General features: G+C 49.3%; 1 protein-coding gene and 1 long non-coding RNA gene across 4 annotated transcripts; one reads left to right on the plus strand and one right to left on the minus strand.

The window, feature by feature from the left end:
- Positions 1 to 21,238: 21,238 nt before the first annotated feature.
- Positions 21,239 to 39,848, minus strand: GATA2 (GATA binding protein 2). Of its 2 annotated transcripts, none has more exons than XM_066326680.1 (6): positions 39,628 to 39,848; positions 31,922 to 32,409; positions 30,630 to 31,229; positions 27,788 to 27,933; positions 24,731 to 24,856; positions 21,239 to 23,911 (listed from the first exon to the last, which is right to left on the minus strand). In XM_066326680.1, the coding sequence occupies exons 2-6, from the start codon at positions 32,148 to 32,150 to the stop codon at positions 23,612 to 23,614; spliced, it is 1,401 nt and encodes a 466-aa protein (XP_066182777.1). In that variant the 5' UTR covers positions 32,151 to 32,409; positions 39,628 to 39,848; the 3' UTR covers positions 21,239 to 23,611. The 2 variants fall into 2 exon arrangements, with proteins under 2 accessions (XP_066182777.1, XP_066182775.1); XM_066326678.1 differs by lacking the exon at positions 39,628 to 39,848 and adding an exon at positions 32,943 to 33,163.
- Positions 29,659 to 41,602, plus strand: LOC136365950 (uncharacterized). Of its 2 annotated transcripts, XR_010744442.1 has the most exons (4): positions 29,659 to 29,999; positions 30,489 to 30,750; positions 38,445 to 38,695; positions 41,246 to 41,602. It is a non-coding gene; the product is annotated as an uncharacterized lncRNA (long non-coding RNA). The 2 variants fall into 2 exon arrangements; XR_010744441.1 differs by lacking the exons at positions 29,659 to 29,999; positions 30,489 to 30,750 and adding an exon at positions 31,891 to 32,029.
- Positions 41,603 to 70,044: the final 28,442 nt, after the last annotated feature.

A 70,044-nucleotide genomic window follows, 5' to 3' on the forward strand; every position in this document is an offset into this window, starting at 1 on the left:
AGTACTGAGATGCTGTTGCAGGTATGGAGACAATGGGATGGTCCCCTGCTGGTGTTTCCAAATGCCAGTGTCCCCACACTGAGCTGAGTCCCTATGGGAATATGCCCTTGCATGCCAACACCAGCATGGAAGAAGTTAGCACTGCTGTTCCCTATGCTAAACCAAGCTGTGGCTAAAGGACTGTTTGGATACCCTGGGCTGCCAATTCAGAACTTTCCTAAAACCAGCAGTAAAATTTGCCTCCAATTCCTTTTTAGGAAAAGAAGGCTGTAACATAAAGTCCCGTTTTCTAGGTGTTAAAAGTTTACAACCCACACTGTTAAAAGCTACATTCTGTGTCTAACTTAATGTTTGGTCCTCAGGAGCAGCTAGGAGGAAAAGAGAAGGTTCCCTGTTCATTCTACAAAATAGGAAAGTGGTTGCTTTCTATACTGTAAATATGCCTTAGAAAGCTTATAGGCTCGTGCTGGGGATTTGGTGTTTTTTACTCACCACATTCCTTACATTTTTGTATAACTGCCAAGAAAGCTAAATAAAATGGCTTTTTTAGTGTTTTCTCTAAGAATAGCGCCACTTCTTTGTAAATATAGCAAAGGAATTGTTGATAATAATTCTTTGGGAGAATAACCGGTGTTATTGATGTTAAAAGTAGAAAAATTGCTGGTTTTCTGTCTTGGAAACAGAGCTAACCAAGTAGGCCAGAACTTCAGAAAGCCTGAGCATTCCCTAGCCAGTTACTGAAATTACACTGGTTTCATTCCTGTGCCAGAAGGTGTAGAATCAGAGAAGACCAGCACTGAAACTTAAGTAGAAACAAAAAACCCAAACCCTAAGATTTGCATTTTCTTTCAGGATGCAAAACTTTGCATTTTTCCTCCTTGTTTGCATTTCTCCATTTGTAGATGGTTCTGCCTTCTGCCAACTTACCCTGAAAAACTGGGGTTAATTTACTCAGTTTGATTCAAACGTGCACAATTAACACTTGGGCACCTTTAAACCTTTGCAATGTTAGGGGAAGTCCCACCCTCCTGAGATGCCAGCATGCAAAGAGTCACATTCTCAAGTTGAGCCAAAGTTTAGACTACAGAACTCTGGCTATTGCTTGATTGACACCCATCTTATATATGCCAAGACCTTAGATGTGTTTTGTAATGCCATGCAATAAACTAGTGGTTAAACTAGGATTGCAGCATGAGAATTTGAACCAGCCTGTGCCATGCTTTGACTGCTAAACATTCCTGCCATCCAGGATTATGAGAGGGTGGAAGGCTCTTAATCCACTCGTACATCACATCACTTCCAGGAAGAAAAAAGCTACAGTTATTTTTTAGGGTTGACTGAAAGTATCTATCTTCCCTGCAGTTGAGACAACCCCTCACAAAGGCTCCCTGTCATTAACCAGACCTGCTCTTCAGTTGAGCATGCAGAGATTTGGTGCTTGTTCAGCCCGGCTTTGTCAGGGCTGGTAGCCCTCATCAGGATTATTTTTCAAAACAGAGACTCGGTGGGGCCAGGCTGTAGCATACAGTGCCCAGACACTGCCTTCTGTTTCTTCTGAGCCTGCCTCCTCCCAGCTCCCCCAGTTGCTCCCTACCTTTGCCATTAAAACTGCTCAGCAATTGTTCCTGACTCACCTTTGCCAGTTCCACACAGCATTTTATAGCCCTCTGTGATCATTTACTTTCTCATTTACTTCCCAGACTGAAATGCCCCAGTCTCTTTAGTTATTCCTCGTAGAGGTATAGTAAGTTAAAATAGGGAAATTTTAGGAAAAGCAGTAAGCAGTCAGTGCTGTTATGACTGGGTGGGGTTTTTTTGTTGTTGTTGTTTTGTTTTGTTTGTTTGGTTGGGGGTTTTTTGGGTTTTTTTGGGTTTTTTTTCCTCTGTTGTCTGTTTGATTACTTGCTTTTTTTTGTTAGTGAGATTTCCACTGTGCCAGATGGCATTTGAGGGCAAGTATCCTGGCATCTTTTGAGCCAAAGAAACATTCTGTGTTTCACCTTTAAGCCTGCGCTTGTGCCACAATTTTGATGCTATCCAAAGCTACAATATTTCAAATGACAACAAAACTCATGCAATATGTAAGGGAAAGGCTTCTCAGCATCTCTACAAGTGACTTGTGAGGTGGTGAAGGATGGAAGGCAGAGCTCCCACCCCATAAGGACTCCCAAGATTAAAAAGTTAAAACAGCTCCTAGTGGTCCTTGTGTCTCCCAGTTAAAGGAAATAAAACCCCAACCAAATAAAAACCAACACCACCAAAATCCACTTTCTTTTTATCAAGATTAAGAGATGACACAAAACTGACTACAGCATTAATGAGCTTGTCTGTGGTTTAGGAAGATTCAGATCCTTCTACTGTTGTTTCCAGTATGCATCTGGGCTGGTGACTGCTTGCTTGCGTTCTTAGATTTCATGTGACCACTACTAGTTCCAAATTTGGGTGGATTTTAGCAGGTAGGACTTTGTTTGGGTCTAAATAGCAGCTAATTTAGCAGGCTCACAGAACTTCAGTTCCAAATGAGGACAGAATTGTGAAAACTGATTGTCCTATGAGATTTCTGCCATTCAAAGTCAAATTCACATGCTAAACTTAATTTGTCTATTCCTTTTATTACTCTTTGGAAACATCTGAGCACTGTGATAAGGACTGTGTGGAGTAGAATGACAGAAGAATAGGTTAAACGTTGCAGATGTGCTTAAATTTGGGTTAAGGAGAGACTCCAACCTGGGACCCAAACCATTTTATGACTTCTGCATAACTGGATAATTGAGCTGTAATGGGATGCAGAGTATCTGCATGTTTGTCTGCCCAAGAGAGGAACAGCTTCTTTTAAATTGCCTGGACTACAGGCCCCAAAAGATCTTGTACTAACTATAGGACAAAATATCTATTGCCTCCCTGAATCCCTCCATGTGTAAGAGGGATGTGAGTGAGGGCTGAGTTCCCAGAGTGGGTGCAGGGAGCACAGTGTGAGAGCGTGCGATGCTGTTCAGAAACATGGCTTAAGGTCAGACTCCACTCTAAAGCTTCCCCAGAATCTCAAATCCTCTTTTTATATGAGTTTCACTCAAACACAAACAATTAAAGAATTTCATCTTCTCCTGCTACGGTGGGAAAACTTGGATGCCTCTCTGGTCTCTTAACTTTATTAAACAGCCCCAGAGTGTTCCCTAGATGAGGGTCCTGCCTGCCTTCAGACAACCTAAATCTTTGTGTTTGCTGCGGATAAGTTGGTTTCTGATGCCAATTGGCAGTAGGGAAGAGAAACAACACAGCTGGTTGCAAAGAAGAAAAAAAATGAGGGGCAGCTAAAAGCCTCGTGTCTGCTCATATGATTGGAATGACAGGGACTCCCATCAATGGCAGCGTTTCAGAGCCCTCAGCATGGGCCATTGCACATCTCCACTATCTGTGTTCTTTTATGTCCCCCCTCCTAAGGACAGCAGCAGGCAGCTTTAGAGCTTCAGCACCATATGTTCTGACCCCTGCCTTGGAGCACAGGGAGGTGCTTTTTGTAGTTTTAATTTTGGAATTTGCCCCATTAATAGGCACGGTCTGGTGGAATGGAGAGAAACATTCCTCCTGGGCCAGCTTGCTCTGGTCTCCAGCAGCTCTCTCATCACCAGGGGTTTGTCAAAGCGTGCAGTATGCTAACATCCTGCCAGCTCACCTTTCGCAAGCTGGCTCAAAGGCATTAGTCCCACCAGTGCAAATAAGGTGTCTGCCGCGTGTCTGCAGGTTTCTTCCCGGTGCACTGAGGCAAAGCAGCCTTTCCTTGTCAGTCAGTGACCAAAACTGTTGATTCTGGAACAACTGACTGTGCTGGTTGTAGAGGATGACAAAACCTCTTGAAAGCTAGGAGGCAAAGGTGTTCTCTTTTTAAATGAATTCAGGAATAAGAAGGAATTTTCCTGAGAGCTTATTTGATATCTGGAATAGAAATGGCTTTCCTTCTCCAACTCCACCTACTCAACACTTGGAGTCACATCCAGAGAGCCTTTAGACACATTTCTCTGTCCAGGCTACCAACACTGGAGTTCCACTGCATTTATTTCTAGACAACTGACAAATACTCCAGGTGAGTCCAACTGGAATTTGCTTACTGAGTTAGTCCAGTGGACTTGGTTCAGTCTAGGGAGAATGTAGCAGTTGGAGGGCATTTTCTCGTCTCTCAGACACTTCCATCAGGGCTGAGCTGGAGGCAGTTTGGTCCAGTTTGGTTAGGATGCTAAAAGTGCAGCCAGTTCCTGAACTGCTTGTTAAAGCTCAGGTCTGGTATATCCCACTCTATGTAGGTGTATTCCAGTGTGCCCCCCTTGCTCTGTTTAGCAGACAGTTCCCCCCTTCCACTCCCCAAGAGCAGACTGAGAGGGATGTCTGGGTAGCTCCAGGCCCCTGTATCACTGAGACACCTCATGACCTCCCTGTCTCCCAAGAGAAACACAGCTGTACCAAAGGAAAGTGCTGTCCAACGTCTGCACGTGCCCAAAGCAGCATGGACCTGTCACTGCTAAATGCTGTCACAGGTTCTGTGGCTGAGGAAGGACCTTGCATTGCAAAATGCACACATAGAGAGCAACTCTGTGATAAGAAAGGTTTTAAAAAAATAAATCTTATTGAGAAGAGTGGTAAGCCCAGCTCTATCTGTACCTAAAGACACAGATCCTGGTGGTACTGATAAACTGCTGGAGTGAGAGCCTAATGCCCCTTGGCTCCTGGAGGAAATAGGACCTCTACTAACATCTGTAAATAAATATCCCCGTGTTTTTACACACTTAAATACCTTTGCAAACCTGGCTCCTTGCCTGCTTCCCATACTTGGCTGCTGCTTCTTAATGTTTGCAGGGTAGCAGGAGCAAGGGTTCAGCTGTAATTTGGGGTTGTATTGTGCAAAACGCTGTACAGGCACAAAACAAAAGACCTCTGACCATTTCCCAGCATCCAGGTCTTGTTATTTTAAAAACAACCTCCCCTGTTTTGTTTGCATGGTTTTTAAAATCTTTTATTCATTATTTTCTTGTTTCCTTTATATTTCTGATGCCTCCAAGCTAGAATACCTCTGCCGAGCTCCTGACTGAGCCAGGCCAAGCCTCCCACATGGAAAGGACTTTTTACCTGTGTCCTGCTTATCTGCAAGTGGTGAATGTGGCTGGAGTGAAGCTGCAAGGGTTTAAATGAAGGGTGTTAGGGATAATACTGCACAACTAATTTTGTGCCTCAAGATTCCCACTGAGATTAGGGAAGATGAGCACTGCTGGAATCAAAAGCAAAAGTTTAGACCACAGAGAACTGAGCAGATGCAAACGTGATACAAAACTGAAAAACTGTGCTCCAAGAGAGGCAAATGCACTCCAGCTGTGCCTGGAGTGGGTGGGTCATGCTTTTCCTGTGCCCAGGCTGTTTATTCGACAGCAACTACCAGGATGGGATTTCCTCCAGGTTTACATCAAGGAGCACGTCATGTCTCTTGACCCTTAACTAGGTAAAAGTTATTGTATTAATAATCAGCTAACCGGGGGTTCCAGACTGAGTGACAATTTGCATCCATCCCCAACTTACATAAACTTAAACCACCATAATTTAAAGAAGAACCTCTTGAGCTGGTGTCTCCTGTGAAATCTCAGTAGAAGTGTGTCTTCTAGGTGCTTTGATACATTTCAGGTTCATTTTGGGGCTCTGTAATTAATGGCAGCTGGTTCTCTGATTATTTTATATTAAGGACCAACTTCCAGTAACATCAGTGGGAGCAGGATTTCAGCTCTAGAGCTATTATTAACTAATGCAGCACAACAATGCCTGGCTTTCGTTCTGTTTTGTTTTCTCCCAGGGTCGGAACGTGTGTGTGTGTATCCCATTAACTCTGTCCTCACTGCTCTCAAGATGTTCCGCACAAATGATTTTATTTTTTTTGTAAGAAAATATATTTTACTAGGCAGTTTTATGAGAACTGACAAAATGCCTCGTAAATAACCCAGCAGGAAATATGGGGTAAATAAAATTTTTACAACTTTATCATAAACCTGAGAAGTCTTTGGTTCCTTTTCGAATGGAATGAGCAAGGTATTTCATTAAAGGAAAAGACATGCTCTCTAAAGCCCAACAATTACAGACACAATGCCTTTTTAACCTGCAATTCAGTCAAACAGGTTTGGTGGTAGTGGAAAATGTTAAAGGCCCCGTTTTGACACTTGGGGTCATGCTCCCCACAGATCAATTTGTGCTGTAGGTTCCCTACACAGCAGAGCTGGAGAACTGGTGTGTACCTGACCTGTCCCCCAAGTATGCAGGACCTCTAAGGAAACACGTATCTGGGAGAACCTGCTCAGGACAGGTTGAGGCTTTCTGCTGCCTTTGTACATCTCTGAGTATGGGGCTCTGCCTGGGGCCCTTAGTACAAAGGGAATACAAACAAATATGGTCCTCAGGTCTTCAGCACAAGCCTGAAATGCAGTGATTTGGTCAAAGACCAAGAGTCTGAAATAGAAATGTTTGGAAGAAGCCTCAGCCCTTGAACTTTGTGTGAAGGGAATTCAGCTCTCAGAAGGAGGATCTTTGACATGTGATAATTTTGGTAAGGTGGGAACACAGGAGGAGGTGTCACTTCTAAGTTCTTTTCACTTGTAAAAACTCATATTGACATCCACGACTTTTTTCTACTTACGGTGAAACAGAAATTGGGCAAAATACAACCCAATGTTGTGTTTATGTTCCTGGGTGTTAAAAGGTAGGGAAACCACCTCCCAAAAGAAGTGATAATGTGCCATTGTAGGCCTGCATGGTCTGATGAAATACCAGATGAGGTGACCTATAAGTGAAGGCCTTTGCTATTTCTCATGCCTCTTGTTCTCCGATCCCAACCCTATTTGTGCCTCCAGCCCGGCTAAAAAACCGGAGAGAGAGCGATCCTGGAAAGGCTGGGATTCACAGAAGCACTGGAGATGTTCAGATACGCTTGTTATCTTCCCGGCATTGGGATCAGAGCAGAGCGGACAGCACCGCCCCGGCCTCACCTGGCACAGCACCACGGGCTGTACTCCACAGCCACGGTCCCCGCCTCTCCTCTGGGGCATTCTGCATAAAGCCCACCACTCAGGGTGGAATGGGCCTCACCTTCCCTCGGAGGCACTGCTGCATTCCCTGCTTTCCCTCCCGCTCCCTCCCTGCTAATAGCCCTTCCCCACCTACTCACCAGATCGCCTGGCTCCTCGGGACATCTGCAGCAACTTCCCACAGCGATGTCACAACGTGAGGAAAGCATCTAAAGCTTTCGCAGCTGAAATGCCAGGTAAACAAAGAGATAAGTTCACCCCACCCCACGCTCCAAAGCTTTTGTCATGTTGATTTCTTTAATGGCCACCAGGCACGCTTTGGGCACAGGAGACCTACAGGAGGGCTGTCCCTCACCGGAGGGTACGGTCAGTCCTTCGGCCTCGTCCTCCATCGTACGGCGCCACAGCTGCCCAGGCCAAGCCAGGGTGTCCCCGGGACATTCGCCTCTTTAAGGGCTCCAGTGTCTGCCATGTCGTCTGGAAAGCACTGTGAAGGCACACAATGACCACAGGCCTTTCCCTAGAGCAAGTTCCATCCCGGCACTAAACACGGCGGCGGGGCAGAGCACAGGCCTGGCAGAGCGGGCTGGGCTGTGGCGGGGCTCTGCCCTCCGCCGGCAGTGGCCGACAGCATGCCAAGGGAAACTGGCTTTTTGGTGGAACACACTGCGTTAGTGAGAGCCCATATGTTTCTGAGTTATCTGTTCTGAATTCCCCTTGTTATCCCAACGCCTCTATCATCCCCCCCCCCCGCCTCTACCCTCTCCTCAGGCCTCCACCGTAATGCAGAGGTTAAATAAAATATCATTTCCTTCTAATTTAGCCTTTGTATTTGGCAATCAAAATGCCCTTCAGGCTCTTCCAGGTCAGGGAAGACCCCTTCCCAGGCATTTCATTGTAGGTAATGTGGCTGATTCAGGAGACCATTCAAAGCGTTGCCTTCTGCTGTGGCTGCTGCTTTTGGTGCTTGGGCTCTACCTGCTTTTCTCTCCCCACAGCACCACCTCTCCTGGCCAGATTTTGCAAACCATCTCTTGGGAAACTGGGAGCCACGGGAGGAGAAGAAAAATAAGAGCAGGTTAGAGATATACTGCAGTAAAGTCTCTGTGCACAGGAGGAAAAAGATGTGCGAGTCCAGAGAGCAAGAGAACTGTGTCCCTGCTCTAAGAGGGGCTGAGCCATGGAAGCAGCAATACTTTGCAATTCTGCCACTCCTGTTTGAGCCCGTGAGTGCCAGAGTGGACAGGAGAAGTGGGAGGACTCACGTTGTGATATAGCTGGGCAAATATAGCAAGAAATGGAGGAAAATACACAAATCTGCATCTAGAAGCATCACCTGTGTATTATTTGTTAGGTTGAGGGTGCAATACAGAGCAGCGGCATACATTTTTATTTTTTATAAAATCCAGTATCTTGTTCAGCATCTTCCTGGAGACTCCCTTTAACATAACACCTGACCGAGATAATGATGGTAAAAGAACCAATGGGGTAAAGGGAAGACCTGTAAAGGACAGTATATAATTTTTAATGGAGTGTTGTTATTTTAACCTTTCCTTCCTTGCTCAGTTTTATGTATTTGAGTCAAAAGTGCAGAGGCAGCAGGAAGATAGTGTTAACTAGTGTTAATCTGTAACATGCAACATAGGTAAAAAAGGGGAAAGTCTGACTTGCTTTTGTCATTCATGTGGTCTCCAAGGTAGGTAGGATGAGTATGGAAGGAAATTCTCTGGTGCTGGTGTCCCACACATTTTTCTAGCTGTGTTGTCCATTTTTGTCATGGTTGAGTGTGCAAATATGTGGCTGGGGAACAGGTATGATTGTCATGTGTCCTAGGACCTGGCCCCAAGTGTCTCCCACTGGCTGCTCTCAGCAGGAGATGCAGTTGGGATGCAGGAGAAGGTAAGCATTGAGTAAAGGACAAGGTACGGGTTGTGTGCATCTATGGTTATCCGTGGATTAAGAACCCTGTATCATTTGTGGATGAAGCTGTAGGGAATTAGGTCACAGGACCCTTTCAGAAATAGAATCTATTTATCTATCTGTCCATCCGTCCCATCCATCCATCCGTCCATCCATCCATCCATCCATCCATCCATCCATCCATCTTGAAGCAGCAGCCTCCTAAGTATCTATTTAAAACATTTCAAAAAGCCAAGCTGGCAAGACATGAAAATCAGAGGGAGACAGCAGGGTAGGGAAAGCGCCTGAGAGTCGGGGATAGAGGACAAATGGTCCCCACCCCTGCAATGGTCCCAGCCCCCATTCTCACCCTGCTAGCATCCCTCCCTTTGGTAAACAGAGACAGGCAGATTTTCACCTTTTCTCCTCAGACAGAGGAACTGGCCCTTTGTTTCACTGTGTGACTCCCTGGCAGATGGAAGGTGCCTGAGGGGTCTTGTTCAAGGAAAGACTCCGGTATGCAAAATGCGCCCACAGGAAGACAGGAGAGGGGTGGTTTTCCTCCTGTGAAGGAACTGGGTGAAACAGTTTTTGTCTCCTGATGGTTCTTTTTTGACTTGGAGAAGACATAAGTAGTCTGTAGTTTTACTAACTGAGCCTTTTGTTTTAATAGGAACTGAGACAGAAACCTGGCATTTAGAGCCAGTCTTTAGTTCTGGAGGGGGAGAAGGCCAAAATCCTGACGTCAGAAGCATGTGCATATTTCAAATATTTAAAATTCTTGCGCAAAAAAATTTAGGAGGTGAGAATCTGACCCATGAATCAGTGTGATGCAAACTTTGCAAAGTCCTAATATTTGTCAATCCTTGCTTTCAACCTCAGAGGATTTACTAGTTTTTATTCTTTACTAGTTTTTAGTAGCTTTCTGGAAGTAAGAGAGGCAGACAGAGGAAATAGCCAAGCCAAGGAACAAAAGTTGTTGAGAAGTCCATAGTTAGCTGGTCAGTTAGTCTATCACTCAGTGGTGTGTTTTACCAGGTCTTCTTCCAAGGCTATTGCACCACATGTGTGGCCTAAGCTCCAGCCTCCTACAAAGCAAAAAGCCAGGCTGAGGCAATTACATCTCTGAAAACATATTGATTTCTGTTAGGAAGTGTTAGGTACTGCCTGGGGAGATTAATTTTTGTACCCAACTCTGCTGTGATGGCAGCTCAGATCTCCCCCTGTGGATGGGCAGTCTCTGGGTTGAAACCAGTCACCATCGATGGACCTGTAATGATGGTTTGGAGGTCTTGGACTGGCTGGTAACAGGAAGATGCCCATAGTGCTGTTGGCATGGTTTGTCCCCTTGTTTCATTATTTTCCTTCCCTACTCTGACCTATTATTAATAGACCCACCTTCTACCTAGTGTTTCTGTTTCCCCTGATATATTTGTAAAAGGCCTCTTATTCTCCTTAATCCCTTTGGCTATAATTAACTCATTCTGCATTTTTGCTGCCCTTATCTTTTCCCTGCAAGCCTTAACTGACTGAATATTCTTGTTTTCCATTTCTGCTAAAGGTTTTCTTTTTAATCCTCAGATCTCTGAGCAGGCTTATTTCTTGCCTTTTTCTTCTTTATTTACTCTTCTTTTCCTCTCCTACCTTGCTGTGTAAGGTATACCACCATCTACCTTCCATACATCTCAGGATGTGTAGATCTCAGGACTGACTCACATGGCACATTACTTGCTCCATTTCTTAATTCACTTCAACTCTTTCACCTTTTTCCTTTGGCACTATGGTTTTTTGGTTTTGTGGGGGTTTTTTTGCAATGCTGGATTTGCTCTTCCTTCTTGGGGGATTCCTACCTTCTCAGACAGTTCCATTCTTTCAACTGATACCTTTTGTCCTAGAGAAAACATGCAAAGTAAAAATTACTTCTTTTTCAGAAAGTATTACTTATGCAGGGTCTATTTTTGACCCAACCCAGAAAACCAGAAGGGCTGAATGTGGACTCAGAGCTCTCCAGCATTCCGTGGCTGTGGATCAGGGTGGTAAAAGCCCACAAAGGATGGTGCAGACCTGTTCACCATTGCCGTGCTGAAACAGCCTGTCCTGCCTGCTATTTTAGGATACAGAAGGAGGGCTCACTCTCTCCGAATGAGCTACTCTCTCATTCCTCAGCCCACTGCTACCACCTTCCTCAGCAGTAAGCACAGCAAGTGGATGCTTTTACTGCTGACAAAGAGATATAAAGAGAAGTGTGATCTCCAGCCATGCTTTTCCTCTCCCTCCCCAAGACACCTGAAGGAGAGGCTGCCAGGCCATGCAAGTACACTGTGTAATGAGTGCAGCGAGTGGGGATGGGGATGAACATGCCATTCTTTTGTTATTGTGGAAAGAGAGGCTAAAGCAGACGAGAGGGCTGCCTGCCTGCTCCACTCCATGCTGAGTCCTGGGGGAGAGCAGCAGCAGCTGCCCATGGCCATGCCCACAACCAGTCTTGCTGGCCTTGGTCCCTGTCATCACTCTTGATAAAGCACGTGGCCATTTTTTTTGCCTTTTACTTTCCTCCAGTTTCAGGCTTTGCTGCTCTGGCACTGCGGTCAGCAAGGTAGAGTGGGGGAGGGAAGGAGGAAGCAGTTTGGGGGGGTTGTTTTACAGAAAAAAAAGAACAAAAAAAAGTGAAAAAGGAGTCCTTCAGGGCCTTGGCATGTTGGTGGCTTTGCTACTTCTGTTGCCTGATACACCTTTTCAGACACATGTGAGGAAACTTTTGAGAACAGCCCTGAGCCGGCTCAGAGTGCTCTGGCATCCCGAGCACAGGCAAGGGGATGAGAGGTGCCCAGCACTCCGGGAAGGGGAACAGCAAGACCAGGCTGCTCCCAAACACACTCACGCATGCACACCAACCAGCCTCCTTCCACAAAAGAGGCTTCTTTCATTTCCTGCGAGAGGAGGAGGTGGGAGAGAGGGAACTTGAAGGCTGCAAATTCCTTAGCCACATATCTCGCCTCCCTCGCCTCTCCTATGCTGCCTGCCAGCTCCACGTCCAAGAGCTGCAGCTCCTGCTTCCCATACAAATAGGCAAGGCTGAACAACTGTGCTTTTAAACCTTGTTGCTTTGGGGGTTGTTTTCTTATCACAGCATTTGTATGCCTTGCCTGTCAGAGCCACCTCAAGGCTGCTCTAACTCCAAAGGGCCAAGTTGCTGGGTAGCTGGTTTGGAGCACAGGTGTGCCTTGTGCTGTGGTTTAAGCATTTTTTCCACCCAAGCTGCCCCCTTCTTGCCTCCAGCCAACCTCAGGAAGCTTGTCTTCGTGCATATTGACAATTACCCTGTGCTGGAGCAATGCTTTTCCAAACCTTCAGCTCTATACCTGCCGTTTCAATGGGATATTGTTGTCAAGCACCCAGCTTGTCACAGAACTGTGAGCTGGAGACACTAAAGCAGCAGATGGTACCCAGGTGTGTTAGGCTAATCCTCGGCTTTTCTAAGGCAGGGTTACTTTTCCCTCATGAGTAACTGGGACTAGAAAGGAGAGGCAGACGATGTTTCTGGTTTAGTTACTTGGCACTTGCAGGCTTTCCTTTATTTTTTACAAGGTAGGCTGTATTGTTTCTCCTGTGTTGAGGACAGACGTTATGGGTAGTGAGTGAGATCTTATTCTCTCCAGATCTGTGGCAAAGCAGCTCACACCAGCCACCCCAGGGCTGCAGTGGCTGTGAGGAGGTGGTGGTTCTTAGCCCATTCAGAGCATCTGATGCTGTGCTGTGGCTCAGTTAGAGCCACTGTTGGTGCAGGAAGGATTCCAACTGGCTCTTCTGTTTCTTTGCCTGACCCTGGAGGCATAAATGAGTGGTATCAATCAGAAACAATGCCCAAAAGTCAAGTAGATTTGGTGTTCATCTAAATAGGGGAAATCCTGTGCACTGAGATTTCAGGACCTGGTGGCTGGAGTGCAAAATGCATGGAGAGAAAGCCCACTTCTGCAGAACATTTCCTAAGGCATCCAAGGACTCTCTGAAACCCACAAAGCCTGCCCTAAAACCACAGCTTGCAACAAAAGAGGAAGAGTCCACAGCAGAACTGGGAGCATATTAAACCTTGCAAAATCGGTCTCTTTCTGTGGTGGGGAGCATGTGTATAAATACATACATACACATACACACAGAGGGAGCTGTGCTTTTTCAGCATTGGGGCTAAAAGTGAAGGTAGGATATAGGAATGCTGAGCAGGGGTGGTGATTTCAGGCACAGCTGGATCAAATGCAGTGGCCTGAGCCAGTGGCTTCACAAGGAGAATGAGCAGCCTACCGAGGGGGACCTAGTGCAGTGGATTTAAAGGATTCTTGGTGGTTTGTAAGCCACAGAGGTAAATTCAGCAAAGATGTACATGGGAGAGTGAACAATCAGAAAGAAAGCAGCAAGGGTGAGAGTGCAGATGAAAAGATGTTCAAGTGGTGCAGAGTGCATAGGGCTAAAAGAGTGTAATTTCCAAGTGACACTAAGGCAGAACATAGGAAAAGAAAGTAAAAAGACTGTGTTAAAATATAGCCTGCTGTCTAACATTCCACTACCATCTCTGTTCTTGTCCTGACACCACTGAGTGCAGTTGCTGTTTAGTTCCAAGTTCTGCAGGGTCCTATGAAGACAGTGTTCAAAGCTGACCCCAGTGTGACTGCCCAAGGTGGCTGCTTTCCTGGGCATTAACTCAGGAGCTCAGGGTTAACTCTGTGATGCAGGACCTTTACTGGGTTGGTGTCCTTCCTGAACAACTTTGCTGAAGCTGGAATGACTCAGGCAACAGGGATCTTGACAAAGAAAGGAAATTCATTAACCCTGTGCCTGGACATATATGTTTCTGTAAGAGCTGTTGCTTCATCTGGACAAGCCTCTGGGCCCATGGTGCTGGTGCATACTTTGGGAATGTGCCTGTGATATGGTTTGCAGTCAGTCTGCATATTTTGCCTGCTGCATGTATCCAGCTGCAAGTTTCCATTCTTGGCATGTGAGCATGTCTGAGGCCTGCACTAACACAGATTAATGGATTGCCACAACACTACATGATGTAGAAAAATCCTGTCTTAACTAAGCAGGCATAGACTGTAGGGGTCTGAGTTAAGCAGGTGTAGAGCCTGTTCTAAATCTCAGGAGTCTGTAGCTCCTGGGTACAGTGAACTCACCTCCTGGAGGACTTTAGAAAGCACAGAATGAAATGATCTGGAGATTCTTGCTGCTATGTCAGTTCTTCTGAGTACAAGGTCAGCAGAAAAACAGCTACTCCATGCTATGTCTGGACTGCTGGCAGACAGGCTCCACTGGGCAAGCCACAGCCCTGTTTCCCTGACCACCTCACCCAGCCCAGGGATGTGGTTGGAACTCCCTGACCTCCTTTAGTCCACACACCCAATCTTTCTTCCCAGGAAGTCAGATCAGAGCTGCTGTAGCCCTCAAGATGGAAGGTCCAAAGAGTGGCTGAGACCAGGGCTTACAGCAGTGTTTCTGTCTCTGGGATTATCCACGTCTTGCCTTCCACTGGTGCAAAAATTCACTTTCGTATCCCTCCAAGTCAGCTTACTGTGGAATTAGTGAAGAAAGAGAGTAAAGCAAGAAGAAAATGCAGTGGGGGAGCATTTCTTTGTGCCTTTCCTGGGTATAGGCATCGTCCCCGTTCCCATCACTTGCAGGACCAGCTGTGATTTCTGGCAATGCCAGACACAGCCATCACTCTCTGGGTTCCTTTCCCTTTCATTGTCCTTCTGGGGAACAGGACTCTTGTTAGAAACCCTGAAAGTATCATTGAGAGCCAGCTCCATTATTCCCTAGCCAGTGAAGCAAGACAGGCATACTCTCCCACAACCTAGGGATGCCCCTCTGATCTATTACCAATGGGGCTATCTTTAATGGGATCAGAGCCTGCCCTTTTTCACATCCCACAGGGACAGCACCTGCCCACCAGAGAACAAAGAGGAAACCTGTTGTGATGGGAAAAAAAGACAGAGTTCTCTCCAGAGAGGCAGCAAAGCTGTTTGATTAAGAGCATCTTTCTCCCAGCCAGCTGGTTTGCTAGCAAAACAAGCAACTAGACTTCATCTTTATGCAAGAGAGAAAATCTCTGTGAAGCAAATGCCTTGAGTTTCATTTTATTCACCTATATAAACCACAAGAAATCTGGGGAAATCTTTGCAGAAAAAGATTGTAGGAGCAAGAGAGAAAATATTTCTGCCTAAACCCAATATTTAAAAAATATTTTAGAGGGTAATTTCAGTGCAGTACTTGAAATTGTGCAGCAGAGAGATCTCTCTAGAAGCTTCATCTCTAGCTTGTCTCCCTCAAAAGACACAACAGTTACCACTGTTGTACATTTCTCTGTAGCCCCTGTCCTCACAGAGGTGCAGCGTCCAAGTCAGACAGGTCTGATTCCAGCTGTGTTTTCTGCATGAATGTCCTCTGGAGACTGTCCCATGTGTGCACATTTGCCCAGGAGTGCCCTTTATCTGTAGCACTCCCAGTCCTGGGGCAAGAAACCAGGATGGGACCAAACAACCCCCATCTCCCTGACAGTGGTGCCAAACTCCAAACCAAACCACGCCTGTTTATTTCTCTGCCTGTTTCTCGAATTGGAGATCAGGCTTCACTGCTGGCGCTTATCCCATAAGCTGCCCAGAGGAAAACTGGCATGTGAGCACAGGTGCAGGTTCCAAGGGGGTCAGAAAAAGGTTTCCTGTGACACAGGCACCTTTACAGTACATGGTTCATTAGCCCAGTCCAGAGCTGGAGTGGAAGGACTCAGGCATGCTGGGGTGTGTTCCTGCGTCCTGGTTTCTTTGGTAGTTTGGTTACTCTCGCAAAAGTATAACGGTGAGCAAAGTTTTATTCCAGTGGATGCAGCACGTAGCAAGAAGTTCACCTTCAGTTAGAGAGGATCTTAATATGACCTTCCTTAAAAATGAGACATTGTTTTGAGTTGTTAAACAGCTGCTGAGTTCCACCCCACTAATGGTTGCAATTCAGGAGTGAATAATACAAGCCTTAGATAAACAGCTGGTAAAATAATTGGGATCTTTCCTGGCGGGGAAGCAGGCAAGTTACTCAACAAAAAGAAATTATTATTCTCACTGCCTAGGAAATGAAGTGCTCTTTTCATCATCAAGTGGGCTGTCACACAAAATCTCCCCGCCCTTCTGGAAGCAGCCCAATACCATTTGCAGTGCTCTCTTCACTCTCATAGGAAGCAAGAGACCATTTTAATTTGGATTCACATATCTTCTCTGTTTTCCCTTCTGATCTTTGTCTCCTTCTCCATCCCATCCCTGGTCTTCCTAAAAATAATCCTTCCAACTGCCCTTCTACTGTTCTGTACGAGAACAAACACAATCTCCTTTCTCGAGGCAGCCACAACATGACTGCAAGAGAAGCAAAAGTTTCCCCCACCTGCTCTTTCCTGCCAAACTCCGTGTGTCCACTCGGTACACACTGTGTCTGCTGGGCTGGGGCAGGACTGCAAAGCACCGGGCCTTGGGTCTTGGCCTCCATCGGATGAACAATTTCCCGTTGAAGGTTACTCACTTCCTGTTTTCTGTATTTAGACAATCTGGGCCTATTGGGAGCTTTGATTTGTTGTAAACTTCAGCTGTTTTAAACGTTAAGTCACAGGAGGCTGAGGTAAGGGGAAGGAGGGGGAAAGGCCTGGAGACAAATTAGGGTTATCTAGCACCAGGACTGTGTTCTTTCTGCAGTGCTGTAGTGACCATTAGAGCATGTGAAAGGAAGGTCAGGGGCTGACAGCGTGGAGGATGGCAAAAGGGCAGCCTCACAATGGACCTGGGCTGGAGGCGCTGCGTGCGGCTCTGTGTGTGCGCGGGGCTCTCCGCGAGTGTGTGTGGTCAGCACTTGGAATCAGCCGGGGGATGCACTCCAGTGACTAATGTCTCTAGTGTGTCATTTGTGCCACAAACAGCTGTATTGAGGTGGTAAGAGCAGTGCAGCAGCTCCACAGCAAAGGCAGGGAGGAGCTTCTAACCTAGAGAGTGCTGTGCCCTTTCCCTGCGCCTATCATTACACACCACATGCTGACATTTGTTAGAACTTGCCCTGAAGTTTGCTAGGCTGGAGCAAGTTAACACTTGTATGTCGCTGATAGGGCGGGTCATGTCTTCTTTATGCCTGCTTTGCAAGAGTAAACTGAGGCACAGAGTGCTGTAATTCTGCTTGTTATCAGAAAGTGCGTGTGTGAGGGAATGGGGTGAGTCCTGGCATCAGTCAGGCAGTGGTCTGCCTCCAGAGATGTGCTTTTTCATCAAGAACATCTTTCCTATGCTGCTGGGAGTAATGCTTGGAAAGAAGAAAATAGTGTGCAGTCCACAGGGCCTGTGGGCTCAAAGGTTATGTGAACAGTTTTGGTCCGTTCCTTTTTGTTCATCTAGCCCTCTTCAATCTGTGATTAACTCTCAACACGGGGTGGTTTTACTTCCAAATTTTTCAAGGATCCACAAAAAAGAAAAGAAAATAAAAATAAAATAAAATAATGGATTGGCTGAATTAAAGCAGGAGATGGTAAAATAATCTGCATTTTACAGCAAAATCCAGCAGGGATTGCCTTGAGATCACCCTAGCAGTATAACCTGACACCAGAATGCCAATGTGGGCATGTGGGAGTGAACTAAAGAACCAGAAATAAAAACTCACAACCAAATAGACAACAAAATGTCCCAGGTGAAGAAATCTGCCATGGCTTCTTGCCTGACAGAGAGCAGGCAGGAGCTGAATCAAGAGCCAGAGGAAACAAAGCATCGGGGAAGATATTGTTGAAGCACTGAAGTGTTTAGAAGAGACAAGGGTCCATGTTCACACTCTGGCATTGATAGGCCCAACTCCAAATGATTTACACAGGCTCTTGACCCTCCTGAGCCAGAGTCAACTTTCCCCCAGATAACTGCCCAGAGTACAGAACCACAGAGAGGTGCATGCAGGATACAGGCAAGTGTCTGTTTTCTGCCCGGTGCTGCTGTATAGGCTGGGTTAACATTATACTCCCCTGATTCAGGTTTTTATAGACCAAACAGTAGCAGTTCCCTCCCTCAGTGGTATGTCAAAGCCTTTCCCTGAAGGAGGGGTTAGTTCACTATTGTCTTTCTACCTGCTGGATGTTTTCTCTACTGTATCTATCACCTTGCAACCTCATTTTGTTCAGATGCGCTTTCAGTGCTCAGAAATGCAACTTAGTTCTTTCAGCAAAGCAGGAGAGTTCTGCAGTGTCTCCCATAAGTTTTCTCTGACGGGGATCCTGGACCTCCCAGCAGCACCTTGGTGCAATGTGAGCCCTGGATTTAGGACAAGCTCTGGATCTGACAGGTACACATCAGACTGAACCACCAGGGTTGACTGCAAAGCTGGCACCACAGAGAATTGCACCCAAAGCTGTTCAAGCAAATGGTGTCTGAACTGGCACCAGCCAGCTGCCCTAATGCTGAGCTTTGATTTGTTACACCCAGAGCAGCCTGGTTTGCACTCGTATCACCATGCTTAAAGAACAGTCACTTAATCTCACTTAGAAATGTTTACTTGCAAGGACCAGATGGCCCAGGGAATTGGGCTAAACAAAACATTTTACTTCTAGGTCATGCATTCTAATCCAGTCCAGGTTGGTAATAAATGAACATACTCACCTGATAGCCACTTTTTACTTCATTTTTTGGTTGTTTTTCAGGCTAATTTCTAAGGGGAGATGCCTCATCACAAAATCTCCCTCTCTGCCCTGCCACAGTTGGTACTGATTTGACTGTCTCAGTGGAGAAGCCAAGGATCAAATGCTCCATGGCGCCAGACTGTTTTCTTTACAGCGTGCAGGTAAGGGGAAGTTGTCCTGTGTCTGGCTGTGTCACGCCTGCTCTGCGGATGGGCAGGAGCTCAGTTTATAAATATGCTGCCCCAACCCCCCCCCCCCAACATGAAATTAATTCTTTTAAAAAGGGAAAATGTTTAATTGCAGTTGACGTATAGGCACTCTCTGCTATGAACTTTACATGCAATCACAGATAACAGCATCAAAATTAATGCCTGCTTCCCACTTGTCCTTCTAAAAGCAATAACCGTTTGGCAAGTCAGTAAATAACAAAATTCTCATGTGGCCATCTACAGGTCACCAGGATACTTAAGAAGTTTGCGTTAATTATACCATGTTTGCCATCAAAGAGGGGTTATTAACCCTTTCGAGCGGTTGCAGGAAAGAAGTGGAGTAATTTGAAAGTAAGTAAATAAAATCTTGTCATTAAAAGTGCAACCTTTGCAAAATAATGATTACAAAAGGGATGTTTGAAGCAAAAACCTCAGTAGATATCATGGAAAATACAGTACCTTTTCAGAATCCCTTCTATTTATTTTGTATTTTGACATCAAACACTCCATGTAACCTAATCTTCTTGGCTTTTGATGTGGCCGTGGAGACATGACAATTAAGCACTGCTTAAAACAATAATCCCAACAACAGGAACCAAAGGCAAGTAATGTCAGGGCTCCCCCTCACAGAAATCCTGTCCCCCAGTGTTGGTGGTAGTGAAAGGAGTATAAATTGCAATTTGTTGCCTTGAATCTGGTCTGTGCTTACACTTTACGTTGAACTTTACACACTTGCTCCATTTCCATTCCCCGCAGTTTGTTTTTCTACTGCTATGTGAAATGTCTGGAGACAAACACAATATACGCATTGCAGAGAGATGGTTTGATCTTTCACAGATTAGTGCCACCTGACAAACATGGGATTATTTATTATCTGTGTTGCAGGAACTGCTGAAGCCCCCGCTCAGAGAAACACGCCGCTCCGGGCGCTGGGGGATGCACCACCCCTCCTGACAGCCTGATGGATTATGGCCCCAGTTCTGTCAGCAGATCCAACCAAACCAGCAAACTGACAGCAGAGATGCAGCCCCCAGGTAAGCCACCACAACCTGAATGGGATGTGTACTGTGCAACCAAAGCAAACAGCTTGATCATTCCATATTTTAAAGAGACATTGTTAGTTCTCCTTTCCCCGCTATTCAAAGATGGAGGGAGAGCGGCTGAATTTAGTTACAATCCTGTTTTAAACCTGTCTGAAAAAAAACATGTTTCTTTTTAAATGAAGCTTGCACAGTATGCTATAAACTGCTTTTTTTCTTTTTTTTTTTTTTTTAATGGTTGTTTGCACTGAGCCTTGCTGAACAAGTTAGAGAGATGATTAACTCATCTGAAATGATGCAGAAAGGCCTTGTCCCAGTTGTGTGTTCTTCCTTCAGCTCATGGAGAGCTTCTGCAACTCCATGGTATTCACAAGCAGGGTTTGCAACCAGGGCTGGGCAGGAGGCTGCAGGGGGAAAGAGAAGCACTGCTAGAAAGGGCTGGCATTTATACACACACACACATGCTGAAAAGGGAACCCAGGTTATTTTTTTCCTTAATGAGTAGAATTGTCCTCAAACTGGTTCCCACAGGCCGTCAAAGGAGGAAACCCAAAATTCATTAGTTTTCTTGAAAAGTTACAGTAGCAGCAGCAATGCCCACCCTACACATGGCAGGGTGACTTTGCAAGACTTTGCTTCACTTTGTAAAGCCCCAAGGGGTTCCTTGTGTGGGTAAAACTTGACTGAATTTGAAACTCGACTGTGTGATGAAAGCAGCTGCAAAGTTTTGGTCATGGAAGATCTGTTTGGTAAGCACTTTTCTCCATCCTCACGTGCCAGTCCATGTGCACACCTCCCTGCATCAAGGGCTGCAGCCCTCTTTCCCAGGGCAGCACTGAGCAGCTCTAGGCTGGCCATCTCCCCTTGCTCCTTTCACACCACTGACAATGACAAATGGCAAGAAACAGGTTTCCAGGTGGAGAGCACTCCTTTGGAGAACTTTCCCTGGTCTAATACAGGTCCTGCCTTGAAATCCATTAAGCAGATGTCCACTTTTCTACGTTTGCAGTGCTTTTAAAATGTGTTTTTCATGTAAAAGTATTTCTCCAAACATTTTAATAAATGAATCAACACCAAAAAAAATTTCAAGAGAAACCACAGATCATAGTCTACCATGTGGCTACTGCATCAAAATTTAAACTAGCTTAGAAACTTAGGCTGGAGAATGAGCTTTTGTGCCTGTGCTTCTACTACTAAATCATTCTTTAACTACCTTTTTTTGTCCTACCCTGTTAGGTTTTCAAAATATCAACAGACTGCTCTGCATAAAGTATAAGCTAATAATTCTACTGGCAACAATGGTAATAATTTTTCTTTTGTCCCTACTAGAAGCAGCTTTTATGACATGAAGCAGGACACAGGTAGTTTCACAAAAAAGGTATTTATTATTCTTAGCAATATTCACCTTGAAGGAATATGAGGAAAGCATACACTTTTTACAGACAATATATAAACATGTTGTACATAATTAACAATAATTTAGTTCACTAATCCAAAAATAAGCAAAAATAAAAATTAAAATAAAAACAGAAAATACTGAAGAATTTTTTTATGCTGATACAAGTACAAAATAATTTAAATCTCAACTGCCGTTGTCTATGCTGCAGTGACTGACAATATATTGCACTTTGTCAACTGTATCAGTAATCCCTGTCTTTCACCCACATCCCTTCCCCTCTGCCCAAATCCTACAGAAATTTGAGTTGGGTACAAATAATATACAACTGTACCATTGTAAGAGGTAAAAAGTAAAAAGGACCTAATTTTTTACCTCAGTAGATTAAAAATTCTTATGATTTCTCCCAACCAATTTAGTTTCCCATTTATTTCCACTTCTTTACAAAGTGCACCTATATGCCTATGCAGACCAAAAAAAAAGGAGGAAAGCAGGATTTTCATGGCTGCTTGGTTCTTAATTATAAAATACTAGAATTACAGGTTTTAAAAAATTTACATACATCCATTTTTTGTTTCATTCTGTTTTTTTCTTTAAAGCAGGACTTTCGCAGTAAAAATACAATTTGGCTTGATTTAAAAAAAAAAAAAAAAAAAAAAAAAAAAAATAAAAAAAAAACCAAAAAAAAAAAATTAAAAAATTTAAAAAATAAAATAAAAAGCTTGTCACAGAGTTAAGCTTACGTGGTTTACATTATCAAACCCCTCTGTTCATTGGGGCATTTTAATCAGAAGTATACCTAAATATGTACACTGCATGTTATACTGGAGCTTGTGTTTACGAGAGGCATCAGATCATAACAACCAATAGAATACACTTCACATCGGCAATAGCTTTGTTTTCAGTCATTTACATACAATATGGTTTAATAATGGGAGATTCAAATTTTTTTTTTTTTTTTTTTTCTTTTCTTCTTTTCATATAAAATCCACCACGGAAAACAGACGTTCCCCTTGGAACGATGCTTTCCCTCAGCTGTCTCTGTGTCTGGGATTTGACGGATGTGTGAAGCTCAAACTGATTGTCTTTTTTCCCCTCTGCAGTGATCTCAGCCTCATTTCTGCCCTTCCTCCCTGTGAAGTCCACCAGGGCCTGAATGCCTGAGACAGCATGCGCTGGCTGCGTGTGGATGTGGTGGCCACACTGCCCAAAGTTTACCCAAGCAGCTAATCTGCATTTTTAAGCGACAGCTGCCAACACAACAGAACAAAATGCTTCAACCTCTAAAGTCTGCGAGCAGGATGGTTTTTGTGCCCCATTATATTTTTGGCTGTGCTAGAACTTATACAGGCATTTACAAAAATTTTGTTGCAGCTATCACCCCTTGCTAGTGCAGGATTGCCTTCCCCAGAGTTTTTTCCCAACCATTTATCTGACCTACGTTGTCTGGTTTGAGGAACAAAAGGGTAGTTGGGAGAGGGGCTCTTTTTTTAAATAAATCTTTCATGTTAGGGAGAAGAATGAAGATTGTGTCAAAATAATCACCATCTTGGGCATATTAAAATCCCGTATTACAGCTACATTTTTGCTTTGTTCCTCGCCCTCGCAATTTTTTCCCCCTTCTTAGTAACTTTGGTATGGAAGATAGATGGAGCTAATCCAAGAGGGCTGTTGAGTGCATTTCCCCTGTCCTTGTTTTGAAGGTAGCTTTTCTTACAGGGTAGCCATTGCAAATGACAGCACAAAAACATGCAATCAGAGAGGTTGAGGCTTTTTGTGGAAAACAAAATAAATATGACTTTGTGTCTGATTTTAAAAATTACAGTTTAATAAAGATGCCCTTTTCTTTTTTTTTTTTTTTCTTTTTCCTTTTTTTCTTTTTCCGTTTTTTTCTTCTTTTTTTCCCTATCCCAAATAAAGTCCGCAATAGAAATCCAGCATGTCTGGCTTCCAGCAAGCCAATTCCATCCCGGGAGGCTGCTTATATCTCTTTACAATATTCACAGTAACAACAAAGAGAGAAAGGAAAGCCAGTTCCAAGCCTCCTCCTTCAGCTTCTGCCATCTTTTGCTTCCTGCTGGACCGTTAAGTATCAAACTGGTGAGCTCTTTTTTTTTTATACCTGAGGGGGCAAAGTGCATTACAGGCACCACTACACATTTTTGCAGAAGACCCATCATTTGCAAGGTTTTAGTCCAGCATTAAGAGCTAAACCACATGGGAGCAAAGGTCTCCTTTTGCCATCCCTACATTCTCCTCTTGGCAGAACAGTCTCACTTGGTGTCATCTTAGGCAAAGTCCCATGTTCTTAGTATCTGGATGGGTCTCTTGGTCTTCAGGTTTTATCCCATGGCTGTTACCATGCTGGATGGGTGTGGGTGTCCAAATGAGATGCTGGAAGATGGGTGGATGGGGGTAGGTGTTGGTAGGATGTGTCCCGAGTGGCTGAAAGGGGGCAAATGCCCCATGGGTGCCATGTGACTGGCAAGGGCAGCAGCACTGAAGGGAGACGACTTCTCCTGCATGCACTTGGACAGTTCCTCAAAACACTCAGAGCCTTTCTTGCTTTTCTTTGATTTGTTGGACATTTTCCTGTTCCTGGTCTGAATTCCTTCCTTTTTCATGGTCAGAGGCCTGTTCACCTGCAAGAAATGAGAAAATGAGGCTCATGCAGACAGAATGACCTTATTGTGCAAAAATGAAAATATTTGGACAGCCCCCATGTGTTTTTCCTGGATGGAGACCTTTTTCTGGCCAAAAAAATAGTGTTTCTCTCTGCAGAAGTTGTTTATATTGATTTGTTTAATAAAACCACAGACACAAAAAAACCCTAGACATGAAAAATAAATTGAACTGAATTTGGCAGCTGATGACTCTTTTTCCCGTAGGCTTACCCTCAGTCCTCATTAATTTCCTAGCAGAAGATCAAACTAGGAGGCACACGCTGACCCAAATTCAGTCCTGAGGCATAAGCAATCTTGTACCAGTAACCTCTGTTACATACAGTGTAAATAACGTTCCGATGTATTAAGTGTTCCTGATTAGGATTAATTTCTTATAAAAAAATAAAATAATACAACAAAGCCTTAGATACAAATAAATTTTTACAAGTCAAGACGAAGATAACCCATCAGGATTAATTTTTGCACAGAGCCCATTCCAAATCTGTTTCTGGAGGGAACGGCACACAAAACCCACTTAGTTAAAACCAAGTGTGGCAGCTCTATTTTGCCTGATTTGCCCAAGCGTTAGAAGCCAAGCTAATACATTGTAATGTCACTGAACTTAGCATCACTATGCTGACAAAGAACGGCTGTCACTTCCCAAGGGAACCTTAGAGACGGGGGAAGGAATAAAACAACCAAACCCCTGAAACCAATAAAAGCCTAGTGTACACCATGCAGTTAAGACATCAATTCACACTAAGCAAGCAGTGACACATGAGATGAGTAAATACTCACATTGTGCAATTTATAGTAGAGTCCACAGGCATTACAAACCGGGTCCCCGTTTGCATTACGTCGCCATAAGGTCGTGGTGGTTGTCTGACAGTTGGCACAACAAGTCCCTGCTCTCCTGGCCGCTGACTAACCAAAAGAAAAAGAAAATTAAAATGCATCACCAGGTGGAAGAACATCGTGAGAAAGGTCAAATTGGACTCAGTATCTAGTTAGGGGAGAACTTGTTATTAAGATTTTACAAAGCATCAGGGCTGGAGGAAAGTTGCTGTCAGTTTAAAGTTTTATGGACATTATCTTTTGTTTAAATTTAAATATTCTCCTATGCAAACTTTTAAGCTCCATAGCATTCTGTGTGAAAGGGAAGTAAGGGGAGAAATAATGAATCTCAGATTCCACAAACAAAAATTTTAGAGGGGGAAAAATAATCTTGACTTTTTCAAAATTTCACTTTGCAGGATTCTAGAATCATCATGAAAATGCATTTGCCTTTTTCTTTATGACCAGTTTAGTCTGTGCTAATATTGGGACTGGGTTTAAAAACAGGGAATCTTTAAGAATGTTATTTTTACCCCTACTCTGGCCCTTGAAAGGTAGACACAAAAGAAAATGAACCACATTACTTAGCTGGGTGCAGTATTTATCAGAGGCATCACTGAAAATTCAGTTTACATTTACAAGTGACTTTCTTTACATATTTAGCAAACCAAATTTCATGTCTTGCAGCAATGATTCCGCTGACCACCCCCCTGCCCTGCCTGCCTGCCACCTCTGTCCCTACTTAGTTCCAAGCCCCCAAACAACTGTCTTAAAATTAAACAAAACTACCAAAAATAATCCACCACCCATTCTTAAAACTATTGTTCTGCTGAAACCAAGGTGAGGGGAATGAAAAATGCCCAACCATTCACCCACCTCCCAAAACAAGAACAGGAAAAGTAGAACAGCAGGCACCTGTGATTCCTCAACGGGCCCTTGTCTAGCAGACCCCACGATAAAGTGTCCTTTGTGCATGGACACTGACGTATAAAGTGTTGTGGACAGACAGATTTCGGAAAATTATTTTGTATTAGAAACCTTCAGCCCTGCCTCTAGAAGTAGTCAAAATATCAAGTCCATTTTGTGCTACTGAATTAATGCTGAGGACTCAGTGTTTTCTTAAACTGTAGTACCAATCGTGGTCGTTCCCCTGGGGCCTTGCTTCCTGGATATTTCTGCCATTAGCCGTGGACAGCCATGGGGCGAAGCAGCGGCAAAGCTCACAGCAATGCACAGGGCATCTCCCTGAGCACGGTGCCAGTCCGAGGGCAGTGGGATTCCCAGAGAACTCGGTGTGCTTCCCTGCCTGTCAGCCCCAGTGGGGAGCAGGCGCCGCTGGAAGCGCAGCTCGGCCCTTCACCAAAGAGAAGCGCAGGGTTCTGTTCTCACTCGCTCCTGATTTATGCCATGGCCCTCTGCAACTTTCCCAAAGCTGATGGACAGTTCAGCAGCTTTAGGCAAAGAATCAGGCCCTCAGAGACTTATATATTTCGGTGCCTTACTTGCCTGTGAGAACAGGCCAAAGGCAGAAAGAGGGGGTACCCCCTGCTGCAAATGCACTCATGCAACTCAAACACAATTAATGCCAGACGTCCAAATGCTGATGTTATTAATACGATCACTTTGCTATTGCATGGCAGATTAACAAATTCCCAAAGATGGCCACCTCCTCTCTCCCACAATCAAGTAAACTACAGTGGAAAAAGGAGCAATAAACAAAGCTATAAATCAATTAAAACAAAACGAAACATTTAAACAGCTAAGCTCGAAAAGAAAACCTCTGTAGTGCCCCCCAAACCCTGCACAGTGAGCTAAGTTTAACAGTCTCCCAACACACTGGAAGGTGGAGACCTATGTTTGCATATTTGAGATAGCTTACTGATACTTAACTATGCTACTTAACTCTATGGCCTGTCCCATTCAGTCTGGAAAGCACTTGAGCTTGAGAGGCTGATAATGTTACACTGTTGTCTTAACATTTTTCTATACCTCAGTCTCTTTAGAAAGCAAGTCATTAGAAGCTTGCATAGCTGAAATTCTGACTCAGAACAGAAATCTACTCTATCTCATCCCAGTGTTAGAGCCGAAATTTTCTGCTTTCTAAACCTCACTGATATTTGCCCACGAATAGCTAGGATACTTAGGCACCATAAATCACAAAGCTCAAAAAAAAAAAAAATTTATTATTCTTAGCATTTTACGCATTATTTGCAGAGTAGAGTGTATTAGAAATTTCAAAACAGCAAGCATGACTGGCAAGGCTTGCCTATAGAAACTCTCTAAAGCTTTTAGAGTCAGGAAACAGATACACAAAGTTTCATTATCTTTAACGTACAGATATCCGGATAGGAAACTACTACCAGGAGCTTAGAAAGGGCTCTTTTTTTTTTTTTTTTTTTTTTTTTTAATCAGTCAAATGAAAATACGAAGTATAGGCGACTCCATGGAAAAATAATACTGTTTTTTTTAAACAGTAGGGGATTGTCTGGGGAGGGAACCAACATTAATATTGCCAGAGAATATAAGAGTGAAAATTACTTCATGGCTTTTTTATAAATAATTTTTAAGTAGGGAGCAGTAGCTTTGATTCATCTGATTTGTTTTGCTTTTCTGGAGCTGGAACTTTTTTTAGTACATGGTGGAGGACATTCATGCTCATAACTCTTTCGCTCCCAGTGTGTGCCCAAACAGTCCCAAGAGGCCAAGTAATTGAGGAATTAAATTAAAAGCTGTCATCTGAGGACAAACAGGGAGAAGGACACACGATATCCCGCATGCATTGTGAGCAGCAGGGAGGCTTGGGGCAGCTCGGTGGTCGGGAGGGCTGGAGGGGGGAGATGTGCCCGAGGCACAGCGGTGACCTCGCCGGGGGAAGGGGGTGGGGGTGCGACTGTCACCCGGGGTACAGTACAGCTCGCTTCCACGCAGGGACAGAGCAGATAGGAGGCACGATTGACTCGTGCCTGTGTGTGGTCCCGCTGCTTCATTTATCCCCAGACTCAGAAGAATAAAGACACCTACCAGCCTTCGCTTAGGTTTAATGAGAGGTCGGTTTTGACCGTTCATTTTGTGGTAGAGCCCGCAGGCGTTACACAGGTAGTGCCCGGTGCCGTCTCTTCTCCAGAGAGGGGTAGCAGTGGCTCCACAGTTCACACATTCTCTGCCTTCTAAATGGAAACACAAAGAAGACAGATTTCTTTCTTTAAAAAGAGATTCACAAAATCTTTTTGCATTGTCCTTTAAGCATTTTTCAGAAGTCAAGTCAGTGTGTTAATTCTGTTGATTAAGCACAACCAGACAGCAGTGACATCTACAATACAGGCAGCAAGGAGGACTTCAGTGTTTCAAGAGCTCCCGGACTCCAGCGAGTATTTTATGTCATGGTCAGGAATAGGCAGCGCTCTCTGCAAGGTGAGGAAGAGTGACACTTATTGTGTCAGATGGAAGTTATCGTTTCAGCAAGAACTCCCTCAGTCTTCACTGGGCACTACTCCCCTCCCATATCTGTTGCACTCCGGTGGTGAAATCCTGTGTTCCCCTGCCACAAAAACACGCGTACATATGCGCTCAAACGCACACACTTGCAAACACACAACACGTTAAAGAGAGAGTCAGAGGAAGAGGTTTTCTAGAAATAAATCTAAGCAAAAAGACTCAAATTCTGCTCTTTCTTTTTTGTTGCAAATGTTACAGAATGAGAAAGTAGAGCTGAGCAGACTGGAATTGGATACAGAATACCAGAGTTTCAGTTATGATTTTATGCTAAAGGCATAAAAACACTGTTAATGCTGTTCTTTGATAAAGTAAGTTTCACTAGACATTGCTGTAAAAAACAGGCTTGAGTGCTTTTCTGTTTCTATGTTCTTTCAACAATTCAGCTTGAATTTGGTAGGGAACAGTTTACCTTCATTATTAGTTTTAGTGCATTATTAGTGCAATATGGTAAACATGGCATTGTAGAATGGCTGCATTAAATAAAACACAACGTGTAAATCCTAGATATCTGTTTCTGCATCAGAAAGCTTCCTGCTGAAAGCTCATTTGCCTTGGATGGTTTGAGGGCAAGTCTGCTCAATATAGAAATCTCTCTTGATACCGTTTATGCAAATCCTAAAGTATTTAACTGAAAAGGAAATTCTTTTTGCTAATAACTGAAGCAGACCATGTTGAGTTCAGCGGGGCTTGTGTCTGCTTTAATCTAGGGAGTGGGTAACTTTTAAACAACAGTCTAGAGTGAAAAATGAGGGGAGCTCTGCGGCACTGCATTTGTAGCTTTTGTCCCTCCTAAGGGCAGGAAGCTGCAGGAGTCGTCTTGTCGTTGAGTCTTAGTTTTCCTACAAAAACACTGAGTGGTCACGAACTTTCCCCAGTCCCTTGCACTGGGAGCTCCCTTACGGGGCAGGGGGCGGGGGGGCGAAAGAAGCATCTGTAAAACAAAAGAAAAAAGGTCCTTGCTTCCCCCATGTAAAAATCATCGGCAGCTATGGGACAAAAATTTTTAAAAAAGCTACTCAGGATTCCTCTGTCTTTAGAGATCTGGATGTTGAACCAGTTTCCAAACTCAGGAGGTTTGGGCTACCCATTGCCTTTAGTTTCTCTTCCACGCACCACCTAAAAATACATACACATAGTAACAACTGCCTGGAAATAGCAGCAGAGAAAGAATGTATTTTTCCTCTCCGAGAAATCATTTGAAACAGTACTGATGAGCTTGTAAAATACTTGGTATTTTTGTTGCAAAAGTCATAAGAGATCACATTTCTAAATTATTGTCTACTTAAATAAAAACATGTCATGTATTCATAAGCAAATATGTTCAATGGAATACATATGCAAGTGCCTATATGGCCATTTATTTTCAAAGGGCTGTCTATATTCAGCCCAAATATATTGCAGTTAATTTCCTTCCATTGGTTATGAGAGTGTTAAACCAAGAAGGTCAGTAGAATTACATAAATTGTCATAATTTGTGTCTAGCTGTATAACTACTGTGATGCCAAAGTGGGGTTAAAACTTTGTTCATCACCAGATATACAGATTTAGGACTGCACTTTTAGAAGAAATGCAAGGAAGGGTTGTGAACATGGGAAAAGTCTGCAGGCAGTCGTTTGGAAGCAGAGATAGGACTGATTCAGGGTAAAAAAAATAATTTAAAAAATGGGTGGAGTATTTTCTAGTTAAAGTTAGGCTGGAGTAAGTGAGCAGTGACTGGACACCTTAGTCTTTTGCATTGGTATGTAAACTATATTTGAACTTCTGCTCTTTTAAAATGCAAAGGGGAAAAGGCCCTTTGCGATCTGAAGGGGACAAGGCAGGAAGTTTCGCTTTCATCTTGCCCGGGGGCCTTGGGTGGTGTTAATGGAAAGACGTGGAAATTATGGGGGGGAGAAATACCTATGGCTGGAATATCCCCGTGTGTCATCCATGGGGGTTTGCCTGACTTGAGGGAGCAGGGTCGAGCCTGAGCCCCTCGGGAGCCTAAGGCCTGCTTTTCTCCGACTAAAAGGGTTCGGGTTTCTTTCTCCATATAAATCCCTCTTTGTACAACGCGGTCTGCTGGCTCAGACTGCCCTGGTCCCGTGCCCCGCGGGCCCTTCGAGTGCCCTGCGGCCAGCGCCTGCCTGCATTGGAACCCAAGAGGAGCCCAGTCCAAGCTCCATCTCCTACTTTTAAAAACCCAGAAAAGCAGAACCAAGCAGTCACCTGTTGCTCTGTCCCGAAGGGGGCCAGCACAAGCACCCAGCCTCGCAGCAGCCCGCACCCTCACCCCGACAGCAGGCGCAGCCACCAGCGCACGAAGCCGCGGGAGCGCGGCCTTTCCAGCCCCGGACGCGGCGGGAAGGCCACGCGGTGCGACACTTACCCGAGCAGGACCTGGCCTTGCTCCGCGGCTTGGGGGTGAAGCTGGACGCGGGGCCCCCCAGAAAGCTGCCCGGGTGGAAGAGGCTGCTGCTGTAGTCGTGGGCTGCCGGCACGTAGGACGGGTAGGTGGGGATGGGGTGGTGGGTAGAGGGCTGGGCCCCCATACTGGTGAGGCTGCTTCTGAGTGGGCTGGCACTCTCCATCTTCATCCCCTCCGACAGCGACACTTGGTACTTGATGCTGTCTTTGTCCTCCTGCCGAGCCCCGGCGGAGGAAGAAGGGGAGGCAGCGCTGGTGGAGTTTGGGTCTGGGGACACTTCCTTGGGAGGGGTCGGGGGGAAGCCGAAGAGGTGGGAGCCGGAATGCGAGGCCGGGGTGAGCGAAGACACGGAGGCGGTGCTGGAGGTGCTGCTGCCCGGGTACACCGAGATGGCCCCAGGCGCTCCGGCCGCCGAGGGGTGCAGGGGTGTCTTGGTGAAGGGGCTGACGGTCCAGGGGTTGTGGTGATGGGCAGACAGTGCCGCCTTGCTGCTGTCCAGCCAAGGGATCCCGGGGCTGTGGATAAGATGAGGCCGGCACATTTGACTCCCGGTCAGGCGGGCTGTAGAAACACAAGATCGTTTGGGGTCAGCTTGGGGCGGCTCAGCCCGGAGCGGCTCCGGGCAGACCCCAGCTCCCCGTGGCTGGGCAACTCCTCGGTCTACGGGCAGCCGGAGGGAAGGCGGCCGCGGGAGAGGCTTCACAACCCGGGGAAGTGCAGCCAGGCTGGTGCTGCAGCCTCTTCGCCCTGTCCCATCTGAGGGAGATACCGGCCAGCCCGGCCAGCAGGAGCAAAGGGAGCAGGAGAGGGACTCAGGCAATCGCTTTCCTCCCACCCCATTCCTGGGAAAATGCAGCAACCCCCTTTCTGCTCTATCTTTCTGAGCTGCCGTAACGCTCTCTCTTCGGCTCCTAAAAACACCCTAAATAAAATCCATCGCCGGTTTGAATCGGTTTGTATTTTGCATCCGGGAAGTAGCCGTGTCTGAGAAGTTTTAGCCCGTGCGCACACTGTTTCCCCTTCCTCTCTCACCTCCCCCCTTTCTTTCCCTCCCCTCCGCTAGTCCTTGGTTATCCCTAGGGTTAAAATCCACTCGTGCCTGCTGTGCTGACTGTCTATCCTGCTTTCGATCTCCTTTTCCCCGGCTCCGACACACCGAAGCGGCCCCGAGTGAAACTTCTCACCCCCGCGCAGGCCACCCTCGGCCGGAGCTGTGCCGAGACGGCGGGAAAGGGGCCGGGGGACTGATTTACCGTGTGCCTGGCTGTAGGAGACCCTGGCCCGGGCATGGGCGGAATTGGCGTAGTAAGGGTTGCCCTGGGAGTCCAGGTGGTTGAAGAAGACGTCGACTTCATCCGGAGGTAGGAGCTGCGCTGGTTCCATGTAGTTGTGAGCCAGCCCGGGGTGGTGGCTATCGGGGTGCTGCCCGTTGAGCACGGCGTGGTGGGCCATCCAGCGAGGCTGATCCGTGGCCACCTCCATGGCCTTGGCCCTCCCCTCTCACCCACCCCCAGGCCAGGAGCGAGCGGCGCTCGGTGGGGGTGGGGAGTGCCGCTCGGGGGGTCGCTTTTGACACTGCCTGGTGGGTTTTAAGAGATTAGGGTGGCTTTTCTTAGAAAGAAAACCGCCGGGTGACTGGAGCGCGCCCTCTGAGGCTTGGGAGAGGACCCCTGAGGTCAGCGTGTCCCTCTGTCAACAAGCGGGTAGCGGAGGCAGGTCCGGGGAAGCGCCAGGGCAGCACCTGTAGGGAGAGACAGGAGGCTTTAGCAGGCTCGGCAGCCCGGGGTGCGCTGCTTGCTGGGCCGGCTCCCGGCCGGCTTCTTTTCCGAGAGGTACATGGATGGGGAGGGGGAAGCAGAGCCCCTCCTCCCTTCCAAAAATATCCTGTCCCCAAATCTCCTTGCCTTGCTCTCTCCCTGCTCATTGCCCCATAAAATAAACAAAGATCCATTTTAAACTCTTAACTAAAAACAAAAAGGGAAAAAGGAGGGGAAAAAAAGGGAAAAAACCGAAAAGGCTTCGTCGTCGTTCCCCCCGCTAGAAACGTCAATAGGAGTTTTTCCAGCTGGCTTCAAAAGCGGGGTGAAAAAGAAAGAACGGCAGAACTAATACGGCGTAGTTCTAATAAGAACTCCAACTGACACAAAAGGAAGAGGGGGAGAAATAGGGAGGAGGTAGAGAAAAAAAAGTGGAGAAGGGTGTTTGAGAAAGCAGCGAGTGCGCCTTGGAAGTGGGGCGGCGACCCCCCCCCCCCCCCCGGGGCCCCACACTTACGCGGCGCGGGAGGCTGGGTGGCGATGAATGCCGGCGTGGAGGATGCGAGTGCAGGAAAGAGGGGGAGAACGGAGGGGGAATAAAAAAAAGCGAAGGAGACGAGGGAGGAAAGGCAGAGCGAGCGCGGGAGGAGCAGAGGAGGTTGGATGGAGGGTGTTACTCAGATGGCAAAGCCGCTGCTCTGGCCGACTCGGTCCCATCCCCGCGCATCCTATATGAGCGCTGGCGCCAGCTGGCCGCGGCGCCGCAGACGGGCCAGGGTGCGCAGGGCCGGCGGCCGGGCCAGCCAATCCCGCCGCCCCACACCGCCCCCAACCGCACCCCCGGCCCCAAACGGAGCCGGCCCGGGGGGGGGGAGCGCGGCAGACCCCCTCCTCCGCCCCCCTTCCCCTGCTCGCAGCATCTCGCCAGGCAGCGCCGTGGGGGCTTTCCCCGCCCGGGCGCTGCACGCCCCTGTGGGGCGGGGACGGCAAAATAGAGGGGGTCCCGCCGGGGAGTGCGGGGATGCGGAGTGGGGAGAGGGCGGGCCGAGCGAAGATGGAGTGCGGGAAAGGGTCGGCGATGGGGTCGACTCCGCCGGGTGCTGCCCCGCCGCCGAGCCGGGACTTCCAGCGCCGCCGCCGGGATGCCCGCGGCTAGAAATCGGCACCGAGGAGACAAATACGATAAAATCCCTTAAATCAGGCACAGTAGCGCGCAGTCGGGAGCGGGACAAACCTCAGCCTCATCACATTAGTTTGAAATAACTGTCTGGATCGGGAAAAAATAATTAAAACAGATAATTGCGAGGCTCCGCGCCGACCCCGGAGACCGACGGGACGAGCAGGGCCCGGGCAGCGGGCTGAGCCGGCTGCGGGGCAGGGACCGACCCTGCCCGCTCCCCGGCCAGTAGCGCTCGGGCCGGACCCGGGCTGGGGTTGGCTGGTGACCCTGGGCCCGGGGAGCGGAGCCGAGTGAGGCCGAGGCACAAGGACGCTGGGACGAGGTACAGTCTTCCCGGTGGGGCTGCGACATCACTAACGCTGTTTTTTCTTTTCCAATCTCACACTTTTTTTCTTAAAATAATTAATAACAAAAGCCAAGCATCACAGTTTTAATATTTGTAATTATTCGTGTGCTTTGGCGCGGGGAGCGGAGGTGCATCCCGAACCAACAGGCGTTTTCTGCGGAGTTTGCGATGCAGCTCAGCGGCAGCAGCCGGGATGCCGGTCTGGCTTCGCCACCCGCGAAGGTGCGGATAAACCGGTCCGCCTTTGGGGCGGAAAATAATAATAATGGGAAAGGCACAAACAACTCCCCGGAGCGCGGCCGGGCTCTTCTGCAGGTCCAGTTTCCCAGGCGCTCCTCTCACGTTCCTCAGCCGCTGCTTTCGGGGGAAAAGGGAAACGCGGATGGCAATCCTTCAACCCTTCTAGCTGGGCGCGCGGCAAGCACACCGCTCCTGCCCGGGGATGGGGCGGGGGCGGCGGGGAGCAGCCCCTCCGCTCGCCGGGCAGCGGCCGCGGCCCCAGCTCGACGGCGCGGCCGGGGCAGGGGGCGCGGGAGCGGCCGGGGCAGCGTGGACTTGCGCCGGGCCCCAGCGGGGGACTGCGGGCGGGGGGAGCGAGGCGGCCCCGAGGATGCTGCGGCTGCAGCTGCCCCCGGGGCCGCCCCCGCGGCGGGCAGCGCTGGGGGTTGGGAGCTGGAGCCGGCCTCCCCCGGCCCGACGGCCCCAGTCACTACGACGCCGGGGCTCTGACGTCACCCGTCACTGCCAAATTCGCCAGGAAATGAACTTTTACAAAATAATAACAATAACAATAATAATGACAGTAATAATAATAAAACTGTTTTTCCTCGCTGCGGAGCACGCCTGGTGGGAGCGACATGGGGCTCCCCTCTCTCACTGTTCCCCCATCACCAGTCGTTGTCCCCCTCTAACCTTCCCCAGGGGACCCTCAGTGCAGCCCCCCGGGGGGAACCCACAGCGCTGCCCGGCGGGGCGGGGGAGCGACGGCCATACCGGGGAGCTAAAGGTTGGCACAGGGGGAGGCGATTATGCTTCTCCCCTTCCCCCTCCGCATACTCTCCTCTGACGCCTCCTCCACCCAAAGCCCGGGTGTCCCGCTCCTCCCGGCCCCCTGACCTCGGGGCTGCGCGGTGGCGCCGGGACCGCGGCGCCCCTCGCCCCCTCCTGCCGCTGCGGGGGGGTCGCCAGCGCTGGGGCCGGGCAGCGGCTCCGCCGGCGGCTGCCGGGCGCGGAAGGGGCGGTGGAGCCGGCTTCTCCCGGGACGGCCTGGTTGGCCCGGGCAGGCCGGGGACAGGCGCTGGGCCGGGCTTGGTGGGAGAGGGGCCGGGGTTTGGGAGGGCAAATGCCCCCCCGCGCTGCGGAGGGTGCCTGGGAGCCTTAGTCCGGAGGTGCCCGGGAGGAAACAAAGCGAAATCAAAATCAAATCAAATCTAACAAAACAAAATAACATAGAATAAAATAAATTATAAAAGGGAAAGTTAAGAGGCAAGAGAAAACCAAGCGAGCTTTCAAAAAACCCGGCTTGTCACTCCGAAGCGATCTTCTTTCTACATGCACCAAAATCACCCAAGTGCCACCCGAAAATGGATTTTTTTTTTTAATGTTCTGAAAGAAAGGTGACAATAAAATAAGCTCGGGCCGCTGAAGGTAGATCCCCTCGGCGCCTCGTTCTACCCACCGCCGGAGGCGCCGGGGCCGTGATGCGCCGTGCCCGGGGAGTCCCGGCCGGTGGAGCAGGGCGGCGGTCAGCCGGGATCACCCGGGCCTCGCCGGCTCCGCTCCCGACCGCACGGAAATCCAGCTCCTCGCTACATGCTTATTAATTAATTTGGATATCTTAATTACTGCTCTCCTGCCATCAGCACGGGGACGCGATTTTGGGGGGGTTTTTTTTGGAGGGGAGGGAGGAGGGAAATGGGGTGGGCTGTTTGTTTTAGACAGGTGATAAAATCGCAGTTAACGAGCTGATAATTCCTTCGTGTTTGTTTTAAAAGACAAATTGTAAAGATTAATCAGGCGGCTTGATTTATGGCGAGGCAGACCCCGGCGCTGCCCGGCCAGGGCTCCCTGAAGCCCCCGTCTCGAGTTACCCGAGGCCCGGCAGGCGAAGGAAAACAAAAGGGGCGAGCGGGTGGCGGCGGCGGCTCCGGCCGCGCCGCTTTGGGACCGGCTTCCCCGGCGCCCGCCCCACCTCCGGGCCGGGGGTCCGGCTACCGACTCCCCGCCGCCGGGTGCTCTCCTCCTGCGGCCGGCGCCTTTCCTCGCACCCACCTCTCGCCTTATGCAACCCCTCCCATTAAAACCCTTTGTAAAATAAATGACCCCTCCAGCAGGGATGAAAGATTTCTGCTGAGAGATCGGCTGAGCTGGGAGACTTCCTAGACGGCCGGCTCGCAGTATGTTGGGGATTTTTTTGGTTTTTTTTTATATACATATATAATTTTTTTTCTTTCTTTCTTTTTTTTTAATCCCCGACGTGTCCTGTTCAGGCGAACCGGGTGCCGGCTCTGCTCTCGGCCGCTCAACGCCCCGGCGGCACGGCTGAGGTTTTTAATTGAATTAATTCACCCACCGGGAGCAACAGCGAACTGCGCTGGCTGCTGGAGGCGACCGGCTTAGCTCCGCTCCGCAGCCCGCCGCTCACACGGCTGGTTAAGCAGCTCTTCCCTCAATTTTCTGCCAAAGCTTCCCGGGAGAGGATCCGTCCGGGCCCTACTCCTTCACCCCGCGCCTGCCAACCCCCTTTTACCTTCTTTCTCCTCTTCTTCCCCCGGGCACTACGGGGTCTGTTTCATTGACTTTTAAATTATTATTTATTTATTGCTGTTGCAATTTATTTTTTTTTTCTCTTTTAATAAGGGAGCTTTCCCAGATCTGGAAGCACAACTGGTTATTTTGGTTTGATTGACAAGTGATGTCATATCGTTAAGGGAGGAGGGAGACGACAACATGTTTTAGCAACAGTTAGTAGTGCCATGTGACAGAGTTGACACCTATTCTTGGGCAGAAGAGAAGGCAGAAGACAAATAAGCCGGCGCCGCACACGGACCATTTATTTACATGTCTGGAGAGGGGATACTTCCTCTTTTTTTCCCGTTCATCCCGGGTGTTTGGATCTGGGAAAAATCGTACCTGAGGAGAACCCGCAGACCCCAGGGCAAGTTCCTCCAGACTCCCTTTCCTGGGGTGCCCCCGGCGGCCCCCCGCGGGCCACACTGTCCCCGGGCGAACGGAGACCTGGGGGTCGAGACCTCCCGTGCAGCATCGCCCCGCTGCCTCCCCGAGGTGCAGCCCACAGGCGCAAGCAGGGAGGGCGAGGAAAACTCCGTGAAAATAAAGAAGAGGGAGAGAAGAACTCAGTGCTTAGCACCGCCCGGGGCCGCGGCGCTCCCGGGGCCGGCGGGCAATGTGCGAGCCGCGGGGAGGGGGCTGGGAGAGCCTGGGGGGCGTTCCGCAGGTTGGGGAGCTGCCGGCTCTGGCAGCGGCTCCCACCCGCCCGCAGGTAGGAGGCCCGGACAACCGGTCCCTGTGAACAGCCCCCCGCCACCCGTCTCGGGTATATTTCCTTGGATTTTTTTGGGGGGAAAGAAAATTCTTGCTTTCTGCCTTAAAAAAAAAAAAAAAAAAAAAAAAAAAAAAAAAAAAATCTACAGTGTTTTCGGCCCTCTGGTCGTGTCTCCGTTTTGCTTTTCTTCTCCCCCGGCTCCCCCGTCCTGTGTTACTACCACGTATTAATGGCTCCTGACAGGGTTATAAAGTGACAGTTACCTCGTAACCACAAGACCCTTACTTAAACTGCATTAAGAAAAACCAAACCAAAACAAAAAGAAAAACCAAAAAAAGCCCCTAAAAAAAGAGAAAATAATAATTAAAAAAAAAAGCTCGCGAGAGATATGACTAGTGGAATAAATAACTGAAAAATTAATTTTTTTGCTTGTTTTTGTAAAAACGCTATCCCCCATCCCGCAGAGGATTTCTGCGGGGTGTGAACCCCACTGTGGGAACCCTCGGTCCCAGCCTCGCTCCCCACACGCTCCCGCACACGCCTTCACCTGCGCTTTGTCCGCAATTTGCCTGGCGCAGTCCCCCGGCTCGCTAGGCTGCAAAATGAAGGGGAGGAAAAGCCTCAAGCAGACCCCAGCCTGCCCACAAAACCGCTTTTCGTCTAAGTTCGCGCAGAGAAATGCGTGCGTGTGGAAGGGGGAGGTTGCACACGCACATCTTTGTCCAGAAAAAGGTGTAATTTTCTTTTTCAGGCACTGCCAGGGAAGATTTCGTTTGCAGGATCTCTCTTTAATTTTATGGGGTGGCGGGGGCTGCTTTGTTTTATTTTGTTTGTTTGGAGTTTTTTTTGATTTTGAGGGGGTTTTTTTTGGGGGGGGGGAAGTTGGGGGATTTTTTGTTTGTTTTTTCTTTCAAGGTTATTTCGGGAGCAGCTGTTGTAGGAGGGAGGAACGAGGCCGACCCCGCAGATTTGATTTGTTTCTCCTCAGGCAAAAGTTTGCTGGAGAGAGACCGACCCGGCACGGTGGACGGGACTCGACTCATGCCGAGCAGCGGGGCTGAGCCAGGCCGGAGCTTAGACTTCCGAGGGAAAAACATTTGTGTTTAATAAAGATGCTCCGTGCGCCGGGGAAGAACAATCCCCGCGACCGAAACTCGCACCCCCTTAGTGAAATCGCTTTTCTTATTGAAATCGCATCAAATCCAGGCAGGCTTCGCTCCTGGTCGCTTCCCTTTTTTGGTTTGGGGGTTTTTTTTGTTTTGTTTTGTTTTATTTTTTTCTTGCCTTCCAGCCTGAGCACCCCAAAGCAAAAGGAGGATAAAGAGGGGAACTTTGCACATAAAAAACAGAAGGGAAAAAAAAGGCGAAGGGGTGAAAGAGTCGGCGGAGAGGAGCGGCCGTGTCCCCGATGTGCCTGGGTAATTTTAAATCATGCAAAGCCCCGTAAAGCTGCCGCACGGGACTGGGACGGGAGGACTCTCCGGCAGGCAGGTGCAGAGAGAGCGGGGCCGGGCCCTGCCGGCTTTCGGGGCAGAACAAACCCTCGCAAGTTTTTTTATTTTTTGTTTTGTTTTGGTTTGGTTTGGGGTGGGTTTTTTTTTTTTTTTGTTTTGGTTGTTTGGTGTTTTTTTTTTTTTTTTTTTTTTTTTTAATGCCCAAATCTGCCAACAAAGGGAGAGAGGAGATAGGATGTAGCTGCGGGGAGGGGACGCAGGGGTCTCTGCACACCCTGTCTCCGGGAAATCTCTGCCTGGCCGCCCTGGGTGAAATGCAACTTTCCAAGATGGAGATTTAAATAATCACCCCAGTGACAATGGGAAAGGAAAAAAAAAAAATCAAAACAACCAACCTCAGATCCAAGCAGGGCCCGGCGGCCCCGCTCCCCGCAGGGTGCGGTGCGGGCAGAGCCCCGCCGCCGGGCAGAGGCGGGGGAGCGCCGCGCTGCCCCCGGGCCGACGGCCGCTGCACCGGGCTCAGCCCGGCCGGCTGGGAGGCGGCAGCCCGGGGGGTCCGGCAGCGCCGGGAACATTTTTTCGTTCTTTACAAATCCTCCTGGATTTACCCCTGGGGAAAACCGCCCCGAGCGAAGCGCTCCCGCAGCGGGACCCGCACCTCGGTGCCGGCAGGGCCGCCCCCGGGCCGCGCACAGCCGCGCTCCCGCGGCGCCTTACCTTGCCCCTCGCCTGTCCTCGTTTTCCTTTCAGTTCTCCGCACGGTGCATAGGAAGTGTCAGTTCTGCTCCTGCGGGGCCGTTCCTGGGGCTCGGGAAGGGTCCGGCCGCCGGAGCCTCCCCGGCTTGTCGCGGCGGAGAGGCGGCTCTGCGCGGGCGGAGGGTGCGCGCAACCCGGCCGAGGGGCTGCCGCCGCGCGCTCTGCTGAAAACTGGCAGCGATTTCGAGCTGAGACCTTTTTTTTTTTCCTCCCTTGCCTCCTTCCCCCCTTCCCTTCCTCCCTCCTCCCTCCCTCTCCTTTCCTCTCTCCCTTCTTTCCCTCCCCTTCTCTCTCTCACTCTCCTGCATTCACGGATGGCACAGCGAGCTACTCTGTATTTATGTACATAATAAGGCAGCTCGTCCCCTCCACTTCATTTGCATCATTACAATATCTGTACAAGCACATCACATTGTCTGTTGCTTGCACCTTTTGTTACGGTTGCTGTCACAGTCTACGCGACTTGACTTTCATATTTTAAATGACTTGATATTATACCAACAACACGCACTCACATCCCAGGCGCAGGGAAACCGGGCTCCGGCACGGCGGGCGCCGCAGCCTCTCCCGAGCCTCTCGCTTCTTCCTCTGATCCCAAGGAAGGTGGGCTGGGGGGAGCCGCTTGGTAGGATCAATTATTCCTATAAATTACTCCTAGTCGTATTAATTTTCTTTCTCTCCCTAGTGAAGGAAATGCTTTGGGAGTCTTGGATTTTTTTTTTTTTTTCATTGACCAGCCTGGTTTTTGTATAACCTCATGTTTCTTCTCACACCTTTCCCTTCCAAATCCAGCCTTTCGGGCTCTGCACCTGCACGTAAGTGAGGTAGCGGAGAAGCTACAAGAGGGACAAGCAGATACTACGCGAGGAGTCGTTGTTATAGCTAGGAATGAGATGGTAAAATACGTATTTTCGTAGAGCACTAAGAAATCCAGCCAGAACGAATGTTTTCGGGAATGTTTGCGCGCCGCAGCCCTGGCTTGGCAGTCCTCACCTGCAGGGTATTTTCCTGCCGGCGGTGTGTGCACGGGGCTGGGGTGCCAAGCGCCCGCTGCCTGCATGGGCTGACGGGCGCCGGGGCCGCGTCCAGTCGGCTCGGGGGGCGCGGCGAGATCCTCCAGAGGGGGGACAGGCGGGACCGCCGCCCGAGGCTGCAGAAAAACCATATTAATACAGAAACAAAGGCCTGACCGACCGGTGGGGGCCCTGCGGGAGGTGGGGGAACGAAATACGGTTCGGGAAGGGAAAGAGAAAAAGTTTCGCGGGAAAGGAATTATCATCATAATGGAGGTAAAAATGTGAGCAGGGAAAAGAGGCGGGGGATCCTATTCTGCTGGCATTTTCTGTCTGTCTTTGTGATATGGTTCGGGGGGAAGAAGGGTCCTTGATATGCGGCAGATAATTCTTATCAGCCCCACGCAGCCCATTTCCAAAGTAAGTGTTTTAATTACTCCTCCTGTATTATCCTTCATCCTCTGAGAGAAGATACATCATCAGATTTATGCAGGGGAAAAATACAAAAGAATGTGGTATTAAAATACATACATACATATATCCCCTCTTTTTTCCCTTGTGCCTAGGAAGAGGGAGACACTGTTGGCAGCCGCGTCCTGGGATCGCCCTGCACGGAACGACTCCAAAACGAGGAACTGTCGCTCAGGCGTAAAAACTACGGGAAAAGTGGGCTTTGAAGGCTTCAGATTTTTCCCCAAGCCGGGTCAGACGGGGGTGTGCCAGCCGGGGGCTCAGGGGGCTGAGACCGGAGCAGTGCCCTCCGAGCCTCACCGCGCTGTGCCTGCTCTCCAGCCGCGCTGTCCCGGGACAGCCGGGGTCACCCCTCCACGTGCCACCAGAGACACTGGGGGTCGGAGGGACTGGGAGTCGCGATTTTCCCCTCATTCCCGCTCGAATAGAAGGATATTTTTCTTTCCCGTTAAGCTTTCGTACTAAAGATGTCATCTGAAAGTCTGGGAGGAAGGAGGGCACCGTGCTCTGCTCTCTTTCTCGGTAACAACCATATTCTGCATATTGAAAAATATGATAGACAGTGGGGGAAGATTTCCTCCCCCATTAAAAATAAAGAAGAAGGAAAAAAAAAAAAAAAAAGAAGAAGAAGAAAAAAACCCCAACCTTTTCAATATTGATTCAACAAAAAAAGAGGGAAAGAATTTTAAAAGAGAAGCAGCAGCACCAGCAGCAAGGAGAATATAGGCTCAGCAGCTCTCCAGGTTCGCTTCCTTATTATTACTATCCAGGGGTAATTTTTCATCTCTGCTAGCTAATCTTTGTTCCTTGTGAAGATAATGAATAGCCCAATTCTTATCTCCTGGGCTCCTGGAGGCTGCTGGAGAATGGGGTTGAACAGGGTTGAAAATTGGTTCCAAAGTGCTGCTGAATAAATGGTGTTCCTTATCTCTCACTTCCAGATTATCGGAACCCTTTCAAAACTCACACAACAAATACAGCCACCGCATCTAATGCATCATTTACCAGAGCAGATCTCCGCGTTTGATCGGCAGATAGGCAAAATCTATGTATTCCTTGCTTTACTTAGTATGCATGGATGTGGGGCTGCTGTGCACGAGGGTTGCCCCCAGATGGGCCTAGGACACCCCCGAGGCACACTTGGGTCTTTGCTGTGGATTCCGCGGAGTGACAAGAGGGTCCCCTGGCCATCCCTGATCCAGCGGAGCAGGGTGGGACAGCAGCTCACAATGCAGGGTGCTGCCACACAGCACGCTTGGCAATTCGGGGTTGCTCTGCTGAGGTAGATTTGCAGGGAAGGGAGAAGAGTTGTGAACATCATCCTGGACACCCCAGGCACCTGCTCACACTCACACTCGCTCCTGCACCCACAGCCACCTTCACCTGCATTTATGGGCAGTCACTGCTTCAGAAGTGATGAATTGTGTGGCAGCACCACTGTCCTGACCCAGAAAGCCACATCCAGGCTCAGCTGTGTCCCAGTCCTGCCCCAGTCCTCAGCAGTCTCAGGGTCCAGCTGGGTCATTCTGGTAAAAACTCCCAGTGCTCCCCCCCAGCTTGTTCTCCCCAAACGCTGGCCATGGAGTCTTGCCAGTCCCTTGGGTCCTCCACGGGCTGGGCTGGCTTGTGCTGGGTGATCCCTCCAGCTCCCAGCCGCAGGCAGAACAGGGCACCTGAGGCAGCCCAAACTTGGGAAGCAATTGGTGATTCCGAGGGACAAAAATAAACCTTACAGAAAGGGAGTTATTTGCTCCTAGAGTTAGTGTGAAGTCTGTCCCTTCCAGCTCAGGGCAGTATCAGATTTCCCTTCCTTTCTTTCTTCCTCTTTTCTCTACTACACTCTTTAATTCTTGTTTCTTATTTTCTCTTTTTTTATTTTCTTTTTTCTTTTTTCTTTTCTTTCTTTTTTTTTTTTTTTTAATTTTATTTTCCCCCCTCCCAAAACTTATCTATATAATAGTAAATGGCTCCCAGTCTTGGTGTGCAGCCCCCAGCTCCAATAACAGGGGATCCCCCAACCCAGAGCTAGGGACAAAGGTCCCTTTGGCTCACCTAACCCTTCTTTCCTCTGGACCCAGACAAGTAAACATTTTATTCTGCACCACTGCCGCACATCACATATCGCTGGCAGTGTCCTAGACCCCCAAACTATGGGGACAGCAAGATTCTGGGCTGGGGACAGAACACCCACAATCTCCTGGTCCCCTCTGTCTGTCCAGCAAAGCTCATCTTGTCCCTGCCTGGAAAGAGAGAGAAACTTTCATGGGATGTTGCAGGCAAGCAGCAGCCCCTGCCCGCACTTGAGAGTTTTGCAAATGTTCAACTTGTACTAATTTTATATGGCTGTATTCACAGTTGTTCTCTGCAAAAAATGGACCTGTGTTAGTTTATTAATAATCTAAACATTACGCATTAAAGACCTATGAGTGACACAAGATGACAAAAAGCTGTATTTTTCCAATATACACAAGCACACATTTAATAACCTTCTATTGCATCTCAGCTAGGCCTTCTCTCTGATGGTTCCCATGGCAACTGAGATAAAAAAGCAGCCATTTTCCATATCTCTATGAAAGTCTATTATATTGCAGGATTAGTTCATCTTCTGCTAAGGTCAAACACAAAGTCATACAACCTGAAATATTTAGAATCCATGTACATTCATTTTTTTATATGCCCTTTCATTTTCCACAAAAGACTGGGCTCCTCTGAGGTTTTATTCCCCAGAAAATGCTAAGCAAAGCAATAAAAAAATCATGATTAGCAGCTGATGAAAAGTTCAATTGTTTTCTTCTCTCTCTCTCTCTCTTTTTTTTTTTTCCCCTCTATTTTTTTTCCTCTTAAAAAAAAAAAAAAAGAAAAAAACCCCTCACTATTGTTGGGCAGATAGTGCCTTCCCAATTTATCTCTATCAGCAGCCGTGATTACAGCCGATACCTGCCGCCTAATTGGTCTGGGAGCGATTCGCGGGCGGACGGCGGCACCTTCTGGCAGCGGCGGGAGAGACGCGGCGGAGCCGGGGCAGCCGGGGGTGTCCGGGTCAGCATCCCCCGGCCATGGGTGTCCGGGTCAGCATCCCCCGGCCATGGGTGTCCGGGTCAGCATCCCCCGGTCATGGGTGTCCGGGTCAGCATCCCCCGGCCATGGGTGTCCAGGCTCGGCATCCCCCGGCCATGGGTGTCCGGGTCAGCATCCCCCGGTCATGGGTGTCCGGGTCAGCATCCCCCGGCCGGGGGTGTCCGGGTCAGCATCCCCCAGCCATGGGTGTCCGGGTCAGCATCCCCCGGCCGGGGGTGTCCAGGTCAGCATCCCCCGGCCATGGGTGTCCGGGTCAGCATCCCCCGGCCATGGGTGTCCGGGTCAGCATCCCCCAGCCATGGGTGTCCGGGTCAGCATCCCCCGGCCGTGGGTGTCCGGGTCAGCATCCCCCGGCCATGGGTGTCCGGGTCAGCATCCCCCGGCCATGGGTGTCCGGGTCAGCATCCCCCGGCCATGGGTGTCCGGGTCAGCATCCCCCGGCCGGGGGTGTCCGGGTCAGCATCCCCCGGCCGGGGGTGTCCGGGTCAGCATCCCCCGGCCATGGGTGTCCAGGTCAGCATCCCCCGGCCATGGGTGTCCGGGTCAGCATCCCCCGGCCGGGGGTGTCCGGGTCAGCATCCCCCGGCCATGGGTGTCCGGGTCAGCATCCCCCGGTCATGGGTGTCCAGGCTCGGCATCCCCCGGCCATGGGTGTCCGGGCTCGGCATCCCCCGGTCATGGGTGTCCGGGTCAGCATCCCCCGGTCATGGGTGTCCAGGCTCGGCATCCCCCGGCCATGGGTGTCCAGGTCAGCATCCCCCGGTCATGGGTGTCCGGGTCAGCATCCCCCAGCCATGGGTGTCCAGGTCAGCATCCCCCGGCCATGGGTGTCCGGGTCAGCATCCCCCGGCCATGGGTGTCCAGGCTCAGCATCCCCCGGCCATGGGTGTCCGGGCTCGGCATCCCCCGGCCGCGGACCGGAGCTTGGCAGAAGCCGTGCTCGCCTGCGGGTCCTTGTGCTCCTCACGGGGGTACCCCAGGGGCGCGCCCCGGGACGGCACCGCTCAAATCTGCGCCGGATCCTAACAATGAATGTAATCCCGCTGCGAGCGTGAACACTCAAGAGTCTGCATCTGATTCTTTCCACGGTGATGAAACATTTTTATTTAGTAGAGTAAGTAGGTTCCCAAAGCCTTTCACTTGCAAGTTTTAGCTATTGCACATTTGCAGGGGAAAAAAAAAATCCAAAAAAGTGTTACACGCACATCTGAGTTGTTCCCGTGAGCCTTGATCTCTTTGTGAGAAAGTGAAGTCATGAAGGAGTTGGCAACGTAATTCAACCAGGTCTTGGTGATACCCCGAAATACAATAAAATAAAAACTGGGCAGCCTTTAGACAGTCTGAATGGTGGCAAACATATCACCCATGCCATGAAGAACTACAGCTTGCTGTTTTTCCAAGGTCACTCCTGAAAACCTGGGAAATCAGGGGAGAGAATTTGTGCATGTGGCCATTCACACTTGTGGCTTTGTTCACAGATATATGCTGCAACATGACATTTATTCCAGTCCCCTTTAATGTGGAAAAATAGACACTGGAAATATGTGGAAATGGGGAGAAGCTTGAGGGTGGAAAAAAGGATGGAAGAAATTTTTTTCCCCCACCTCTCCATCCCCAGGAGGCCCCACAGGGGTGTCCCAGCAGCCCCAGTGATGCTGTTGGAACAGCTCAGAAGGGGCCAGGTGGGGGGTTTAGCAGGGATGGTGTATTCCAGTCTATCCCTGGAGATGATCTGCTGCAGAGAGGTGGAATGCGACTGGAAGATAAGAGCTGGTGTGGGCAAAGCCAAATCCCAACCTAACCCTCTGTTCCCCCACTGCCTCATCTTCCCCCAGCCTGGGTGAGGGCAAAGAGGAGTGCCCAAGGGTGCTTTTAATAAGCTATTTACAGGTGGGTGTTACACAGCAGTTGCCAGAGTCGGGCCCACCTCCTGAAAGCAGGGAGCAGCCCCTGATCTCAGCATCCCCTTGAGGGGGACGCCAAAGTGGCTCCCAAGCTGGGAACCCACTAACCTGGGGCACCAGTTAGCGGCACCCATAAAAGCCCACCCACACCTACACTTTCCCCTCCCTTAATTTGCTCTCTGCTTCCTTCTATTCCTTGTGGGGGAGAGCAGATAGCAGCATTTTTAGGGCTAATACAAACCTACATATTTTTAAACGTTAGATCCTGGGATTTGGATATTTGGTGGTGGTTTGGAGTTTTTTGAGGTGGATGTCTTTTTAGTCTCAAAGTTTGGACTAAAGAGAAGAAGGCTGGAAATGTGTCCTGAGCTGAATATTTGAAGGAGGAATTCAGTGCATCAGCAAACACAGGTGGGTTTCTTTCTTACGTCTTGTGGTTTCTTTTCTCCCCTACTTCATCCTTGCTCTCCTGGTCAGCAGCTGTCATGGTGATTGCATACCTGGGGTCTGTAGTCCTGAGAAAGCTTTTAGAAATCTGGGAGTTATTACGTCCTTCAGCTAAAAAAACTCCACGTTTCCTTGAGTATGGTGTTAGCACCCTCTTCTTGGGGTAGTGGTGTTGGTCTTTTCTCACAGCTCTGGCTCTCTTGTGATAGCTGCTGCTGTGACAGGTCGGGGCTGAGGTGCCCCAGTGCTGGTAGTGTGCATGTTATGGAGGGACTGTGACAGAGCTCACCGTGAGCACTCCTGTCCTCCAGCAAGTGGGGATGTTTGTGTGCTGGAGTCCACTGGGGCTGCTGGGAACTGGAACTGCGCTGAGGATCACGCTGAGTGCCGCTCAAATTCAGCAAAAATGGAGAAGACAAACAAGTCTCCTTTGGGTTGCAAATATTTCAATTATTTCCAGTGGCTAGTTAGTGCTGGGGGGAGCCTGGAGGATGTTGGCTGCTGGCTTTTTCCAGGAGCAGGGTAGCTGTTCATGCTGGGAGAAAGGGACCTGGGAGGCCTGGCAGTGCCACCAAGGGGGTGTTCTCTCCTCCCCTAGCTGGTGAGCCTAATGCCACGTGGTTCATTCAGGGCCATGGTGAAATTCCCCCGTTTGGCTCCTGGTTGTTCTTCTGTCTCTCAGTGACCTGTAGTGCATTGCTGTGAATTTCCAGAAAGAGGCTCTGATGGAGGATGTCAGGGTAGGAAGAAAGGATCTGACCTTGCTATTAAAAGGCAACAGAAATGGAAATGTTTCAGGCTCTTTCTAGTGGACATGTCTGGGAAAAAAAAAATCTCCTTGCTCTGTTCTGTCGGGCCCTCATGGGGAGCTTTTGGTAATTGTTCACTGGATGCTACACTGGAGATGATTAATTTGTCCTTGTCTCCACTGTATGCCTGAAAAGATCTTGTGGAGTCTGAGAGGAATTTAAGTCCTACTGCTCCCTCATGACTTTGTATGTTTCTGGTCTTACAGTGACACCAACAGCCCTGATGCTCTTGGATCAAAGATATTTGTCTTGAATGTGAAGGGTTCAGGCCCCGATCCTGCTTTGAGTCCTAAGCAATCCTGTTGAATCCAGTTCAGGAACCCCAGCAACATCCCTTTAAAGAGGGAATTTCTTGCAAATCTCTGATTCCTGCTCTGAGCAGGATCCCATGAAGGAAGGAAACCTTGCCGTTGTATGGCTGTTCCTTGTGATGTGTGAGAAGTCAAGTAATTACTGAGATTAGCAAGAACAAGCTTTACTTACAGTTTGAAATAAATTAATGTTTTAAGCTCCCTTGGCTTTTTGGCTGACACCAAATGTGGCATCAGTGTAACATCTGTATCCATTATCTGGGGAGTGGAAGACTAACCTTTCTTGATGTAAGGTGTGAACTTGATTTAAAAAGGCTTTCCTTCAGTTTTGTTCTGCAGTGCTGAGCGATCTTGCTGGGTGATCCTGTGGGAAGCAGGGGCTGCTCTGCCTGCCTGGAAAGGGAGGGGCAGAGGGAGGACAGTGTGATAGGCTGTGCCGGATATTTGGAGAACAACGAGAGCAGCGCATGTGAAATGTGACTGGGGGTCCACCTGTGTGCTAGAGGAACAGTGTGGGCATGGGGACAGTACAGTGACAACAGGCAGCCACTGGAGATGTACAGATAGTCCCTGCTGGCCACAGAGTGATCATCTCCCTGCTTCAGTCTCCTTTGAGCTTTGTCTGACAGCCTATCTCCAAAAACCCAAACAGTACCTCAGTAGCAAAGGCATAAATCATCCCAGGTGCCACCTACCTGTTCCCCAGTGTGTGCTGCATCATGCTCTGGCCTTGCCTTGGACAGTGCAGAGCCTGGAGTGAGCTGACAGCCAGCACTCACCAGAGTGTGGGTGGTGCAGGGGCCTGGTAGCAGCCATCAGAGCAAAGGATTTAAATGAGTAAGGCCAGGAGCACAAGCAGCTGCCCTTGACTTCAGCCACAGTGTTTCTGTTGTTCAGGCCAATGTTTTCCAGCACTGCCTGTGGACATGTCAGTGGTGCTGCTGACAGCTGTCCCACCAGCACCATAGCGGTAGGAAGCATCAATGAAGCAGCTTCCAGAAGCCATGGGCACAGAGCAGGGACAGCTGAAGGCTTTCTGAGCTCTGCCTTCAAATGCTCTTTAATGATGAGAGTGGCTCCTGTGAAACATCACAAGCTCTGCAGTGCTGAGCATGGGTGGGCACTGCCTGGCCTAGTGGCCTGTGCTGCTGTGGCATTGGCCAAAGTTGGGCAGTGAGGTCAGTGTGCCCCAAATGGAGAAGACTCTTGTGCCCAGTGCAGGAGCTCAGGGATGGGCTCTCCTGTGGGGTTTCTCCATCCTCAGGTGCATTTAATCTGTACTGGGGTGAAAGTATGAGCTTCACCACTGTTTTCACTCAACATGTTGGTCTTGGTCTTACTATCCTCAACAGTGACAAATCCCTGAGCAGAAGAGTACCAACGACTTTGTTTTCCACTTCTCAGAGAGGGGAGATGGCATTTAAGAGACCCCAGGAGCCTTTTGCCACCTCAGGAATAAATCAGCCTGGCATGTCTCTGCCTGTCCTTGCAAAGTGAACTCCATGTGTGTTGGAAGGAGGGTTTTTTGCTGGGCCAGAAAAAGTGGAACGCAACCTGAGAGCAGGGCAGGAGCCCAGCTCACCTGCCACACTCAGGCAAGTGGAACATGAAGGGGCAGAACTTCATCCCTCAAAGCCCCTGCACTTCTGAGCCACTTGATGTGTGTTGCTCCAGCCCTGCCCAGCCACCTCTCAGGTGGGTGGGTGGATGCAATGCCTGTAACTACAGGGTCTCCAGGAAGGTCCTCTCACCTTCTGGGAGGCAGAGCACATTGCCTTTGACTATTGTGGGCTCTTCAGACATTCTGGAGCATCTGGTTGGGCCACTGGTGGAGACAGGATATGGCAGCAGGGGATGTTGGAGCTGCTCCACCAGCTGGTTCCTCTGCTGTGGATGTGTAATGCACACCAGCACAGTATGTACTGTGCAGAGTGTGTGACTGTGGATGCAGTATTTATTTAGGTGTTGAAGGTGAAATTAATATCTGCCATTTCACTCTGGACTGAATTGTTACCTGCTTTCCCAGCTGAAAGATGACACTTCTTCTCTGCACCACGGGAATCTCCTCCCGGCTCAGGGGGAGATTTGCTGGATTTTGGTAGTAAAGCCCTTTTCTCTCCATGCCCCCCAAAGCCAACACTCACTCCCCTACCCCTCTCCTCACTCCCTTTTGCCTTCATTTCCAAAGGCTGGTGGGGCTGCCACTGCTCTGTCCCTCTGCCTTGTTTTTCCCAACTGTTTTGGAGCTCAGTGGGTGGCTTGGGCTAGAAATCTACCCAGTTCATGAAAGCCATAGAAACACTTCCTATGGGGCTGATCAAAGGATAAAAGCAGGGTGGTGTTTTTCCTATTATTTTTTTTCTGACCAAAACCCAAAATAGCCCTTTCCAGTGCAACAGGTACATCACCCAGTGGCTGCCTGTTGTCACCAAGTCACCTCAGTGCAGTAACTGCAAATCCTTCTGAAGGATGATGCTGGATGCTCTGGAGGAGGCAGCCAGGCTGCTGCTCCTCCCCAGGATGCACAGGTGAAGTGGGAGCAATGGAACTGGGATGGGTGGAGCCACTGGGAGCATCCTTCAAAGCAATGCTTTCCTTAACCTGTTGATCTCAACCCTTGCCTGCTGGGCTGTTCTCAAGGCTCCTAAGCAAAACCCATCCTTCAGCAGGTAATGTAGCTACACTTTTTTCAGAACTGGGGGATTTTTCCTTAAATCACTTTTTTTTTTTTTTTTTTTTTTTTTTTTACTAGACTAAGAGGGGAGGAAGGGAAACTCCCCAGCTCTTGTTTTGGTGGCTTGTCATGCTTGCCTTTAAATGACAGGCTTTGTTATTAATGTTTTCCAGCCACCTCTCATCCAGTGTTCAAACCTCCCTTTTAAAGCCCTGTCATGTAAAAAATTGACATGTGTTGACTTTGGCCCAGGAGAAGCCAGGCCCTGGCTGTAGGTAGGAACTGCATGTGTTTAGTCTGGCTTACATTGTATTTTCTTCTTTCATCAAATTAGTTCAGCTGTATTTTTTCCTGAAGGAAAGAGAAGAAAAACTCCTTGACAATCTGAGGCTGTGGGTTAGAATTGCAGTATTGCATTAAAACAACAAAAAATAGCTTATAAATGTGGGCTGTGTCAGGCTTGGTGGAGATGGGGCCGCTGGAGCAGGGGTGGGAAAAGCTGCTGCAAGTCAACACTATCTCTATGGAGGCACAGAGATCCTTCCTGCAACTCCACAGCCCTGTCTGCTTCTCTGATTTATTCCAGTTGAGCTTGTTGCATTCAGCCTTGCTAAACTTAGTGCTGTCCTAACTGCACCAGGTTTATTTCTCTACTTCTCCTTGCTCAGCCCAGTCGGCAGTTGCTGTGGGTACCACAGTTCCCCACCCTAAAACTCAGCCAGGGATGTGCTGCAAGCCCACGGAGTGACCACTGGGCTCGAAAGCCAAGGAAATCCTGCTCCTTGCCCATTAAATATCTGGGATTAGGGGCTATGTGGCACATTTCATTGGGATAGCAGTTAAGATCCAGACAACATCCATCACAGATGCTCCTGTCTCTGAATGTGGAGTGGAGGAGTACCCAGACACTGGGGAGAGCATATCCTGCCCCTGCTGTCCCAGGCTTTTGCCTAAACCTTAGAGTCTCACTGTAAGAGGCATCTGGTTCCCTCTTCCTGTACTTCCCCAGGTGTTTTGGAGTTAAATGCACCCAAAATTTCCATGAGGTTCATTTAACACATTGGATGTCTCCCCAGCCACAAATCATGAGGACCAGGGAAGTATCAGATCCTGTTTTGGTGCCAAATGAAAAGAAATAGCTGTAGCCTCAAGGAGTTACTAACAAGCTCGTGGCACCATCGTGCCCACACTGAATCCTCCCCTGCTCTGCCTGGGGCAGGTGAAATGTCACCTGGGGCTGGAAACAGTGTGTGGGGGCCTCAGGAGGGGCTCCAAGAGGTTCCTTGGGGGCAAGGGGGAACATCTCTCCCACCCCTCAGGGGCATGGCCTTAGCAGTAACAAACACCTGAGCAGAAGAGCACCTGTAATGACTTTGTTTTCCATTCCACAAAGAGAGGAGATGGCATTTAAAGGAGCCCAGGAGCTGGCTTGCTTCTGCAAGGAATCACTGCCCTATCATACTCAAACAGCACAAGTGAGGTGGAAAATAAACAGAGAAGGATCCTCCTTTGCCCCAGGGCATGTTGCAGACAACCCATCTTTGCCTCCTGCAAGGGCTTGCCAGGCGGGTGCTAGTTTAGCATCTCCCCTCTTAGCAATTCCCACACATACCCTCTTTTCCTGCGTCTTGTGATGGGTGTTTCTGTGGGCCCCATGGGATGCCCATGGAACAGACCTTTATTCTCAGTGTCCACTAAAACTGTGCCAGACCCACCATCCTGGCTGTCACAGACACCCCAGCCTGGATGATCTCCCCATTTTTTGTCTGTATGGGCAAGCAAGAAGAGGTTCCATCTGTGATGCTGGCTACCCCAGAGATGCCACTGCAGACTGGGGAAGCTGAAGGGTTCCTGCCTCCCTGATGGACTCGGAAAGAAACAGTTGCACCCGGGAAAGTGTGAAGGGATTTGGCAGCAAGACTTTTTCTCCCCACAGCCACAATCCCTTTCCAAAGGGCCTGCCTGGGCAGTTCGTCCATACACACGAGGACTTGACTCCTCATGGGGAGGCTGAAATATTTTCTAACAGTTACTTTTGTAACATTAGCGAAATCAAAGCAAAACGTGTCAAAATTCCCATTAAGACAGGTTTAACTTCCCTTATTCCAAGACAAAGTGCCTTTGCCTGGAGGCAGGTTTCAGGTTTGCTGCACGGCCATGGGAGACTATTGGATTACAGGCAGCACTGAGCCAGAGGTTGCTTTCTTCAGAGTAAAGGCTTTTCCTAATCAGGATCAGTTTAATTCTGTTATCTGAATTATTACCTTGGCTCTGTGTCTGAACTGTGCAGGAATAAGATGAGGGAAATGAGACTCTTGCTGGAGGAGGAGAGGGGAGAGGCTCTGAGCCCCAAAGGGCAGTGTCTCTCCCTGTCTGGGACCTGCTTTCTGCACTACAAAAGCTCTGTGTTCATGTTGTAGACAATGATGGATGGTGGAGTCTGTGGAGGCCCTCCAAGGGCTTTGCAGCTTCAGGTTAAGGCTCATTGTCTGGCTCTGACATAGGTGAGTGTCAACCTGATTTGCTTGTGGGGAAACTGAGGCACAGGGAAGCAATCAGGAATGTGGAGCTAAACTGCCCTCACCTGTAGAGATGTAAGATGAATTTCTCATTAAGTGGAGGATACAGCAAAATCCCTTCTTTCCTCCTGGGAAAAAGCAGCATTTCTGCATCCTGGCTCATGTGTCAAGGGAGAATGTTTGGGCCTTACCACATCCTTGCTTTGAAAAGGATACCTTTTTCCTCTTCCTTTTATTTCTTTCTTTCCTCTTTTCCTCCCAGGAGTGAAGGTGTGTATGGAAATTTGAAGGAAGTGGTTTCCATGTTATTCCTCCAATGTCCTCAGTCTCTGTGTCACCTCTGTGTGAAGGGTCTGTCTGTGGTCCCCACTCCCCGCTGGATCTTGATGCTTGTGCTTGATACATATACACAATTATACTGCTTTGAGCCCAGGCCACCCCAGGGAGCATTTTGGCTGTCAAACCTGCTCACAGGGCACCACACAGCAGCAGCAGAAACAAATAACATACTGGGTACTGCTCGTGGCATCATAAGGAGACTGGGACGGGGAATGTTGGCGTGGTGGTGCTGGGAAGGGCTGGTCCTGAATGAAGAATCTGGGCAACGCATCCTGAGCAGCCAGGGAGTGGGGTTTGTGCTGTCTGTGCCTCTGAACCAAATGAAACCAGGCTGGACTGAGGCATCAGAGAGAAGCTGGAGCTTGCCCATGAGGCAGCAGCCAGCACTGCTGCCTGAGTGGTTCCAGGTGGTTCTTCAAGAGAAGGGTAAAGTTCCTACAGTGAGAATGATCCCAGTTTTATTTCACCCATGCAATTCAGGGGAGAGGGGAGCCTCACTGCAGCCCATGAGCTGGACACCTGCTTGTCCAAAGGTGGCACCGAGACACTGAAGATGAGAGAACCCATGCACAGGTGGTGTGGTCAGGACTGGCAGGGTTGGCAAGGCACCATTGGGATAACTGAGACTTACAGAAGCCTGCCAAGATTCCTGTGCATCTAATTTAAGAGGTAATTTGTGAGATCTTCCCCATCCTATAGCAGTGAGACTCCTCTGCTTAATAAACTCTTCTCTTCGATTATAGTCAGGCCAAGGTCTGAGCCCAGGCAGGACTGAGGGTGCATGTTGGCAGAGCTGTGGAAAATGTATGACATGTAAAAGAGTTTGGGATCCCTTGGCAGATCTACCACTGAGTTGTGTCTTACTGGGTTTTTAGAAGGTTTTCTTAGCACCTATCAAGAACAAGAGACATGAAGAATCTCCAACCCATTAAATTTGGGGACAAAAGAGCTGCTTGCTCCCTTGGGAGTGGGAGAAGGGAGATGAATCACAAGGCAGAGAAGTGATGTGAACAGCACCATTTCTCTTCACTGATGGGAAACATATGACTGAACCCATATTGGTCAGCCTTTAGTGATCCCACACAGGGCAGAGCTCAGCTCCAAGGTGATGGAGGCATTGCCATAAAGTTTTCAGCTTTGTTTTTTGCTGGCATAGTCAGTCTTTTGCAAGAGATGCTCTTTGCTCAGCTTTTGACATTATCTCATCCCCACTGTTAAGTGCAGGCTGAAAACATCCCCAGCACTTTAATTTTCAGCCACTTAAACTCTGAGCATCTTTGAAGTCTTGGTTCCATGGTCCCTCTGCACCCACATCTGCTTGCTGATGAGAAGCTGTCACACAGGGAATTCAGCACCTGTCTTTGATGACCTGTCCCTGTAAGGTGCTCCTGTCCCCCATGGCCCGATTTGGTCTATCAAGTCTTACAGGTTCCCTGGGTCAGAGATCATCTCTTTCCTCCTAAATCAGAAGCTGATCGTTTCATGTCTGAGTCCAGAAATACAGTGATTCCTGGAATTCTCTTTGCTTGGCCTCCTTAACCTGATGGAATCAACAGGCTGTCTCTTCTCCTAGGTCCAAAGGTTTTCCAAATAAGGTAATTTTGTGGGTATACTGCTGTGGGGTGCGTAGGCTTGCATTTGTGATTGTGTTGTGGATTTTAGTATTGTTGAGGAGTTGGAAGTGTGATGCTGATGTACAGGTTGATGTTGAGAGTCAGTGTTACTTTGGGTCACTCCTGGGGGCTTCTGCCATAGAGCTGCTGATATCCAAGATAAGTGGTACCAGCTAGGCTAGTGTCACTTTGAACATCTTCTCCAACATCCTCTAGTCCAGTCATGTATCCTGAAGTCCTTTCTCCTCTTCTGGGAAGAGGCCAAGGAGATGGGAGATGGCACAAGCTCAAGTTGTGTGAGCTTTCACTCTCTGGCATGAGCTGCTGAACGTGGATGACAAGGATGGCATTTCCCAGGGCCATCAGCTGGGACAGGCCACAGCCACTCTCAGCAGCTGTCCAACACCTCCCCCATACTTCAGCAGTGTTTCTTCCCCAGGGAGGGCTGGTACCACCTCAAGCCCTGCCTTGCAGCTACTCCTGGTGAGCACAGACTTTGTCTGCAGTTCCTGTCTGGGCGTTTCATGGTGCACTGCCACCCACCCATGGGAAAGGGACCTTCTCCCAGCTGGGAGTGGGCAGAGCTCTGAGCAAGACTGCTGGGCTGTCATGCCTCCAAAGCTGGCTGGCGTCAGCCCCTCTCACCCCAGGGTGCCTCACCAAAATAGCTGCTATGGAAAGAGGTTTATTGACTTTTTCTTTTCCTTTTATTTTTCTTTTTTCTTCCTGTGCTTAAACTTCCCTAGACCTCCTCAGAAGACCTTGAGGCATATCATCCTACAGATGTGGCATAGAAGCCTTGGTTACAAAATATATCTGGCATGGCAGTTGGCAGTGTTGTGCAATCTCCATCAACTTACGGAAACCACTGTGAGATACTATTAAAGAGGGACTCCAGCCCCATCCATCACTCCGGCTGCAGTCACGTGTCCCACTGTCAGGCATAAGGGCACAGGCAGCACAGGGACCGTAAGCACCAGGAGAGTTTTCCCTCACAGTGGGTGCTCTTGTGCAGAGGTGATGGGATATGAGCTCTCTTCTGGTACCCTTTGCTTTTCAGACCTTCTCCGTTGTGTTGTCACCAATATCCCACCGTTAGATATTCTCCTTCAGTGTCTGTCACTGCTTCTGGTTTCACACCAGTGGTCGAAATCTGGGTGGTTGTGAATGGCCATGGAGAGCTCAACAGTGAAACATGGCAGAGATGATGGTTATAGTAGGCCCCATAGGCCAGATGTGGGATGGCAACAGGAAAGCTCCTGTTCAAATCCCAAGTTTCCTTTTTCTTAACCGAGCAGAGGCCTTCCCACTGGTTCCATGGCCCAGCCGTCTGCTGCAGCAGTCAGTACAGTGTGCTGGGGAGGCAATAGGGCATCTTCCTCCCAGTGATCCATCCTGTTTCTCTGTTCTCTGGGACTCATTCTAAATTCCCTCTCAAATAAGTGGGGCCTTGGCTGAGAGGGACACTTGTGCAACAGCCTGGCTCTCCTGGATTGCAGGAACATGAGCATGGACTGGCAAAATTCAGCTATGGGCAGACTCAGGCAATGGGCTGCAGCGCACAGTTCTCACTTTACCCATCCCTTTCCTTGGGACACCTTCCTCACCAATGCCAAGGGCTGTGGCAGGCATGGCAGAGCAGTGGGAAGGGACATGGTGCTGGTGTGAGTGGCCATTCCTTACCCTTTGCTGCTGAACCCTGCTCAGCATGGCCAGCTCTTAATCACCGTGGTTTATTGCTGGCACCTCCTGGCCCAGCTCACTCTCTCCTCCTGAGCTGCCTCTTGCCCTTCTCTCTCTCTCTGCAGGCATATTAAATCACCAAGGTCTGCCTGGGAGAAACTGCTGTTGCTCCATTACCCTGTTGTCAGCATCCACTGCACTTCTGAGAATCAGGTTCCACATCAGAAAATAATAAAGGCAATATTGTGAGCAGAGGGGAGAGGAGATTAAAAAACCTGGTTTAAGAGCCTTCTGGTCCCCATGCCATTTATTGCACTTTGTGACTTTGTGTTATTTTTGTTGTCACTGAAGATGGACTTTTAATTTTCGTCTGATAATCAAGTGATTGGTTTGTAATTTCCCTATGGCTCCAAGGATTAAAATAGACTGGTTTTAAAAATACCTGTTGCTCCCCAAGATCAAGTATTGATACTTTCTTTGCTAATTGGAGTTCTAATCAAATACTTTATTTAGCCGAAACGCAGATGTGGTACACACTGAGTCCAGCCCCAGGGCTGAGTCAGACTCACAATGGCAGTGACAGAGCTGCTTGCAGAGGACTTTGTGTCGCAGTGTTAGGCTAGTTCTATTCTCCTTGGGATCTTGCTGCCACTATCATGTTTACCCAGGACTTCTTTCCTCTTTTTTTCCCTCTCCTTCTCTTCCTCCTGTGCCCTCCCTTGCCTTTTCTTTTTCTTTCTTTCTTTCTGTATTTATTTATTTATTTATTCTCCTTTCTTTCTTTCTTCTTTTTTTTTTTTTTTTTTTTTTTTTTTTTTTTTTTTTTTTTTTTTCTGACATGATTTACTTACCAGAGAGTTGTGGTCAATTTTCACCCTTAATGTCTTTGACTAATGAGCCTCTTGAATTTCACAGAATGGTTTTCATGCTCTGACATTTGTGCTGTGGGTTGGCAGCACTATAAAGTGAGGGTATTTAAGTCCTGCAGCCAAAACTGCCATCTCCTTCACCTTCATGCCAAATGCTTTATCTGTGATAGGATTTCTGTGGTGGTTTTTTAATTAATGGATAACTGCATATATAAATCCCATGAGCTGCAAAGAAATGCTGGGTGATGGTTATTGAGGCTGTGGGTGTGTATGGGCATGTGCAGCCCTGGCCCAGGAAATCGTGTGATGCCCAGCACAGACCTGTGGCTGTTGCTGGGTGCTGCCTGCCTTGATGGCAGTGCCCATCTCTGCACTGGTGGGTTTGTGTCAGACTTACCCAGCCAAGAGGGTCAAAGCTCCCTGGGGTGGTGTAACTCATTTTATTGCAGTGCAAGTCTGTGGCAAGCCTGGAGAGTCTCACTGATGTGAATCTGGGATCCATCACATATGCAGCTCTGTCTGCTGCTCCAGGGCAGGCATCGCTCCTCTGGCATGGCCACATGAGAGGGGGATCAGTCTAGGAGATGTTGGCTGGAAGCCACTCCTGGAGGACTCCAGCCTGAGAGTGCAAGGCTGTTGCTGATCCCAGACCAGCTCAGCTCTGGCTTTGCTCAGTCAAGGCCTGCAAACCTCCAAGGATGTCTCTCCCCTCTGGGGAGCCAGCCCACAGCCACACTCTTGCCCTGGCAGCTGCAGGTAGAGACTAGAGCCATATTTTCCACAGCACTTGGGCATGGGGTGATGGCAAACACTATTGATGTGAGGGCCTGGTGGAGGAAGATTGGCCCTGACAGATGCAGTTGCTGGACCCTACATAGCAGAGCTGCTACTGGCACTGCTGGGGTGCCCTGTCCATGTCTCTGTGTTGGATTTACTTATTGCCTGAGATGTGAGTGCAAGTGGAGCTGTGCTGTGCACACTCCCAAAGTGAGCAGGAGGTGAAAACCCTCTACAGGATCTACTGCTTCATTTTATTCTGCCATCCCCTTTTTCTTCACCCTGCTCCCTGGGCATTAGTGTGGGCAGAGTTCTGTCACCTTCCCAAGAGCAAAGATGTTACCTGGCTTTACTGGAGATTAACCCAGGTCCAGCCCCTGCTCCGCTCTCACTGTGACCCAAGTGCCACCACGGTGCTTGGCTGGTGGGAGGAGAGCAGAGCCCTGTCTCACCTCTGGTCTATACCTTTCCCTTCCCCCAACCCTAGAAAGCTACATTTGGGACCACCCAAACAACAAGTCATGCTGGCACCAGAGACTAAAATTTAAAAAAATTATTTTAAAAATCCACATGTTTCTAAAGAAAACTCTAGAGTCAGCTTTCCCAGCTGGAGGGTAGGAGTTGGTTGCTTTGTAATCACTCCCAGCTTACTGTTAAAAACATCTTGGTCAGATTTTTATCAGTGCCTGAACAGGAACAAGCTTGGACGACTGTCTCTGGGGAGATTAGGTGGTTACCTAGTGCAGAGTGAGATGCTCGTGCCCAGCCACCTGAGGTACATTTCAGATGACAGATTTGATGTGTGCCTGATGACTGGCACCCCTGGTGTTCCATGGCAGAGCCAGGGGCCTGCTGTCTGGCCTGGGGAAGGCCTCCAGCTGTCAGGTGATGCCCACAGTGGGGGTGTAAGCATGGAGTTAACTCCTGCTCATGGTGGGAAGGAAGGGCTGGGGATACCCAGAGGGCAGGTGGGATTAGTTTATCCATTCTCAGAATGCTGTGGAAAGAGAAAAGGGCAAGAAGGCTCAGGGCTGTTCAGTGGGAAGAAAAGTGATACTGGGGGTGAGGTCTGAGCTGTGTGGAGAGAACCCTGCAAAAATCTGATAGGGAGATATCTGTGCTGCAGAAACAAAGTCAAGGTGAGACCAAATGGTGTGAGGAGGGCTGGGCTGGAAGTGGTGAGATTTGATCTGTAGTGTTGCTAAGCAGCTTTGGGGCTAAGGTGGGTCCCAAGAAGGTCACAGCATCCTCCAGTAACAGTGACCAGGGCTGGCAGAAGAATCTGCAAAAGAGGTGATGGATTTGAAGAGCAAGAAACTGCTGGTGCAGGCTGGGATAGATGTACAATGGGCAGGGAGGAGATGAAGCCAGTTCCTTGGAGGGGAGCCTGGGTGTGAGTCTTTAGTGATGGGAAGGAGTGAGGGCTGGAAGGCAAAGAATGAAGAGCCCTGCTCCTATCAGGCAGCACATCTCTGTAAGCCCAAACGCTGCAGGGATGAACCCTCTGCCTGGCTAATGCAGCTGCAGACTGGGAGATCCTGCTGGAGGCTGGCCACGGAGAGTGAGTCCCCCGTGAGCCCCGGCACCAGGCGGGACTGAGTGACTGAAACTCCGCATGGCCCCAGCGCCAGCGTCATCTCCCACAGCCAGGGTTTGTGCCATCCCTCCCCTCTGCTTTCACCGCCCCATTCTCCTTCATCTCCCTAGGGAAAGAAGAACACAAGCACTTTTCTCCAGCAGCAGCACAAAGCAGAGGGGCAGGCTCACAGCAGCCCACGGCCACCCGGCCGGTGACCGCGCTGGGAACACCGAGCGGCACTCAGCGTTTCCAGTAAGGCTGTGGCCGCGGAGGGGGCAGGGACAGGGCAGGAAACATTCAGCAGGAAGCCGGCTGCCGCTGCCCAGCATTCCTTCGCACTGGAAACCCGAGTCACGCTTCCTGCAGCCTGCTGGGACAGCCTCCACCCCGAGCAGCGCCTGCCGCCGGGCGGGATGCCATAGGAGACGGCAGATGCATGTTTCACATGGTTTCGTTGTGGAAAGGAGCAGTGCCCTGTTGCTCCTGTCCTACCTCAAACCTTGTCACAGCCTGTCTCCTCCATGTCGTGCCTCCACACTGCCCACACAGATGTCATTTCCATGTGGACCTCTGCTCTGCACCTCCTGAGCTTCGGCCCTGGAGGAATCCAAGTGTTTTAGAACAGTTGGCAACAGACCTGTTCCTAAGGGACGCTGTTGTTTCCTTTCTTCCACTCACATGTGGCCTGCAGCAAGGCCATGCCCGAGAGTGGGGCTTGTTAAAATGTTCTTTCTAGCTTTCCCCGTATTTTTCTGTCTGTCCTGCTGCCTGCAATCCAGGAGGGAGGATGAGAGTTTGGGCTTTTCTCCCAAAACATCTTCCTCACTTGTGCTTTGGGTTATTTCCTGTGTTAAGTGCATGTGTTTTAGCCAAAATTACCTCAACTGATTAATAATTATTGTGATTCCTTTTGCTTTCCTACTAGACCCATGATTCCTCCTTGCCAGTGTTCCAAGGTTCTTGATTCTACTAATCCATCCACCAGTTAAACAAGTTTGAGCTCTGTGCTGGGACAACAGCACACCTCCAAGAAGGCTACTAGCTTTGTTCTTCTCTGCTAGCCCACTTAAGTGAGTTCATTCCTCAACAAGAAATTAATATCTGAGTTTACTCTTGCTCCAGAAAGTCCATGCAGTGGCCATGTGCTGGTTCATTTCTCCTGGCATCATGCAAAGCCACTGCTGCACCTGCTTGCAGTGTTGCTTCTCTGTTGCCCTGTCCTTTCTTTCAGCAGGTCTTTCAGACAGGAGAGCTCTGTCTTGGTGTTGATCTCCATTCTGGATGGAGCTGAGCGCTGTCTGTGGAAATGAGAGCCATGGGATGGCTGCAGGAGCCTCTGCTTCAGAGCTGGAGTAAAAAAGTCAGCAAAGTGGGAAAGCAGATGGGCATGGGTGATAAGGAAAGTCTTACTGGGCAACTTCTTGGATAGAGGGTTGTGGTGTACCTATCTGAAGCTGACACATGCCCACATGGCTTAAGGGTGCAAACTGGAGTTAGTGAAACCCCACAGTTCCCAGCAGGGGAAAATGCAGTATTCCCAGCCACCACAGTTGAGGCCAGCCCCATGATTCTTGAGGTCCAGAAAGTCTGTTTTTCTGTTTTCTCTCATTACAATACAACTCTAGCTAGCCTGGAGTATAAGACAAGACTCTTCACTGCAGTTTTGCCAGCATAGCTCTGCCTTGGAGAGGGTCAGTGCTTTAGCCTGCAAACCCCTGGAGTGTTTTCCTTGGCAGTCCTTGTTCTGGCAGCATAAGCCCGGTCCACCAGCGATCTCTGTTACCTTGGCTGCCTTTCACAGCCCACCTGGAAGCGGACTGATCCCTGTTTGGAAGCCAAGCTCTACCCGTGACCTTCATCAAGCCCTCCGAGTGTGACCCAGCCTACGGATTTGGATGCTCTGAAGCAAACTCACAGCAACCCACAATGAATGTGGTCCCCCTGTCCCCTGTCACCTCATCCAGCAGCAAGCCCCACTGGATAAGAAAACACCCCAAACCACCCCCCATCCCCCCCTTGGCCAAGTTCCCCTGCAGCCCTCTGCCAACCTGCCGCTGTAGGAAGCGGGAGCGCGGCTGGTGGCTGCGGTTTCCCACGCGGCCGCTTTCCCAGCCGAGATTGCAGGGCTGGAGTAATGAGTTACCCAGAGGAGACAGCACCGTGAGGCCAGCGGGGCTTCCAGGGGAGGAAATCCCAGCGCTTCGTGAGCTCCACATAATCACAGGCAGCAAGGAGCAGGAAGCACTTGTTAGGAAGGAGCAAGGAAACAGAGCCGCTGCCTCGACCCAAGCGCACCTTTTAGGACCGGAAAGTGGGAGTAGGAAGGCATAAAAGTGCTTTGAGCTTTCGCAGAGGATTGCAAAGGGCAAAGGGTGAGGGGAGAGGGAACAAACACCGGCAGGGCTCTCGAGGAGAGGGCAGCCAGCGTGTGTGTGTGCTGTGAAGGTGACTTCATGGTGGAGCTGCTAATTAAATAAGAAAGGCCCGTCTCCATGCTTGTTAGGTTAACTCAGCAGGGATATTGCAAAAGCAAATTCCTCCCAGCAAGTGTAATTAGGGGGCCGGAATTCCTCTGGTTCCTTGTCCTCCCTGCGAATCCTGCTAAAGCCATCAGGTGAGGACACCGGGTTAGGGGGGAACATGCAAGTCCTGTACAATAACAACTCCCTCCCAACATGGCAAAGATTTCAAATCAAGGCTTGACTTTTTACCCTCTCGTTATTCCAGGGTGGAAAACACACATTGAACCAAACCGGCTCCCTCTTTGGACTGGGTTGTAGGGCTGCTTCCCCCAGGACAGCACGCTCGTGTTGAAGATGGAAAGAGGACTGTGAGGGGTCTGGACAGGGCTGCAGCTGCTCCCAGCCCACAGGATTTGGGAGGTGTCCACTCACAGCACGGTTGTCCTGGATGGTGCTGCTGACCTGCTTCATCATCCTTGCCAAGGAGGGCACAGCTCCAACCCAGCACAGCAGAATATTTCAGGGATTGCCTGGCACACCATGGCATGTGTTGCTGTGCTTGTGCCAGTGAAGGATGATGCTCCTGGGGGACAACAGGTGAAGATGTGTCCTGCCTGGTACTAGGGGACACCAAGTATGTCTGGGAACACAGAGCCAAAGGGAGTTATGTGGCATGGATGGAAGGGGAGAGCTGACTGGAGGGGATGGAGGGTGAGGGGTTGGGAGAGGAAATGTGGGGGGAGGAGAAAGGGTGAGCCTGGGACCTTAAAGAGCAATTAGTCAAAGCTGAATTGTTTTTCTAAACTCTTAATGAAAACAAAGAGTAGGGCATGGCCCAGATGGTGCCAGGGGATCAAATAAATGTCGCACTCAGGAAGCAGCTGCTACTGGGAATGTTTCCTGCCAGCCCTGCCGCTGCTCAGAGCCACTTTTATTATTTGTTATTTTTCAGGACTGCAGCTGAGGTTTCCTTCCAGCTCTGTGGAAATATGCTTAAGGCTGGTCCATGCAAAGTGCCTGCTAGGGCTGGTCCCTGGCCCTCAGCAGCCCTGGGCATGCTGCCTACCTGCCTGGGATCTGCTGCCATCCTTCTCCATGACAAAGCCTCTGATGGAGGAATTTTATCCTCCATCTCCCACTCAGCCTGGTCCAACACCATCCGTGTCTTATATCTTGTGTGCCTTTATCTTGTGTAGGGTTTTAGGGTTTTTGCCCTGTTTCCCTGCTGAACCCAAGCCTCTGCCAGTGTGAGTTTGACATCTCACTGTTCCCTGTGGTTGGTGGGAATGGCCAGAATAAAGAAATTTGACCAAAATTAACATTTTGGGTATTGTTTTTATCTGCCTGCTGGGTTTTGGAGAGAGAGGGGGGTGGTTTCCCCCACTCTAATTCCAAGTGCTAAAATTATCCTTGTTTTTAGGTAAAAAATATGGATCACAACCAAACCAATGTTCTCCTGACTCTAGCAACTGAGATTTAATACAAACACCAAACACAGCCAAATGAGCTCCTAGCCATGCGCTGGCAGCCATGTGAGCTGGCAAAAGGTGTCTGAGAGAAGACTTGTGACACAAGCAAATTGTGGAGGCTGGAGTCCATTTGATGGAGGGGAGGGTTGCTGACTGGAGGGGCACAGTGTCCTGTCTCCAATGACGGCTGGTCTCATCCAGCCCACCAGCAGACCCCCTACTCCCTTTTTTTGAAGCACAAAAGCCATGACTATCTTACATGTACTTTTTTGTGCAGACTAGTTGTATAAGCTCAATGTGCCTGTCCCACTGGGTTTTTTTTGGCTTTTTAAGGCCCCTGAGAATGTGTGTGCAAAGACTTGAATTGGTAGAGAAAAGGGCTTGTTAGTGCTACCACAGAGGGGAAGAGAAGAACATGCACTCAACCCTTAATTAGTCAGCAGAGATTCTACATGGAGCTGCACCTTTGTGGCACCAAATAGTTGGACATTGCTTTGTAGGCAGCTGCTCCCAGACCAATACACTTGTAAGACATAAGGAACATGGTGGTTTGATATATCAATGTCAATATAAAATATAAGTATTTTATTGAGAGATCAGATGTAGGGACCACTCAGGTCCCTCCTGAGGAACTGTGTTCTGAGCTCCTGTCCTTTGCTTATACATGGTAAAAATATGTCAAACATGCCATGTCATGGTACAGCCTGATCTTTGAGAATCTCATTTTCCACCCAAGCCCTTCTCTGTGTGCCCAAGAGGATGAACATGGACACTTAGCTGAGGCTTGTGGCTGGCCTTCATCCAGATTGGGGTCAGATACCTTCAGGCTGGCTTTGCTGCTCACGGGTGGGAATTGCCCCAGGTATATGTGTTGTGTGAGTTCCCAAAGACAGGGAAGGAGCTGGGTGAAAGGAAGCACCTGTGGAGCAGTCAGCACTGACTGAGATGGTTAGAAAACCCTACATGTGCCTGGGGCTCAGCAGTGCAGTGCCAACATTGTGGCCCAGCATGCTGGAAGAGCAGGAGTGTTTCCCTGCTGAACCAGGTTCCGGGAGTTTTGCTCCAGCCAGACCGTTGGCTGTGGCCATTGTGGCAACTTGGAAATGCCCACTGGGGGTTGGGGGCTGTTTCCCGACTGTGATGGCCAAGGCTTTGCCAACTCATGCTGGAGACACCACTTCCCTGCCCGTCATAGCATGTCCTGGGATTTGTGGTTACATCCTCAGAGCTGTTTGATCCGCTCAAATCACAGCTGATCAAAGGGGCAGTTTACGAGAACAAAACACTGGGTGACTTCCTCCAGTGGTGCCAGAGGCAGCCCTTTGGAGGCAAGATACAAGAAAATAAGAAAATTTTTAACTACTGAGCGTCTTGGCTCTTCAGAATAGCAGCTTCTATGGGACAGCCCTGCTGCATAGCCCAGGCAAGACTCCAGTGAAGGAGGTTTCAAAAAAGATATAAATGAGATATGTATATTCTGATAGATTTCCCCTGATTTCTCTTCTACACACACACACTTTATAAACTGTGAATTCCTATATTTCCAGGCTTGTGAGCCAGCTTGGCTGCTGTAGTAACTCAGAAGTGAAAGCCCTCAATTGCCCATCTACTGAATAAGTGCAGAGCAGAAGTCCAATGGGCCCATCAGATTTGGGGTTTGCACATCAGCTGGGAAAGGAAAATGGCAGAAAAGTGGTAGCCAGCCATTATAACCCCATTCCCTCTATTTCAATGAATGCTTTGCTTTCTAACATAGAAAATGCCCTCAGGCACATGGTGGGATTCTCAGGGCTGTCCTGCGCAGAGCCTTGGGCTTGAAGATTCTTGTGGGTGACTTCCAGCTTGGGATACTGTCTGACTTTATGATTTTATTATTTCAGCTTGGCCAGCAGAAGAAAGAGATAGGTAGTCATGGCTGTCCTGCAGCAATAGGCATGCAGTGGTGACCTCACATTGCCATCCTGCCTGAGACATTGAGACTGTCACCAGGTGGAAAGAAGCTTGACCCAGGTAGGTGCTGTCTGGCTGGATCTTGGCTGTAGACTCCCCTGTGGTCCCTGTCCTGGGTGACCCTCCAAAGATTCCTAATTCTCTTTTTGAGCTGTCTAGTGAATTGGGAGGTTTGCTGATAACAGAGATTGTGTTGATCATCATTTCTGGAAGCTAGAGCATCCTTGATGGTCAGGAGTAAATGAGATAAATGGGCTTTTTAGTCGAATTGTGTAGGAATGACTACCATTCCAAAGGCAGCTGAGGTAGAGCTTAGGGACCTTTTCTGTGCTGGTCTGTGTGTTACCAGAACATCAAAGGCTCAAAACTTAATTTCTTGTTGCATGGGATTGGGAGGAGATGGGCAGAGAGTGGAAAGTCACTCAGTGATGGGAAGCATTAAAGAGGGCTGGGCAGAGGGGTGCTCCCCACCCACCCTCCGTGCTCTGGAAAAAGCCTGCTCCCCAGGTAGAGGAGGAAACTGGCAGTGATGATCCATTCTGGATGTTGCTGTGCAATCAGGGAGGCTATTTATAGGTCACTAATTGATTGGGGCAGCCACAGCAGGAGGAAATTACTTTCAGGAGAGACAGAAAACCACACTGCCCAGCCAGTTTTGGAGAGGTCTCAGGAAGAGCAGAAAGTCCTGAAACAATCAAAACACTTTGAAAGAGGCATTTCTCTGCCATGGTGCCTGACTTGGGATATGGTCTGGAGAGAAGTTGCTGACCTGCCTATGCAGTTTTTGGGGATCCTGGGGTATGCTGGTGGCTGTACCCAGTGCTGGGGCATGAGATGGAGTCAAGAGACTTATAATCTCTTCTGAGCTCCATTTAAGAGACTTCATCCCCAGGAGGGGCTCTCAGGATTAATTCGTTAAAAGCTGATAAGTAGAATGGACACCAGCTCAGAGAATGCCTTAAATGCCAGTTGATGTCCTCCCAGGAAGGATGCTTTTTTTTGCTTGACTCCTTGAGACACGTGGATTCCCTCCCGTCAGAGGCTGACCTCACAGTTGGCCATTGGGCTACTTAAGCCAGAGTATCTCAAATGTAGCTTTTTCTTATAGCCTGGAAAATGCCAAGTTGATCTCAAGAATAAACCTGGGCATTGTCCTGTGCTGTGATGAGGGAAGAGCATATTTCCTGGAGGTCCTGAAGTGAGATTCCAGCCTGCAGGGATGAGTAGTGGGGAGCTAGTCCTGCATGCTGGGGCTGCCTGAGGTGAGTGTGCTGAGCTGGTGAGAGCTGCAGGAATGCACTGTCTCCGAGTCTGCTCGTTTGGAAATGGTGCTCTTTTCAACGGTTCTGTTATCAGATGGAGCATTTCCTTCATCAGTGTTAATATCCATGTAGTGAAACAATGAAAGGGCTTCCTATCAGTTCCAAATAGGACGTGAAAAGCTCTCAGCGTTAAGAGTAGAGGATGCTGGAATAGGGCAATGGGAAACGCCTGAATCACTGAAATGCCTCTTTGATTCCATGAGGCTGATACGTTCAAAAGGGAAGGAAAAAAAAAAAAAAAAAAAAAAAAAAAAAAGAGAGAGAGCAGAGCTAGTTAATGATCTGCGGGACAGAGAACACGAAGGGGCAGCAATTGCAGCGTGGGGTCTGCAGAGGGCAGTCACAGGGGGATGTCTGGCAAAGGCTTTGGAAAGTGGAGAGTGCAGAACGGAACTGAGCACAGTGAACTGCCTAGTTTGTTTTCAGAAAGGGGGAAGGCATGATAGAGAAATCCTTTTCCCAGCCTAACCCTGTACCCCTTACCCTGCTGCCACTTGGCCAGTGTGTGCCAGCTCAGTGTGGGATCAATGAACGGCAAAACAAACTTTCAAATCACTGTGATTTAATGGTGCCCAAAGAACTGCAGATTTGGAGTAGGGGAAGGGAAATACTGCTTTGCAAAGCACCCAAGGCCACGAGCCCATTGTCTCAAAGGATCTGATCCTTTCCATTGTCTCTTGTCCCAAGTGGGGGACATGCACAGCTGCTTGTGCCAGAGCTGTGCCTGCAGGCAGGAGGAAGGGATTTGCTGAGGCTGGGCAGCACCTGCTATCCTGAGACAGAAGGAGCAGGATATCCCGAGCCCACAGAAATCCCTGGCCTGGAGTGCAGCAGGCAGCCAGGGCAACACACTTTCTCCTCTTTGCTGTGACTGAAGGTCTCCCTGCCTGTCCCCACTGGCCAGGTGTAAATCTCAAGGCCACCAAACAAACACAGAGGCTGTTATCTGTGCCAGGTCAGAAGCCACAGGCAGAGTTTTTGTTATTACAGGAAGAGCTGCAAATATTTCAAACATAACCTGTTTTCTCTCTCTGTTTTGCAAACCAACCTCAGTTGCCTGCAGCCAGCCAGCCTACTGGGCATAATGGCAAGTGCTTCACTGTTCTCCTAGGGGAAATTCCTCAATGGGATGAGTTGAAACTGTGAAGAGGAGGAGGTCAGGCTTGCTCCTTCATGGTGGTAAGAACTATTGGCCCTACAAAGCTCAGTAAAGAGCAAACCACACAGAAGCAGGTTTCTCTCCACCTTGAGAAGCACCACGGTGGTCTGCATCCAAGACTGCTCCTTGAGTGGAGTGATGGAGCAGTGCACACCCAAAATCACTCCTCTCCTGGCTGCATGGCCAGGATGGATGTGTAGAGGTGTGCAGGACTCCCTGTGAGTGTACTTTTCAGGGCTGTGTTCTGTCCCCCATCGTGGCTTGCCCAGGAGATTCACCTGTCTCCCTGTTGCCCTCACTCCAGCCCAGCCTCAGGAAGATCCGTCTCTGGGTGATGCGCAGCACACGCCATCCCACCACAGCTCCCATTCCCACACAGGACAGGGCTACCCTTTATGAAGGGCGAGAGGGGAGGCGATGAAAACCGCGGGGAGACGCGCAAAGGCCGGAGGGAGCCCAGCGCCAGGGGCGGGGGCAGCTGGGGAAGGCTCACACACAAAGGGCCGTTCTGTCTTCACACCTGCACGGCGGCCGGGCGCTGACAGGGGCAATGGCACCACTGACAGGCCTTCGTCGCTGGCAGGCATTGGCGAGGCGCTTCAAATAAAGGCGAGCGGCGCGGTGACAGGAGACAGGGGCTTGACTGCAGAGGGGAAGGCAGCTGTTGTAGGCGTGGGCTGGGGAAAGGGACGGGTGGAGGTCAGGCAGTTGTCTCTCCTCTGTCTCTGCACGTTCAAGCCTGGACAGTAATTTGATGTGAATCCACAGCCATGCTGTGCCATTGGCTTTCTGTATCATGTCCAGATACATATTTATTACACCCAGGACTGCAGGTGGGGCTGGAGTTCTCTGAGAAGCAGTGTGCAGAGTTCAGGTGAGTGCTCAGCAATGTTTTGTCCCTACCACACCATGGGTGAGTTTCAGCATGGGGTTGTGGTGGGCACCCATCATCAGAGGGGGATAAGCCCCAGCTACCAGCCGTTTCCTTGCAGCGTGCACTAAACCTCACCACTTCTAACCCCGAAACACCAACGTGGCCCAGCACTGTGTCTTGCTCCCCAGGAACTGGGGGTCCGATGCTGTGGGATTGCTTCCTCTCACTTTATCCAACATCTCTTGAGTCCTGCTCCCTTCTGCTTATTGTCACCGGTGTGGGGATGCCTGTGACCACTTACCACACATTCTCCCGTGCGTGCGGTTGAGCTGAGATTCGGGGTGCTGGAGAAGGAGGGTCCTGCGTTAGACAGCAGGCTTAGATGTGAACAGCTTTCGTGTGCCTTTGAACGGCTTGGCGTCCGGGCTGCTTTGGGGACAGCCGGGCCGGGGCTGCTCCTCGGGAGCGCCAGGCAGCGGAGTAAAGCGAGGGGATGGTGCCCTCCGGCGGCCCGGGAGCCGAGCTCGCCGCCAGCCCGGAGCGCGGCCGCCGCCGGGGACATCCCAGGCCCTGGGCCAGCGAATTGGGATGTCGCTTCTCTTCTTTTAGTCCACAGGGGTGTTTTCCCTCCTCTGGTCTCTGCTTTTTCCTGGCTTCCCGTTGGCTGAACTCTCCTTCCTGCCCCTCAGTCCGGGGAGATGCTGAGTGAGCATCGAGCTACTCCTGTGCTGCGGGGCCAGACCCCTCCCTGGAGAGGAGCCATGGGGTCCCCAGCCTCTGAATCACCCCCAGGACCCTGAGCCTGGCCCGCTCCCACTCAAGGGGTGGTAACAGACCTTGTCTTTAGGTTCAGGAAATCTGGGAATGATCTGGTCGTGGGTGGGCAGTGAAGGGGCTGTAAAGGAATGGGGTGACCCTGAGAAGAGCCTGGTGGGATGACACCCCGGCGTGGGCTCTGTTTGATGTTTGGGTGTCCCCACTGTGGCTGCTAGCACACCTGGCTTGAGCTCTGAGTGAGACCCAGAGTGTCTCTTTCCTGTCCCAGCTGGAAAGGGC

The sequence above is a fragment of the Sylvia atricapilla genome, chromosome 11 (genome assembly GCF_009819655.1).
Source record: "Sylvia atricapilla isolate bSylAtr1 chromosome 11, bSylAtr1.pri, whole genome shotgun sequence".
NCBI lineage: Eukaryota > Metazoa > Chordata > Aves > Passeriformes > Sylviidae > Sylvia > Sylvia atricapilla.

Excerpts from the sequence above, each read along its gene's own strand:
- GATA2 (XM_066326680.1), bottom strand. The coding sequence starts at position 32,150 with ATGGAGGTGGCCACGGATCAGCCTCGCTGGATGGCCCACCACGCCGTG. Across the intron at positions 31,230-31,921 it reads CTCCTACAGCCAGGCACACG|CCCGCCTGACCGGGAGTCAA; the intron begins GTAAATCAGTCC and ends GTGTTTCTACAG. Across the intron at positions 23,912-24,730 it reads TCTACTATAAATTGCACAAT|GTGAACAGGCCTCTGACCAT; the intron begins GTGAGTATTTAC and ends CATTTCTTGCAG.